Raw genomic sequence first — 72,089 nt, 5'->3', positions numbered from 1 at the left:
AGTCTTGGGGATGGTGTACTCAGAGAGGTGGGTGGGGAAAAAACAGCAGCAGGACTATGGAAGAAGCTTGAAGACTTATACACAAAGAAGTCAATGGCTAAAAGACTAGCCACCAAGAAGAAGCTTTATACCTTGCAGATGGGAGAAGGATCATCAATTACTGATCACATTGATGCTTTCAACAAGATCATCTTGGATCTTGAAGACATCAATGTGAAAATTGATGATGAAGACAAAGCCATGATCCTGCTCTGCTCTCTACTGAGTTCCTATGAGAATCTAGTGGATACATTGATGTATGGGAGACAGACTCTCGCTATGGGAGATGTAAAGGAAGCTCTGAGTTCCAAGGCTGCAATCAAGAAAGAAACCAGGGATGGAGAATGACTGACAGCAAGAGGAAGAACTGAAAATAGAGAGACAAGTAAGAACAAGAAGAAGAGATCTAAATCCAGGCCAAAGAACTTGAAATGTTTTCACTGTCATAAGGAGGGCCATTTTAAGAAAGATTGCCCTGAATTTAAAAACAAGAAAAATAATACAAAGGATAAGAGTGGAGATGTTGCTGTTGCATCAGAATTTGAGGAATCTGATGGCTATGACTCAGCTGGAGTTCTAATAGCAACTGATGCTCAAACAAAAGGTAATTGGGTTTTAGATTCTAGTTGTTCCTTCCACATGTGCCCTAATAAAATTTTATTCACAAACTATGAGACTTGTGATGGTGGGATAGTAGTAATGGGTAATGATTCAAGCTGTAGAGTGGTTGGTAGAGGTTTAATTAGGTTGAAAATGTTTGATGGCATGATTAGGGAATTAAGGGATGTCAGACATGTGCCTGATCTCAAAAGAAATCTTATCTCCCTAGGAATGCTGGATAAAATAGGATGCCTAGTTAAACTTGAGTCAGTCACTTTAAAAGTCTTGAAACGGTCAATGGTTGTGATGAAAGGGAACATGAGCAATGGTCTGTATGTGTTACAGGGATCAGCTGTCACAGGGGATGTTGCTGTGTCAAACCAGAAAATAAATAAAACCATGCTGTGACATATGAGGTTAGGCCACATGAGTGAAATGGGCTTAGTTGAACTATCAAAACAGGGGGTCTTAGGAGTAGATAAGATAGAGCTTTTGAAATTCTGTGAAGATTGTGTCCTAGGAAAATCTTCAAGAGTGAAATTTAGTACTAGTATCCATAATTCAAAGGGGACTCTAGACTACATTTATGCTGATCTGTGGGGGCCTGCACAGACAGCTTCTCTAGGTGGGGCTAGGTATTTCTTATCTCTTATTGATGATTTCTCAAGAATGGTTTGGGTGTTTAGTTTGAAGAGCAAAGACAAAGTGTTTGATCAGTTTAAGAACTGGAAAATATTAGTTGAAACACAGACTAATAGAAAGGTGAGAAGACTGAGAACAGATAATGGGTTAGAGTTCTGCAATAAGGACTTTGATGATTTCTGTACAAAACATGGCATGGTTAGACACAAAACAGTAAGACACACACCACAGCAAAATGGATTAGCTGAAAGAATGAACAGGACCTTAATAGATAAAGTTAGGTGTATGCTGATCCACTCTAAGCTACCCATGAGTCTATGGGCTGAAGCTCTAGATACTGCTTGCTTCATAGTTAACAAGAGTCCCTCTTCTGGAATCAATTTCAGAACCCCATATGAGCTCTGGTCTGGCAAACCAGCGGACTATTCTCATTTGAGAATATTTGGCTGCCCAGCCTATGCTCATGTCAAACAAGGGAAGTTAGAGCCCAAGGCCTTCAAGTGTGTGTTCTTAGGATATCCTGCTGGTGTGAAGGGTTACAAGCTGTGATGTATAGACATGGAACCACCAAGGGCAATAATCAGCAGGGATGTGGTGTTTAATGAACATGAAATGCTTCAAAACTCAGCTATTGAAAATCAAACCATTGAGAGAGAGTCAGGTTGTGACAAGAAGAGTTTTCTTGAGGTGGAGCTTCCAAGCTCTAGCACAGAAGCTGATAAAAAGATAAGGCCTGAGAATGCACCTGGAATAGATTTGCCTGAACAAGAAGATGAATCAGAAGGTGATGATAACCTCAGAAATTATCAGCTGGTGAGAGATAGAAAGAAAAGAGAATCAAAGCCACCTAAGAGGTATGCATATGCAGACTTGATTGCATTTGCACTATCAGCAGCACAGGGAATAGAAGAAGATGAACCAAAGACTTATACTGAAGCTGTCAGTAGTAAGGACTCAAAAAAATGGGTTGTAGCTATGGATGAAGAAATGAGATCACTGATCAAGAACCATACATGGGATCTGATTCCAAAACCAGAAAAGAAGAAAGTAGTTGGCTGCAAGTGGATCTATAAGATCAAAGAAGACATACCAGGAGTTGAACCACTTAGATACAAAGCCAGGTTGGTTGCCAAAGGCTTTACACAAAAGGAGGGGATTGATTTTAATGAGGTTTTTTCCTCAGTGGTGAGACACTATTTCTTGAGGATCTTGTTAGCACTGGTTGTAGTAAATGACATGCACCTGGAATAGATGGATGTCAAGACTGCATTCCTTCATGGTGAATTGGAAGAAATGATTGTAATGGCACAACCAAGAGGATATGAGGATCCAGCTAAGGCTGATTATGTGTGTCATTTGAGAAAGTCTCTATATGGATTAAAGCAATCCCCGAGACAATGGTACTTGAGATTTGATAAATTCATGACTGAGAATAGTTTTCAAAGATGCTCTTATGATTGCTGTGTATACCACAAAGATTTGAGAGATGGAGGTAAGATCTATATGTTGTTATATGTTGATGACATGCTTATAGCATGTAATTACATGGATCAGATAGATGAGCCGAAGAAGCAGTTAAAGAATACATTTGAGATAAAGGATCTTGGAGCAGCCAAGAAGATTCTTGGAGTAGAGTTGCTAAGAGATAGTAAGAAAGGGATACTAAAGCTGTCACAGCACTGCTATATAAAGAAAGTACTTGAGAGATTTGAAATGGTGGACTCAAAACCAATTCAAACTCCACTGTCAGCTCATTTCAGGTTGTCTTGTAACCAGTGTCCAAGGACTGAAGATGAAAAAGCTGAGATGAGCACAACTCCATACTTAAGTGCTGTGGGATGCTTAATGTATGCCATGGTTCTAACAAGGCCAAATATCTCTCATGCAGTAAGTGTAGTTTCCAAGTATATGGCTAATCCTGGAAAGGAGCACTGGAGAGCTGTAAAATGGATCTTAAGATATCTCAGTGGGACTGCTGATTATGGCCTCATCTATGGTGCAAAAAGAGGTACAGAAGTTGATGTTGAAGGGTATGTGGATGCTGACTATGCAGGGGATCTGGATAAAAGGAGGTCTCTGACATGCTATTTGTTCACACTCAGTGGCTGCACCATAAACTGGAAAGCTTCATTACAAAGTATTGTTGCTCTGTCAACAACAGAAGCTGAGTACACTGCAGCTGCAGAAGCCTTTAAGGAGACAATATGGCTCAGAGGAATGGTTACAGAATTGGGATTTGAACAAAGATAGGTGGCTGTTCACTGTGATAGTCAAAGTGCAATTTGTCTAAACAAGAACCAGGCGCATCACGAAAAGACAAAGCACATTGACATTAAACTGCACTTTGTCAGGCTGGAGGTGTCTAAAGGTGTGGTGAAGCTGTTAAAGGTTCACACTGATGATAACCTTGCTGATATGTTGACAAAGGCTGTACCAGTAGCCAAGCTGGAGTTTTGCATGAACTCAGCTGGGATCTGCAGGCTATAAAACTGCAGGGATACAGTGGAAGGCAGAAGCAAAAGGGTAACTGATTTGAGTTCAAGGTGGAGAGTGTCGGAATTATAAAGCTTAAATTTGATCTCTGGGATATGTATGACACGTCGTCTATTTGTCAGTAAAGATAAACGACATGTCATGCATTGGAGTTCAGAACAGCTGAATGATACAAATGATATGTCGGCTAGATTCGTTAGTAATGCACGTGATGCGTCACATGTTTCACTAACTCAAACGACAGCCATCTCTGCGTTTTAATCAATAGATTACGTGAACGTTTGACAAGTGTCCCTAAGCAAATTCAAGAAGTTGTTTTTTTCGTTAGATCACGCGGGAAACAGTTGGAGGTCTTCTTGGCTGGAAACCCAGGAGCGTGAACTGACTTCTTGGGGTTCTTTCGGATTGGTCACAATGGAGTATAAAAGGCCATAGGATCTATAGTTAAGGGTATCTGTTCATTTACATGTATTCTCCATCTTTGTAACTTGTTCTGTGAAATCAGTAAAAGGGTTGCTTCGTTTTCCACAGTGGATGTAGGCAAGAAATTGGCCGAACCACTATAATTGATGGGTGTCGAAGCCAACAAAAATAAATTTCTACTCTAAATAAATTGTGTATAGTGATTGAGCAGGGTCGTGTCCACAGAGATCGGTAATTATTTAAATCCTTTTGAAACGTAAAACGTAAAATGGGAGAATTGTTGACAATAATAAAAATCAAATTAAAATAACAAGAATGCAAATTAAAGTTGTAATTCAAATTGGAGAAAGCTCTGGTTGAAGGAATTAACTCAGCTTGATTCGACTACTGATCATTGATTCAAATATATATTATTATTACTTATGAATAGACCGATTATAGCTACTGAGACCCTCTAATAGCCAATCTCTCCTTAACTAGTCGATAACCAAGGTACGACCGTTGGTTATTACCCTAATCAATAGACAACCCTAGATACGATCATAGGGTTTAATCAATTGACAGCCTGAAAAACCAAAGAGACCCAAATCCTAATCAACACATATGATGATTTATTTAAATTAGATTGTTTATTCTCACAACACAACTCTCTGCTATGTTATTCGTCACAAACATTAAATTCTTCATACGATGAATCCTTTAATTGACAATAGATTAAGTTGATAATTAAATAGTGGCCAATTACCTAATTAACAAACATAATCATGAAAATAATTCAGAGAATAAACAAATACCCAAAAAGTAATAAAACAATTAAAGCACAAGAAAGATCTCACAGTAGTGATGAATCAAAGCTTCATTATCCTTCAACTAGAAAAATGAGTTTAGTTCCTTATAGAGAGAAGAGAAAAATTAGATGTAGGGTTTCTTTCTTTTTCTCCAATCCAAAATCCCAAATCCTCCCCCCTTTTCACAATAGATTCCTCCCTTAAATACTCTCTCTCTCTTCTCTTTTAGAATTCTATTTAAAATAAAATACTAATATCTGAAATATTAAATTCGTAATTACAAAAATAACCAAAAATACAAAACACGTTAAACTAAAAACTGCAGGTCCGCAGTTGACAGCACGCGCCCACGCCTTATCAATAAAGTTCTTCTGACGCTCATAATTTCTCCAAGAGAACAATCATCCTTAAACATCATCTTTTAGCTCAATTTTATCACTAATCAATAGAATTGCACCTACAAAAGTAAAACACAAGTAAATCATTATTATTAAGTGCAAAACATCGATATTAAGGGAAGTAAACAATGCAAAAATAGTGCATAAATTGCACTCTAACAAATTCCCCCACACCAAGATGATGGTTGTCCTCAAGCATATAACTCAAGATTAATCTGAAATCTCCACTCAATTCTCATCTCAACTTATCCAAAAACAATTTTAAGCAAGCATACCTCAAGAAATTAAGTCGATCAACATTCGAGAGACAAGGATTTTAAAGCATAGAACTTCATAAGATAGAATAAGAACATTCAACCACCAAGAAGATCCATTCAAAATTCAAGTGCAACAAGATTTAATAGCCCTCTCAATAACTTCACTCTGTGCACTCAAAGTGTTTAGGGTGTCATTTATTCACTCAAATCAAATCAAAGAATGCTATTACCATAAGCTTGCTCATATATCACATCTCAATCCACAAAACATGAATAAAATGCAAAAATCTAAGGGTCTTAAAAGGGTTGTAATGGGGTTAAATAGGTTAAATGAAAAAGAAATGTTTACGAAAGAAAAAGAGATCAAAATGAGAAGAATGAACTCATTGAATGAACTTATGATATCAAAATGCTTATTTCTACTCAAGTCACCAAGTAGATGGAGAGAATTAGATGGGTAATTGTTAAGGCTCAAACAAAGGTAGCAAATAAAGGTCTTCGGGTAGAGAAAAAGGAAAATGCGAGAATAGAAAAATGGTAAATGGTTTGCCCTTATCATTTTAATGCATAAAATCCCGTAATGTGGCTTCAACATGCATAATAAAGCAAGTTCTATAATAAACAAACTAGGATTGATATTCACATAACAAAAATAATTAGAGCAAAGTGGTTGCTCATAGGCTCAAATCCTCACAAAGTTGGTAAATTTGCCATCAAATCATGTACATTCTTCAAATGAATCAACCATCAATAGTGGTGTAGAATGAGAAGAATGTATGAGTGAGATATAAAAGGAAAGGTATAAAAAAGATAATAAGTGAGAAAGATGTATGTAGTAAAAAAAATTGAAAGATAAAATGTGAGTGATGAAAGAATATGGTAAAATAAAAATAGATATGAATAATTTGAGATAGATGGGAAAAAAAATAGTGAGAAAGAAAAGAAAAGAAAAATAATAATATATGAAGCATACTAACTCCAAAATCATTTAAAGGTGAGTAGAGTGAAAATAGATGAGTAGAGTGAAAATAACAATTCCAGGCATCAATAATGTAAAAATCCCTCCCCCACACCAAGAACTTACATTGTCCCCAATGTAAGATAATCAAAGTTCACATAAAAATGAAAGCGTAAGGATAGAAGATTAAGGGCAAAAAGAAACTTCCCTGAATTGTGAGCTTTGATCCACATAACATCTATAGGCTTGGCGGAAATGGTGGGGTAAATCCCACACTCTCGAAGTATGCGGCCAAATTCTGCTCCATCTTGTTCAACTTGTGCTCCATTTTCTCTAACTAAATGCTCAAAGGTGGTGCGGATGTAGAAGGAATAGTTGGCGGGGCAGCAGTGTCGTCGTCAAACTCGTCATCAGAGGTAGCACCACTCCTAGCATAAAGCTTCTTCGGAAGTTGAGTGGGTCCTGGTTTAGTAAACTGAAACCTCCCCTCCTTGAATTCGACCACACCTGTTCTTTCAAACACAGACATATCTAAAAATTCCTTTTTGCAAGCAGGATGCAAATCATTATTGTCAGGATCAAGCACACATAGGTTTATAGCTAACAGAGTAATGTATGGACCAAGAAATAAAGTCCTATACCGTTTAAGCACACTTTGAAATTGATCCGCTAACTAAAAACCTAAATTAGGCCTCACATCATTTAACATGCACCAGATAAAATAAAATTCAGTTTTAGAGAAAATTCCTGAGTGATCTTTCTTGCCTAAAAAATTATATGCTAAGAATCGATGCACACATTTCAAAACAGGATCACATAAGAAAAAACTCTTTGATTTACTCGTGTCATAGGCATTGTGATCAACAGATAAATTACGCCAAAGACCATAAGGCTCAAAATTTTCGCTAAAGTCACAAGTTGTTCCTAAATATTCATCACTAGTAGAATAATCATCATCAATGAATCCTAAAGTTAGGTTAAAATCCGTGATAGAGTGTGAAAAATTTCATCCCATTAACTTAAACTTAATGACATTCGAGGTATGCAAAGTAAAATTATTTGGCATAGTAAATTGAAAAGTAGCATAAAACTCCCTAATTAACTCAACATAACCCAAGCAATCAACATCAACAAACTTACGCAACCCAATCTTATCTATCAAAGAATCAAAATTATCTTTAACATTCAATTTTTCAAGAGTCGAATAATGAATATACTTAGCTGGAAGTATTTTGCGCATGGAAATATCTTTGTACCTCTCTTTATCTTGTTGAGTCGCGAATGCGAGGCACCCTCCGAGATTGGATTCCGCAAGTGGCAAAACACTCATGCCTTTTCCATGCTTCGATCTTTGTCTCACGGCTTGGCGTGAATCTGAAATTGTGTTCCATGGAACCGTAGTGGGAGCGGCAATCTTAGATTTCTTTGCGACGGGTGTCTTTTTCGATGACTTGGAAGTAGATGCTTTCCTCTTCGGCATTGTTACAATAATTGCACTCACGGATTTCGATTTACCCGGCTGGAATACAGGGCGTAGGCTGGTTGTGTTGTGTTGCTGCGTTGTGGGCTTGCATTGCGCGCTGCTGAGGCTTGCTTTACGGGCGCTGCGCTGCGTGGCTGTGTTGCGCGCGAGAGCTGGTTCGTGCTGCGTTGCGGAGCTGGATCTACGCACTGCTGTGCTGCGCGCGAGAGCCGGTTCACGTTGCGGGTCTGCGTTGCAGATCTGTTGCGCTGCGCGCGTGGGACTGATGTGCTGTGCTGAGGCTGATTCGCGCTGCTGCTGGTTGGGGTGCGCGATGCTGCGCGCGGCGGCTGGGGCTGATTCGCGCTGCACGCACGGGCTGGGGATGCTGGAGCTTGCTGCTGGTTGCGATGCGCGATGCTGCGCGCGGTGGCTGGGGCTGGGCATACTCGTCTGCTGCTGCTGGTTGCGCGGTGAAGGCTGGAGCTGAGGCGCGCTGTTGTAAAACGAAAATCAACAGTAATTTTTGAATTAGGGATTTGTGAACAGTGATTTTCGATTTTTGGTTTTTTTTTTTAATTTTTTTTATTAAATTAATATAAAAAAAAATCGTTGTGTGTGTAGGAAATAGGATCGAAGGATGGATGTGCTTTCGTAGGATTTCAATATTAAAAACTCAAATTAAACAATTAATGGATCGGCTTTTCCAAATTTTAAAATAATAAATTACCAGCTTTGATTATGGAGTTCTTTGGGTCATACAGTGATCAAAAAAATTTGAACGCGGTTGATCAAATTTTTATAACTATCTGGTACGTGGCGTTGTTAAACCAGATCGATGCTACACAAAGTGAAGCCTTTGGACCCAGATCTGGCTTAGAACAGATCAATAGTCCGCACGTTCGGGTTTCCAGCCGATATACCAACTTAGTTTTATTTTACCAAATAAAGTTAAGTCACTTTGAACGTGGTTGATTTTTTTTATTGGGCTATTATCAGATTTAGATTAGGTTCTTTTAAAGGTTTGGGTACATACACAGTACCAGATCCGGATCTCGGAAATGGTGCTCTGAAGGAATGGAGGAAGAAGAGAAGATTTACAACTGAGGATCGAGATCCGGTCTCTTTGCCTCAGAGGAATGTAGAATTTATATGGTAGATCTGATACAGATCAGTCTGCAAGCATGCTTTGAAAAGAAAAATGCTTTAAAATAAATTGCTGGAATTTAAATGTGCATAAAATTAAATTGCAGAAAAGTAAATGCTTTAAAGTAAATTGCAAAAATTTAAATTACATTGAAATTTAAAGAACTGAATTTAAACATACATTTTTGCTTTCTGGCTTTTACAAATTTTCAAATCTTTCCAGAAGGGAAGATTGAAAGACGGGAAGATTGAAGGTAAAGAACTAGTCTGATCACCCAAAGCTCTGTGATAGAACTATTGTGTAAACAGAAAATTTCTTTGGAACCCTTCGGAGAGAGAGATTTTTAGAGAGAAGGGGAGAAGTGGAGAGAGAAGCTCTGAAATGAGAAATGAAAAACCTGAGGAGTCTGAGTCTTCCTCTCGGTTTATATACAAAAATCTTTAAACTGTTCACTGTAGCGGGACTTTAAGTGCACAGTAACATCTGGAATTCTGCACTGTTCACTGTAGCGGGATTTTAAGTGCACAGTAACAATTGGATCATATCTTTGAATAGTAGATGCTTTGTACATATACGGAAATACAGACTGACGTACAATACGGGTGAAGAGACATGTGCGCTCTCACTTGTGTCCAGGGGACTACCCGAAAAAAATACTTTTTTTTTAAGTAAATAATCAAATAATTATTTACAATGCTTTATTGGAGAGAAAATGCCGAAACAGTCATTTTCATTATCGTCTCCGAGAGAAATGAAAGGCTCTTCATCATCATCAACATCTTCATCTTCATCTTCAGAGGAATCTACAGCTGAGGACTTTGATCGTGAGGCGAGGAGCTGTTCCATGGCTTTGAAATACTCATCTTCGGTTTTGGCGCTTACCAACAGAGACTGGGCTTTGGATTTTTGGGTTAGGAAGGTCTGTTGGGCTTTAGAGGCTTCCAGGGTTGGTTGTAGGAGGTTTTTAGAGGAGAGCCAATCTTTGATCATGTTAACAGTCAATTTGGACTGTTCATCAAATTTTGACCACCATTTGAGGTTCTTTGAAGGATGACTTGGGATTCTTGGGTGTGGAAACGGAGGTTCCACGAACAGACCCATGGTAGGAAGAAATTTGCACAAAAGCAAAGAAAGGGGGGAAATCTTTTCTCTGAGATAGAGGGTAAATAATGGGCTTTGAAGAGGTTTAGGCAATTTGTAGCGTTTGGTGTTAGGATTTGTGGAATTGGGCCAAAAAGATTCCACCAATGCTGAAACCAATTTGGAAGGCTTTGAACGGTTATCTTTGTGTTGAAGAAAAATAACCAAGAATGAGATTTTTTAGGGTTTTGGATAAAAAAGGTGTTATACCATGCTTGTTGGTAATCCCAGTAAGAGAAAGTCCGACAATGTGGTAAACGGGTTTCAAAATTTAGAGGGAAGGTTTTAAAATTGTGGAGTAGGTCACCCTACTGATTTGGACTCAATACTTTTAGGATTGTGGTCGTGGAATAAGCCGGTTCTGGATGGGCTTTGTCAAGAAAGAAATGTTTGAATTTAACTGATTCAGTTATTTCCAAAATGCTTTGATAATAAGACTGGGGTTTTGTCAAATCCCATGGTTTGAAAAACCAGCCTTTGGGAAAAAACTTTGAAATGCTTTGAAAAGGATCAGAATGGTAAAATCCATCTTCTAGAGAAAGAATGTTTTGAAAATGGATTTTATCAAACCAATCGGAGGTTTTCTTTGAAGGTGTTGGCTGAGAAAGCACAATTTGGGAAGATGAGCTTTCAGCAGAGACAACAACATTTTGGGAAGAGGGTTTTGAAATTTCAATTTCCTTTTGAGGAGAAATTTGGCTTTGAGAAAGGTTTTGAAGGGCGAGCATGAGCTCAGGTGATTTTGTAATGGAACTCATCCATTGCTTTACTTGGTCATCAGAAGAAATAGATTTGTATTGGGCTCCATGTTCTTCAACCATTTCTATCCAAGATTTAATGGGCATGGCAGAAGAAAGTAGCTTTTCTTTAGAAGGGGTTGACTGGGGTTCTTTAGAAGGTTCTTGAGCACTAGTAACTTTGAGAACTGCTTTACCTGTGTCTTTCTTTTTTGGCGGCATTATCTGTTTTGAAGAAATTCTCTGGTTAGAAAATCAGGAACAGAATTTTTGTCACCTTTAATAAATTCAATATCAAAATCAAAAACACTTAAAATAGCTTGCCATCGTGCAAAAATCTGTTTTGATGCAATGTTTTGAACATCTTTTTCTAAAACATGTTTTGCAGCTTTGCAATCAATTCTAAGTAAAAATTTTTGATTTAGTAAATCACTTTGGAATTTAGATATGCATAAAACAATAGAAAGAATTTCTTTTTTGATAGTAGAATAATTTCTCTGGCAATAATTCCAATGAGCAGAAACATATTGTACTATCTGTTCTTTATCATTATCTTTTTGTTTCAATATACCTCCATAACCTATGTCAGATGCATCAGTTTCAACAATTTTAGGTAATGCAGGATTTGCAAGAAATAAACATGGAATATTTTTTACAGATTGCTTTATTAATCTAACAACTTTGGTATGTTCTTCTGTCCATGCAACATGATTCTTTTTTAACCTATCATGCAAAGGCTTAGATATCCTATTGATATTAGGACAAAAATCGAGAACATAATTTAGGCTACCAAGGAATCTTTGTAATTGGGTTTTGTCTAAAATCTTGTCTGGGAATTTATCTGCAAACAAAAGTGATCTTTCTATTGGAGTAATAGTTCCTTTAGAAATATGATGACCTAGGAACCGGACTTTTGTTTGAAATAAAGAAATTTTTGAACTAGAAAGGGCTAACCCAGCCTTTTTAGTAACAAGATGAAAAGTCCTTAAATGTTTGAAATGTTGATCAATATTTTGAGAAAAAATCAACACATCATCTATGTAAACAATGCAAAACTCAGAATATGGATTATAAATATCGTTCATGATTCTTTGAAATTCTGAGGGTGCATTTTTCAAACCAAAAGGCATTACTGTCCATTCGTATTGTCCAAAGGGAACAGTAAAAGCTGTTTTGTAATGATCTTTAGGATGGATTTGAATTTGCCAAAAACCAGACTTCATATCAAATTTAGAAAAAATGAAAGCTGAACAAAGTTTTTGGAGCAAATCTTTTTTATTAGGTATTGGGTACCTAATCTATTTTAAAGCTTTATTTAAGGGTTTGTAATTTATCACAAGTCTAGGAACGCCTCTTTCAATTTCAGAATTTTTGTTGACATAAAAAGCGGCACAAGACCAAGGGGACCTTGACTTAACAATGAGTCCTTTTGACTCTAAATCATTGATTTCATTTTTGCAATGTTGTTCCAAATCCATGTTCATCTGGATCGGACGCGCTTTAGTGGGTATTTGTTTTTCATCAAAAGAATTTTCATAAGGCAAATCTACCAAATGTTGTTTCCTATTCCAAAAAGCAGATGGTAAATCAGCACAAATTTCTTTTTCAATAAGGCTTTTGAAATCGAGGATTTTTCTTTGTATAAAATCACTTTGCAGTTGACTTTCAACTCTTTGGAAATTTAAATCCTTTTGTAAACAAAATAAATCATCTTGTTTGGATTTAAGAATGGCATTGATTTTATTTTGGTAAACAGAACAAGCTTTGACAATGTTTAGATTTCTAGTCTTTGGCTTTTCAATAAATGAGAAAACAAGGTCTTTGGATTTTGCTTTGAAATATATACTATCATAATTGACAGCATATGGGGTTATAAGATTTATAAAAGGGGTTCCTAAAATGATAGCATGGTGTATGTCATTTGTAAGAACAAAAGAAGTTTTAAATTCAATTTTATTATTATAAACCGAGGCTTCAACTTTGGAACTAACATTCAATTTTGAATTGTTAGCGGCAGAAAGTCTTTCTTTTGTTTTTTCATGAAATCTTTTGGGGACGATCTCTTCTCTGATGCAATTTAAATCGGCGCCAGTATCAAAAAGGGCAATGGCATCCATTGCAAAATCATCAGAAAAGATTAAAGTGACTTTGATTAAATACTTTCTTGTGGTGATTTGTTTTAAAACAAATAGGAAATCATTGGGTACAGACTCAATGTTTTCCACTTTAATTTCATCACCATTATCAGGATTAGATTCATTATCTGAATTATCCTGCAATTGTTTTTGTAAAAGAAGTTGGATAGTCTCAGAATCACTTTTTTGTTTTTCTTTTAAATCTCTGATTTCACATTTAATTTCTTTTATCTCTTTCTGAAGATCTTGGATATTAGGAACCATCTTTTTTGTTTTCTTTTTATCCAATATTTGAGTAAGATCATAAGAATTCTTTTTGATAATTGGAACTTTAGAAATCTCAGCAGAGGTTCCGGCTTTGTCGGAATCCATAGTTTTCAAAAGTTTATCAAGATAATCATTTTGAAGATTTGGATCTGAAATATGCTTTACAAGTTCAAGAAAAATCTCTTGGTCTTTAGTCAAAACATTGATTTTCTTTAAATAGGAATCTGAATCAGAATCGTTGCTGCTAGATGCAGAGGTGTCTGAATCAAATAACTCATCTACTTGGAGGGGGTCACTATCTCCCGACATGGAAGACTCAGAGTCTGAAGACTCTATAAGGAGGGGGGCTATTTTGGAAAGGATGTCCTCATTGAGGTCAAGTTCTTGGAGTCTTTTGTTCATTTTGCAGAACTTTGCAGTATGACCTTTCATGCCACATTTAAAACATGTAGCATCTTTGAAATTGAATGGGGTTTTAAGTTTGGCTTTAAACTCTTTCTTTTTAGAGAAACTATGTTTCTTATAAGGCCTTGAAGGTTTCTTATAAGGAAGTTTTCTAAGATCATGAAAGGGTTTCCTATGGCTCTTAGACTTGTAATGTTTCTTGTAAGATTTCGAAGAACACTTACCATTACAGTCTTTGGAAGTAGAAGCTTTAAAGGGGTCATAGTTGAATTGCTTACAGAAACTGCCTAACTCTTGCTTAGATCTCCTAAGCTCCTGCTTCAGACGTTTCTGTAATTTCAAATCTTGACAGATCTTTAAACCTTCTTTATTGACAAAACTGACTAGTTTACCATAAGTGAGTTCGTCATAAGGAATACGATTGTCATAAAGAGCTTTGATGGAATTCCTAACCTTTTCTCCCAATAGGGTGGGTAAACCTGCAAGGAATTTTTCCTTCCAAGTAACATGATTTGCATCATCCCTAAGGAAGAGTCTGGTAAAGAAAGTGGTTTTGTATTCTTGAAAATCACTGAGTTTTCTACACCTTAAGTTGTGTAGTAACTCGGCGTTTTTGTCCCTAAGGTGAGAAGGGTCACCTATGAAGTGAAGGGAAATGGTCAATATTAGGGTGGCAACAGCATCCTGAATAGGGTTATTGAATTCGTCAAGAATGGGAGCGCCATTCTCATCGGTTTGGATGGCATTTAAGATGTCTAATTGCTGCAATTTAGTGAGAAGATGATCCCACCATCCTTTAAGTTGACCAGTAAAACCCGCAATTAGGATTTCTGCAATGGCCTTGTCAGAAGTTCCTGATTGGGTCTTATAGGCATTGGCTGCCATGGTCATTTGCTGCAACACACCTAGGATGTTGTATTCAGACATTCCATCTATATTCGACTCATAGACAGAGGATGCATTATATCGAGCTTGATTTAATGCACTAGGCCTGTTGTCTATAGTCAAATCAGGTGGAGATTTGGAAGTAGGGATTGCAAGTTCCCAATGGATTTTATTGGCTTTAGAAACAGGTTCTTCGGTAAAGGCTTCTAAGTCAGAAGAGGCAATAGAAACCTGGTCTTGTTCAAGTACTCCTATCTTGCTGGATTGAGGAGTATCTGGAGCAATTTGGATTTTACTAGATGAGGAAGAAGCAGCTTCTATCCTATCTAGTTGTTCTCTGATGGCTTTGGCAAAATCCGATTTTGATTCATGGACAAGCTTTTGGCTAGTTTTCGAAACCTGAAAGGGTTTGAAAATAGGTTCCTTAAGCTTTTTATCAGAATCTGATTTTGAAGGAATAGGCTTTTGACTAGGAGAAACAGATATGGTTGACTGTTGGAATTGGTTTTCTATTCTAGTCAACTGTTTTTCTATAGTATTTAAGTTAGTATTACAGAAATTATTCTGTTGAATAATACTACTTAAATTACTATCAGTATCATTTGGTTTAGGGATTTTGTAAGGTGAAGCTCTAATTTCTATAGGAGGTTCGCCATGGTCAACGGTTATACTCCGGAGGGGTGGATGCTCAGAATCGACTGTTCTATTACTTTCGGAGAATTTCCATTCAGTGGTCTTCTTCCTAATAGTAATAGGGTTTGACTCTTTGAAGGGGTAAGAGATGTTGTTATTAGAAGAATATATCTCGAACCAATCAAAAAACAATATATGAACTTGATGAAGATTCACAAATTCATAATAAGTTTGTTGGATTTCTTTTCTTTGATTTAAAAAATGTTTGAAAAACCAACGTCTTTTTTCTTTGTTTAAATCAGAATAAAAATCTTTATGCAGAAAAGCTTTATCCAATTTAAATTCCTTTTCAATGACATTAATAACATTTTCTGTAACAGCAGAAAACGTAGGGGAAGTTGGAGGAGAAGGTTCCTTCTCTTCCTGTCTTTGTTCATGTTGACTACTAGTGTAGATAGGGTGAGGAACACTAGTGGCATAGTCAACAGATCTTATAGAAGTGCTAGGTATATCTGAAGTTGAAAACCTAGGTTGACTTTGAAAAGGAAGATTTATAACGGAAGAGATTTTCGTAAATTTCCTTTCTAGTGAAGGAATACTTGAGCACGACTCTTTATCAGTAAATCTAGTTGAAGCAGATCTTCTAAATGACAATTTGACTTTTCCATCAGAATATTGAGTCACATTTTGTAACTCTGTGTTAGGCTCAAGTTGTTTTGGAATCGCTGGTGGAGCGGCTCCTTCAAGAATCCATTCTTCTAGAAGATGGACATCTTTCCATTGAATAGGTTTTGGAATAACAGTGTTGGCTCTAGACAAATCAGTCTGCAAGAGAAGAGTCTCATCTCTTTTTGACTGGAATTTATGTTGTGTACTGAATGCAGTGATCATTGCCTTATACGAGATTTTAAAAATTAAGGCAACTGGGATGGATCCCTCAATCATATTATAATTATGAGTTTTGATTTGTAAAATCATGCTTTTCAAAATATTTTTATCTTTAAGTGAAATTGTTATGTTTGGATAACAATCAAATGAAATTGGACCTTTACAAAGACTGGATTCGATGCTACTTAGCAAAGAATCATCAAAAGAGATGAATCGTCCATCTCTTAGGACATCAAGGATGGAAGTATCCAAGCCTTCTTTGGTTAAGGGTTTTATTCCGACTTGAATAAGACCGATGTGAACATAATTGAAATTCTTTTCTTTTAATTTCTTTAAAGAATGCTCAGAAAACAAGTGAATTGTTTCAAAAGGATTTGAAAGAGTTATGTCACGTTCTTCAGTCTTTATAATATAATCATTCTTTAAAAAATCAAGCTTTTTTGTTTTGTAAATCTTTTCTTTAGAAATTTTTGGAAGTTCCCAACAATCAATTGCTTTATCAAAGTTCTCAATAAAGAATTCTTCTGAACTCACAACATGCTTTGACTCACTAGTCTTCCCGGAAGAAGAGCTAGAAAAGGATGATGTTCTACAGTGTATAGGATCCATGGAAAGAAACCTATGGTCTATCTATGGTTTTGTCAGAATGGCTACAGGTATGGTTTTACAGCCCTAAACGGACGACCTTATCCTATGACGGGACTTACTACCAGTAAGGATTCACCACACAACAAAACTTTAAAATAAAACACAAGTCTTTTAACACAGAACTATAAACTGCTTTACACTATCCTCCCCTTGGCTTTGATACCAGAAGGAAATACTTGTGTTTCCTCCCCTTCTGTCAAAACATTTGATCAACCGCGTGTGTGTGTGTGTGTGTGTGTGTGTGTGTGGAGTCTCTCCTTGCCAGTGCCAATACTGAAGATGAATATTTCAATATTATGCATCAACTTCTCGCCACAAGGTCAGAGACATCTATTGCAACTTCCTCTTCGAGCACTTGTAGCCGTCAAATAGGCCGGCTTAGAATGGGAGTCACTGAAGAAAAAATGTCAAGCTCATGAAGTTTTTTGTTCATTCTGCAATATTTTGCAGTATGACCTTTTATGCCACACTTGTGACATATAGCTTCTCTGTAATTGAAAGGAGTCTTTGGTTTGGCTTTAAACTCTTTTTTAGAGAATTTGGGTTTCTTATAAGGCCTCGAAGGTTTCTTATAAGGAAGTTCTCTAAAATTACGAAAGGGTTTCCTAAAATTTTTAGATTTGTAATGTTTCCTGCGAGGTTTATTAGAACACTCACCATTACAATATTTGGAGATAGAAGTTTTAAAGGGGTCATAATTGAATTGTTTACAGAAACCGCCTAATTCTTGTTTAGACTTCTTAAGCTCCCACTTAAGTCGTTCTATAATTTCAAATCTTGACAAATCTTTAAACATTCTTTATTGACAAAACTGACAAGTTCACTGTAGGTGAGCTCATCATAAGGAATACGGTTATCATAAAGGGCTTTGATGGAATTTCTTACCTTTTCACCTAAAAGGGTAGGTAATCCAGCAAGAAATTTTTCTTTCCAAGTTATATGATTTGCATCATCCCTTAGAAATAGTCTGGTAAAAAATGAGGTTTTGTAACTTTGAAATTCACTAAGTTTCCTACATCTTAAGTTATGTAGTAACTCAGCATTTTTATCACGAAGGTGTGAAGGGTCACCAATGAAATGGAGGGAAATGGTTAAAATTAGAGTAGCAACAGCATCCTGGATTGGATTGTTAATATCTTGATAAACTTTTGAAAACTTTGGATTTTAATAAAGCCGAGACTTCTAAAGTCCCAATTGTTAAAAAGAATTCTTATGATCTTACCCAGATTTTGGATAAAAAGAAAACAAAGAAGTCAACACCAACAATTTAAGATATTTAAAAAGAAATCAAAGACATTAAACTTGAAATAAAGGATTTGAAAGAAAACAAAAAAGTGATTCTGAAACTATCCAACTCCTTTTACAAAAGCAATTATAGGATAGCTCAGATAATGAGTCAAATCCTAATGATGGTGATAATATTGACCAGAATTTAGAAAACATTGAGTCTGCACCAAATGATTTTCTATTTGTTTTAAAACAAATCACCATAAGAAAGTATTTGATTAAAATCACTTTAATTTTCTCCAATGATTTTGCAATCGACGCCATTGCCTTGTTTGACACTGGTGCTGATTTAAATTGCATAAGAGAAGACATTGTCCCCAAACGATTTCATGAGAAAACAAAAGAAAGACTTTCTGCCGCCAATAATTTAAAGCTCAATGTCACCTCTAAAGTTGAGGCTTCTGTATATAATAATGGATTCAAATTCAGAACTTTTTTTGTTCTTACAAATGATATTCATCATGCTATCATTTTGGGAACTCCTTTTATAAATCTTGTAACCCTATATACTGTCGACTATGATAGTATATCTTTCAAAGCAAAAAACGAAAATTTTATTTTTTCGTTTATTGAAAAGCCAAAAATAAGGAATTTGAATATTGTTAAAGCCTGTTCTATTTATCAAAACCATGTCAATGCCATGCTTAATTCAAAAGAAAAAAATTTATTTTGGTTAAAAAAGGATTTAATTCTTCAAAGAATTGAAAATCAATTACAAAATGATCTTATACAAAGAAAAATCTCTGATTTCAAAAATCTTATTGAAAAGGAAATCTGTGCTGATTTACCATCTGCTTTTTGGAATCGAAAACAGCAATTAGTGGATTTGCCTTATGAAAGTTCTTTTGATGAAAAGTAGATACCTACTAAAGCCCGTCCAATCCAGATGAATATGGATTTGGAACAACATTGTAAAAATGAAATAAAAGATTTAGAGTCAAAGGGACTCATTGTAAAATCCAGATCCCCGTGGTCTTGTGCTGCTTTTTACGTGAATAAAAATTCTGAAATTGAAAGAGGCATACCAAGACTTGTAATAAATTATAAACCTTTGAATAAAACTTTAAAATGGATTAGGTATCCCATACCTAATAAAAAGGATTTGCTTCAAAAATATGTTCTGCTCTTATCTTTTCAAAATTTGACATGAAGTCTGGTTTTTGGCAAATTCAAATTCATCCAAAAGACCGTTACAAAACTGCTTTTACTATTCTATTTAGACAGTATGAATGGACTGTCATGCCCTTTGGTTTAAAGAATGCACCCTCAGAATTTCAAAGAATTATGAATGATATTTATAATCCTTATTCTGATTTTTGCATTGTTTATATTGATGACGTGTTGATTTTTTCGAACTCAATTGATCAACATTTCAAACATTTAAAGACTTTCTACCTTGTCACCAGAAAGGCTGGATTGGCAATTTCTAGTTTTAAAGTTTCTTTATTCCAAACAAAAGTCAGATTCCTTGGTCATCATATTTCTAAAGGAACTATCACTCTAATTGAGCGATCTCTTTTGTTTGCAGATAAATTTCCTGATAAAATTCTTGACAAAACCCAATTACAAAGATTTCTTGGAAGACTAAATTATGTTCTTGATTTCTGTCCTAACATTAATAGGATGTCTAAGCCTTTGCATAATAGGTTAAAAAAGAATCCTTCCCCTTGGACAGATGAACATACAAAAGTTGTTAGATTAATAAAGCATTCTGTCAAAAACATTCCATGTTTAATTCTTGCAAACCCTGCATTACTTAAGATAGTTGAAACTGATGCATCAGATTTAGGTTATGGAGGCATACTAAAGCAAAAAGATAATGATAAAGAGCAAATAGTTCAATATGTTTCTGCACATTGGAATGAATGTCAAAAGAATTATTCAACCATTAAAAAAGAAATTCTTTCCATTGTCTTGTGCATATCTAAATTTCAAAGTGACTTATTAAATCAAAAATTTTTACTTAGAATAGATTGTAAAGCTGCAAAACATGTTTTAGAAAAAGATGTTCAAAACATTGCATCAAAATAAATTTTTGCACGATGGCAAGCCATTTTAAGTGTTTTTGATTTTGATATTGAATATATTAAAGGAGATACAAATTATATTCCTGATTTTCTAACTCGGGAATTTCTTCAAAACAGATAATGTCGCCAAAAAGAAGAGACAAAGGAAAAGGCATTGCCAAAGATTCCGAACCTAAAGCCACTCCTAAAGACTCCCACTCTTGTCCTCCTAAATGTTAGCCTATATGGCTATAAATATTGATTTTGATGATAACAAACCACATGTATTTATTAAGTAAAGATTTATGAATTGTGCTTTTATAATAAGAAAATGATGTTATGGAATTAAAGCATTTTGGACTAAAATGAAAGTAATTTTAAAATCTTTGATAGTATTTTAAATTTCGGATTTGGACCTATTTGAAATTATTTAAATATTTTTGGGCCATTCTATAATTTCATAAAGTTTGGGCGAAGTCATAATTTCAGAAAGTTGTGGGTTTGAGAAAGCATTATTTAAAATTCTGAAATTGGACCTATTTGCAAACTTTTATAACGTTTTGGGCCATACTACAGTTTTATAAAGTTTTGGGGTTAAACTGTAAATTTCGGGAAATATTTTACTGTAGCAGTTACTGTAGCAAGCGGCTTACCGGATACTGATAAACGGCAGGCCGAATTTGAGGCAGAAAGCACCAGAACGAAAACGGCTTACCGGATTCCTGAAACCGGCAAGCCGGTTAGGCAAAATTTTGAATTTTGCCTTAACGGTAACATAAATCCGGCTTACCGGATTCCATTAAACGGCAAACCGGTTAGCCCAGAATGTGAGTAACGGCTAGTTTTCGAGCTCAAGCTATAAGAACTCAAATCCAACTCATTTTGAAGCTCTCCAACAAGCAAGAACAAAAAGCACACGTGATATCTTGAGCCTTCAACTTGTCAAACACAAAACATTGAATCATTCATTGTTCTTCATCATTGTATATCTACTCATTGAGTGAGATTTATTGTAATCTTCATTTCTTCATTTCATTTGTAAGAATTTGAGTGAGTGAAACACTTGAGTGGAGAGATTGGGAGATAATCTCTTCATTGTAAAGGTTTATTGACACCTCGAAGTCAATTGTATTCGGTTGAAGCCTCGGAAAGGCTTGGTTAGTGAAATCCTCGAGCTTGGATCGCTTGGAGGCGTGGACGTAGGCGGGGATTGCCGAACCACGTAAAAATTCGTGTGTTTGTTTTTCTTCTTCCTTACTCTTTAATTATTGCGCTATTATTGAACTTATTATTTTCAATTATTGTTAAGACATTAGATTGCTTGTTGTGTGGATTTGTTAGGATAAATTTTTAAAATTCCAATTCACCCCCCTCTTGGGTTGCACACTTGTATTTCACTAAAGACATATTACTATTATCTGCCATGCCAATCAAATCTTGGATTGAGATGATCGAAGATGAAGAAGCAAGATCTAAAGCCCTCTCTAACCAAGAACAAGTAAATCAATGGATGAAATCCATTTCCAAATCTCCTGAGCTTATGCTCGCCCTACAAAGCAGCTTCTCCCAAAGCCAAATGTCCTCAAAGGACATTTCTGAAAAAGAAAGCCCAAAAGAAATTTCAAAATCTTTTTCCCAGAATGTTGTTTCTGGTGAAAGTTCGTCGTCTCAGATTGTTCTTTCACAACCAACACAAAAAACTTCGGTTTGGTTTGATAAAACCCATTCCTAAAACATTTTAACTATTGAAGAAGGGTTTTACCATTCTAATCCATTTCAAACCCTTACAAAGTTTTCCCTAAAGGCTGGTTTTTTAAACCATGGGATTTAACAAAACCCCAGCCTTACTACCAAAGTATTTTGGAAGCTACTGAATCCGTTAAATTCAAATATTTTTTCCTCAGTGACTCCCATTCTGAGCCGGCCTATTCGACGGCTACAATTTTAAAAGTTTTGAGCCCAAAACAATGGGGTGATCTACTCCATAATCAAAAAAGATTTCCCTCCAATTTTCAAATGCGTTTACCACATTGTTTGACTTTCTCCTACTGGGATTATCAACAAGTCTGGTACAACACATTCTTCTTACAAAACCCTAAAAAATCCCATTCATTGTTATTTTTCTTTAATTTCAAAATAACCGTACAAAGCCTTCCTAATTGATTTAAACAATGGTGGAACCATTTTGGCCCAACTCTTGATATCCTTACACCAAATGCCACCCACTGTTTAAATTTGTTCAAAGCCCATTATAATCCCTCTGAATCAGAAAAAAGGTTTTCACCTTTCTTCTGTTTTTGTACAAACTTCTTTCTTCCTTGGGTTTGGATGTGGAACCTCAATTACCACACTCAAGATGCCTAAATTATCCTTCAAAGAACCTTTAAAGTAAAATGGTGGTCAAAATTTGACGAACAGTCAAAATTGACTGACAATTTGGTCCGAAATTGGCTCTCTGCCAAAGGATTTCTTCAACCGACCATTAAACAATCCAAAGCCCACCAAACTTTCTTGAGCCAAAAAAACAAAAGCCCAGTCTCTCATTGCCAGCGCCAAGACTGAAGATGAATACTTCAATGTTATGCATCAACTTCTCGCCACAAGGTCAGAGACATTTGTTGCAACTTCCTCTTCAAGCACTTCAGGAGATTAAGAACCTTTTATTTCTCTTGGTGATGAAAATGAAGATGACTGCTTCGGTATTTTCTCTCCAATAAAGCATTAAAGCTGTATTAAAGCCAATTTAAAACTTTACTTATTTGTATCTATGTACAAGTTTTGTACTTAAAAAAAAAAAAAAAAAGCTACAGCTCTGCTACAGTAAAAAAAAGTTTTGTACTTGTATCTATGTACAAGTTTTATTTCCCCTATTCTTCTTCGGGTGGTCCTCTGGACACAAGTGAGAGCGCACATGTCTCTTCACCCGGGGTGTATTATGTATTTATATTCTGTATTCTGTATTCTGTATTTTGTATAAAGCTACAGCTCTGCTACAGTACAGAGTTCTAAAGATTACTGTGCACTCAAAACTCCGCTACAGTGAACAATGCAGAGTTCCAAAGATTACTGTGCACTCAAAACTCCGCTACAGTGAACAATGCAGAGTTCCAAAGATTATTGTGCACTCAAAGCTCCGCTACAGTGAACAGTTTAAAAATTTTTGTATTTAAACTGAGAGGAAGACTTAGACTCCTCAGGTTTTTCATTTTTAAGTTTAGAACTTCTCTCTCTTCTTATCTTCCTTCTCTCTAGAATTCTCTCTCTTCTCTCTCTCGGGATTAAAGAAAATCTTCTGTATTCAAGGAATTTTCCCTAAGTTCCTTGTTTTCAGACTATTTTCCGATTTTCCATTCATAAAGCTGTCAGATCAAAAGAAATAAATGTGAAGCATTTAAATTTAAAGCAATTTCAATTTCATGTACATTTAAATTTCCGTACTTTAAATTTTTGCAATTTACTTTTCTGCAATTTAATTTTATGTACATTTAAATTTCAGTAATTTATTTTTAAAAGTATGCTCTGCAGATTGATCTCTATCAGATCTGCCATACAAATTGTACATTCCTCTGAGGCAAAGAGACCAGATCTCGATCCTCAGTTGTAAATCTTCTCTTCTCCCTCCATTCCTTCAGAGCACCATTTCTGGGAACCAGATCTAGTACTGTGTATGTACCCAAGCCTTTAGATGTATGATTATTGCTAGGCTTGCTAAAGAATCTAATAAATATATGGTAAAGTGATTATAAAAATTGACCAACCGCATTTAAAGAATTTAATTATTATCTGGTAAAACAAAATTGATTTGGTATATCTGCTGGAATACTCGAGGATGCGGACTACTGGTCCAAAGCGCTATTAAAGATCTGCTCTAAAATAATTGAGCAGGAGCGATTCCTCAGATAACAACGCTAAGTACCATATCAAGATTAAAACTTGACCAACCGCGATCCAATTCCTATTATTAAAGCAATCAATAAAAAATTATTTTGAAAACACATCTATCCTTCGATCCTATTTCCTTCTGGTATATATATATATATATATATATATTTATGAATCACTTTGAGGCTCCAAAAATTTCAGAAGTACTTTTCTAATAAGCACGTGGGCACGCCTTATCAAATATTTTCTTCTGACCAAAATAAGCAAACACATTAATTTTTTTTTTTCATTTTGAGACACTAAAAATTTCAGAAGTACTTTTCTAATAAGTAAGTGGGCACGCCTTAAAACTATTTTACTTTAAAAATTACAGAAGTACTTATTAGTTAAAACGTGGGCACGCCTTATCAAAAATTTTCTTCTGGCCAAAATAAGCAAACACATTATTAAAAAAAAATCTGAATCAAAACTAAAAGAAGATAAAACAAAAACCAAAATAAACAAATCATTTAGGTTGCCTCCCAAAAAGCGCCTTTGTTTTATGTCTTTGGCTAGACACATTTATGTATCAATCTCCATAATTTGGACTCTCGAGAGCCACATCCTCCACAATATTCACTGAAAAATCTTCATAAAAAGGTTTTAAGCGATGACCGTTGACCTTAAAAACTTTGTCAGAGGTCGGACTCCGAATCTCAACTGCACCATGAGGAAAAACATTAGTAACAATAAAAGGTCCAACCCAGCAAGAACGTAATTTACCCGGAAAAAGTTTAAGTTTAGAATGAAAAAGAAGAACTTTTTGACTAACAGAGAACTCCTTTCTCAAAATCATTCTATCATGAAATGTCTTCGTCTTTTTCTTGTAAAAACACTTCCTGCACTATAGGGTTAATAACATCCACAGAGAATACTGAATGTTCATCACTAGGATATTTCATGGCATCATTCATATTGAATTCTATAACCTCTCCATCAAACTCCATAGTGAGAGTCCTTTTATGTACATCCATTTTAGTCCTAGCAGTCTTAAGAAAAGATCTTCCTAGCAAAATTGGGACAGAATTAGAGGAGTTATCATCTTCCATATCAAGTACATAAAAATCAGCAGGAAAAACTAACTCATTAACTTGTACTAAGACATCTTCTAATACCCCATCAGGATATGCATTAGACCTATCGGCTAGTTGAATTATCACGCCAGTTTTTTTTAATGGACCAATATTCAAAGATGAATAAATAGAACGAGGCATGACATTAATAGAAGCTTCTAGATCTAACAAAGCCTTTTCAATTCTAATACTACCAATTTTACAAGGGATAGTAAACATACCTGGATCCTTGCACTTAGGAGGTAGTTTCTTTTGAAGAACTGCTGAAACATTCTCCCCCATGTGGACTTTTTCATCTCCTCTTAATTTTCTCTTAGACGTGCATAGTTCCTTAAGAACTTTAGCATATCGAGGTATTTGTTTTATAGCATCTAATAAAGGAATATTTACCTCAACCTTGCGAAATGTCTCAAGGATATCTTTCTCTTATTCCTCCGTCTTGGATTTTGCAAACCGGCTTGGAAAAGGAGGAGGTATCACAATAGGTAGGGGTTTCGCTCTGGTGGGTTCCGCATCATGAGATTGAGGCATCAATTCATTCTTCTCAAGCTCATCTTCTACATGCTTTGTCACTTTCTTACTGGGCTCTTGCAACTCCGTCCCACTTCTAAGGATGACAGCACTAACGTTTTGCTTTGGATTCACCTCAGATTGTGAAGGCAATCTCCCTAATATTTGAGACTCCAAACGGCTCACTGTAGTCGCCAATTGACTAATTTGGTTCTCCAAGTTCTGAATGCTTGCTATAGTTGCCTGCTGAAATTGTTGAGTGTTAGTCGCAAGTGTTTAACAATTTCTTCAAGAGATATGCCTGACTTGGAGGTTGACTGTGGAGGTGCTGGTTGTCTTGGTGGATACTGTTGTGAGAATCCTGATGGCCTAACTCCATAGCTGACGTTGGGATGATCCTTCCATCCCGGATTGTATGTTTGTGCATAAGGATCATACCTCCTCTGAGGCATGCCTGGAAATCCTCCAACTGCATTGGCTTGTTCAACGGGTTCTTCTTGAAGTGTAGGACACATATCAGTTGAATGACCCATATTGTAACAAATACCACAATTCTTCACCTGTTGCACATTACCTACAACAAACTTTTCCACAAGAGAAGTGAGTTTATCTAAACGTTGTTAAACAGAAGAAATATTTACCTCATTCACATTCCTTAAAGTGGCATCTTGTCTGCTGCCAAATTGTTGTGCATTGGCAGCCATATTTGAGATCAACTCCCTTGCTTGAGTAGGGGTCTTGTTCACCAACACGCCTCCACTAGCAGCATCTATCATACTCCTATCTATCAATGACAGTCCTTCATAAAAATATTGAATAAGAAGTTGATCAGAAATTTGATGCTGAGGACAGCTGGCACACAATTATTTGAATCGCTCCCAATACTCATATAAAGTCTCCCCAGGAAGTTGTCTGATCCCACAAATATCTTTTCTGATGTTGGCAGCTCTTGAAGCAGGAAAGTACTTCTCAAGGAACTGCTTCTTCAAACCATTCCACGTTGTAATCGATCCAGGAGGTAAGTAGTACAACCAATCTTTACCTAGCCCATCTACAGAGAACGGAAAAGCACGCAGCTTAATCTGCTCTTCAGTCACGCCTTGTGGCCTCATACTTGAGCACACAACATGAAACTCCTTAAGATGTTTATGAGGATCTTCACCTGCAAAACCATGAAACTTGGGTAATAAATGAATAAGACCAGACTTTAATTCAAAATTTACCTCCAAATCTACATATTGAATGCAGAGTGGTTGCTGATTCAAGTCTGGTTCAGCTAACTCTCTAAGAGTTCTTTCTACAGGTGCAGGTCTATCCATCACTTGTTCTTCCAAATCGCTAGATGATTTAACTAAATTAGGCACCGTATCTGTTTCAGAAAGCAAAGGCGATGAGGATCGTTGCTTAGCTCGCTTCGTCTGCTGTCTCAGCTGGCGAGCTGTCTTCTCAATTTCAGGATCAAACGAAAGTGTACATGTACGAGAAGAACGAACCATACACCAAGTAAAACGTAAAAAAGATTAAATAAATGACACCAATCCCCGGCAACGGCACCAAAATTTGATGGGTGTCGAAGCCAGCAAAAATAAATTCCTACTCTAAATAAATTGTGTATAATGATTGAGCAGGATCGTGTCCACAGAGATCGGTAATTATTTAAATCCTTTTGAAACGTAAAACATAAAATGGGGGAATTGTTGACAATAATAAAAATCAAATTAAAATAACAAGAATGCAAATTAAAGTTGTAATTCAAATTGGAGAAAGCTCTGGTTGAAGGAATTAACTCAGCTTGATTCGACTACTGATCATTGATTCAAATATATATTATTATTACTTATGAATAGACCGGTTATAGCTACTGAGACCCTCTAATAGCCAATCTCTCCTTAACTAGTCGATAACCAAGGTACGACCGTTGGTTATTTCCCTAATCAATAGACAACCCTAGATACGATCATAGGGTTTAATCAATTGACAGCCTGAAAAACCAAAGAGACCCAAATTCTAATCAACACATATGATGATTTATTTAAATTAGATTGTTTATTCTCACAACACAACTCTCTACTATGTTATTCGTCACAAACATTAAATTCTTCATACGATGAATCCTTTAATTGACAATAGATTAAGTTGATAATTAAATAGTGGCCAATTACCTAATTAACAAACATAATCATGAAAATAATTCAGAGAATAAACAAATACCCAAAAAGTAATAAAACAATTAAAGCACAAGAAAGATCTCACAGTAGTGATGAATCAAAGCTTCATTATCCTTCAACCAGAAAAATGAGTTTAGTTCCTCATAGAGAGAAGAGAAAAATTAGATGTAGGGTTTCTTTCTTTTTCTCCAATCCAAAATCCCAAATCCTCCCCCCCCCCCCTTTTCACAATAGATTCCTCCCTTAAATACTCTCTCTCTCTTCTCTTTTAGAATTTTATTTAAAATAAAATACTAATATCTGAAATATTAAATTTGTAATTACAAAAATAACCAAAAATACAAAACACGTTAAACTAAAAACTGCAGGTCCGCAGTTGACAGCACGCGCCCACGCCTTATCAATAAAGTTCTTCTGACGCTCATAATTTCTCCAAGAGAACAATCATCCTTAAACATCATCTTTTAGCTCAATTTTATCACCAATCAATAGAATTGCACCTACAAAAGTAAAACACAAGTAAATCATTATTATTAAGTGCAAAACATCGATATTAAGGGAAGTAAACAATGCAAAAATAGTGCATAAATTGCACTCTAACAATAATCCTTGGTGCAAAGTGTGTGATCTAATTTTCTTTGATTGTGTGATTGATTTTCAGTGGTTATTCTTGTTTCTTGTCAAAACTTAGTTTAGCGATTAATTCCATAACAAAGATCAAGTTTCATAGAGTGAGTCTTGGGGGTTCTAAATTGGTCTTGGTGATTGGTTTGGATTCAACAATATCAGTGTCCTTTAACATATACGTAAATGTCCAGATTCCCTCGAGTTTTCATAATAAATTTAATATTTTATTGCACACAATTACAGTACAGTACATCCAGAGGACTATATATATACGAGTTTCTTGTTAAAACACGAACCAGCTGAGTCTGCAGAAGAGTGGAAGAAAACAAAAAGGTAATTTAAATCTACACAATATGGAGGCAAAAGCAACAGTGATTGCGAGTTCTCTCGTGGAGCCTTCGATTCTGGAGCTGGCAAATAATCGGCCACTGACCACTGTTCCGCCACGTTACGTTCGCCCTGAGATAGACCATCCCTTGATTCGCAACGACGATACTTCAACACAACAACTTCCAGTTATCGACATGCACAGGTTGCTCTCTGGAGATGACTCAGAGCTTGAGAAGCTTGACCATACATGTAAAGAGTGGGGTTTCTTTCAGGTACACAATAATTGAGCAGTGATATTCAGATAATAAAAATACTCACTCGAGTGCAAATAAAGAAAACCGACACTAGGTTGTTATTATTTTTGTGAGCGTTTAATCAGCTCTCAGTTTCTTTAGCATTTTCCATTAAAATCTTTTGTTTCCTGAGCTTTATATTTCCTATATGAACGATGTATGGAAAGAACGTCTTGCTTTAATTTGCATATATGCAGTTGATTAATCATGGAGTTAGCAGTTCATTGGTGGAGAAAGTGAAAGCAGAGATTCAAGACTTCTTTAATCTTCCAATTGATGAGAAAATGAAGTTTTGGCAACAACCAGGAGATATTGAGGGATTTGGGCAGCACTTTATTGCGTCTGAAGAGCAGAAGCTTGATTGGGGATACGGCTTTACTATGTTCACTCTCCCAACTCATCTGAGGAAACCCCACTTGTTCCCTAAGTTGCCTCTTCCATTCAGGTTCTAAATTCAAAGCGTAGAGTTTTGCTATATAGTATGTTCAATCTTATGATAATTACTGCACTATATATTGTTATTTCCATGCAGAGATGACTTGGAAGTTTACTCAACAGAAATTAAAAATCTTACCCTGAAAATCCTTGACCAAATGGCTAAAGCTCTAAGAATGGATCCCAATGATATGGAAGGGTTGTTTGAAAACGGGATGCAAGCATTCAGGATGAATTATTATCCTCCTTGTCTGCAACCAGAAAAAGTTGTCGGCCATAATTCTCATTGTGATGCCTCCGCACTCACCGTCCTCCTCCAAATCAATGAGATGGATGGTCTCCAAATTAAGAAAGATGGAAAATGGGTTGCTGTTAAACCCCTTCCGGATGCCTTTGTAGTCAACATTGGTGACGTTTTAGAGGTAACACTTGTCATTTTCTATAGCCTATAACCATTGATCAGTAATGCTACATCCCTCCATAGTTTGTATCTCTAGTAATGTTATGTCACATCTGACATATCTTTCATTAATAAGTAGAATAGGATTATCGTATTAATGATAGAAAATAGACACACCAAATTCATAACAAAAAATAATTGATAACAAGTCGCTTGCAAAAATAATTATGTTGTTACTTGTTAGCATATGATATATAGTTGATAACTGGTTTCATCTATTTTTGTCCTCCTCTTTTTTATACTTTCTCATTTTTTATTTATTTATTTTTATTTCTTTATGATCTTGTAGATATTAACCAATGGAACTTATCCTAGTATTGAACATCGCGCAACTGTAAACTCAGTGAAGGAAAGATTATCTTTAGCTACATTTTACAGCCCAAAATTAGATGGAGAATTGGGTCCGGCAACAAGTCTTATTGCTCCAAAGACTCCGGCATTATTTAAGCGGATAAGTGTGGTAGATCACTTGAAAATATTTTTTTCAAGCGAGCTGCGCGGAAAGTCATTTGTTGATTTCTTGAGAATTCAAAATCAGGGCAGTTAAAATTTGTTTATTGCTTCCAGTTATATAAGGAGATTATATGGAGTCCTTTCTGATAAAATAAGTGAATTAACAAAGTTGTGAACTTATGAACTCTGTAAGATTGTGTTTAGCACTTGTTGGGCTGTGAGTATTTCAATGGATAAAAGTTAAATAAGTCTACGGAGTTGTACAACCTGTATTTGTGTGTAAAATATAACTAGTAGAAAAATTAAAATAAAATTACATAATAAATTATGTGTGTATTCAATGTTTCTTTGTGGATCTATATATATCTGCAGCTTCAATTGTTGTCATAGAACCTGATTTTGAATCTATAATTGAGATTGTGGTACGATGACTTGAAGTGATTATGCATGCGTTTGGGGCAGCTGCTCCCCACCTTTATTCTGGGGGAATATTCCTCAAAATATAGGCTGAGGAGCAGCTGCCCCAAACGCAGCCTATTTTCAACAAACTAGGCTTCTTTTTATTGGCCCAGAAAATTAAGATTTTTTCCTGGAAAGTTTGGAAAATGACACAGTTTTCAATTTTCCTTATGAAAAGATGATGTTTGTGATGGTCCCTTGAAAGTCATACTAATTGAATTGTACAACACATGGTGCTGTTTCATGCAAAAAACCTTATAATGTTAAGACAACTTCTATTTCATTTTTATTTTTCTTCCACTCCTCGTGTTCTATTTTTCCTTTGATCCTTTCAGCTTCTATTGAAAAGTTGAATCAAATATCCAACATAGTTTGAAAAAGCAAAAGTGAATTGATGAAAAAATATGTGATATATAAGTAAAGAGCGGAAAATAGAATAATCGGACCGTTGTCTTCTTTCTTTATTGTTTAATAGTCAATTCTTATATAAAAAAACACTCTACAGTCTTTTTTTAAATTTAATTTGAATTAATCATCTATGTGTTTTATAATTTAATTCAATTTAAATAATTAAAATTATAACTAAATTTGATTTATTTAACTCTAATTTATAATTAAATATAATATATATCTGATTTCAAATCAAACGGAAAAAAAATTACTGACTTTCCTCCAATGTGAGACATTAATATTTTAAAATATCAATAAAAAGTAAGACATCCCTTAGATAAAGATGTAAGTTATGTCAATTGCACCAGACAAGTACAAAGTTATATCAGGTAGACTACACTTATGACTTGTTTTATGTAATTCTATAGCTGATATAACTTACATTATCATGTAACAGGTCAAGGTCCAATAAAATTCCAACAAACAAATCAAGCCACGTGCAAACCTGAAGTCTTGAGTGTTGCATTTACTTTCCACCCGATATATCGACAAAACTGACAAAAATGAAATGTGTAATTTGGTTATTCCAAGACATGTTTTTCTTTTTTCTTTTTCAAGATATTGTTATGAAAAGAGTAAAGTATAAATATTGATAAATTTTAAGGATTTAATTGCACATTGGCTCAAAATATTTATTGGATTATAATATAAGCTTGATCAGGGGCGGAGCTCAAGCCAGATCTCTATGGGGGCCAATCTATACATTTTGAAATTCTTAACGGATAAAATTAAATAACAAATAAAAGTATTAAAAAAATATAAGGTAATTATTTAATATAAATAATTAATTAAAAGATTGTATTTTAATATAAAAAGAAAAACAATTACAAACCAAAAGAGTCACCTCCCCTACAAAATCGCTATCAAAATCAAGATCCCCAACATCAAAAACGAACTCAACGTTCTTTTACATCTCGAAACTCATTGATTATTGATTCAATACTTATTTTTCCAGCAATTTCCCTTTCAATGTATATAATCAAAGAGTTTGTAAGAAATTCATCCTCCATTTTGTTGCGAAGTCTTGTCTTGACTATACGCATAGCTGAAAATGACCGTTCTAAAGTTGCAGTTGACACTGGAAGAGTTAGCACAAGAACAATTATTCTATAGATAAGAGGAAATGTTTTTGCTTTCCTTGTACTGACCAACCATTGACTCAAGTCACAAATGGTTGATAAATTTTTGAACTCTGCATGTTGGACTACACCATACTCATAATTCTCAAGCTGATTGTTTAGATTTATTTTCTCAGCATTTGTAAAGTCTGCTGGATAAAACCTCTCAACCAATTGACAAATATCACCAATTCTAAAAGACTTTCTACATTCACAGGGATCAAGTGCTGAACTAAGAATAAGCAAATCTACTGCATGTTCATTAAATCGACTATTCAATTCTTGTAATTGGCAATCTATAGCAGCATAAAAAATATTTACCCTGTAATGGTCAGCAACAGTAAAAGTATCTTCTTGATGACGGGCTCGACTTTGTCTTGCAACATAAGGAGCATCCAATTCTAGGACATCTATATTTCTTGTTTCACAAAATACTTTCACTTGATCAAGTAAAGTATTCCACCCATTATCTCTCAGTTTCTGAAAAAGTACTTTAGTTGATGAAACCAGATGCATGACATGTAAAATATCTTGAGACTTAGGTTGCAAAGCTTGGCAAAGTATATCAGTAATTGCCATAATTTCTTTCATTATATGCAAGATAAGAACAAACTCAAAAGTTGTCATTACCTCATATGCAGCATCAGCATCTCCCCGTTGAAAAGCAGTTGTCCCGTCTTCAATGATATTAAGTAAAACTGAACATGTAGCACTGAACATTTTTATTAAGTTAGAGACTGATCTAAAGTGAGAACTCCAACGAGTATCTCCAGGCCTTGGTAAAGTACCAATTTGATTAAGCCTTCTTCCACTCTCAAGCTCATCAATGGAGATCATATACTCAATATCAGCAGCTTGAGCACGCTTGAGTTCATCATGACGCTTGCAAGAAGCCCCAACAATATTCGCAATAGAAGTCAATTTAGTAAAGAAATGATGAACATGAACAACCTCATGAGATACTGCAACTAAAGCCAACTGTAGTCAATGAGTTAAACAATGAATGTAATAAGCATAAGGACAATCTTTTAAAATCAAAGCTTGTAAGCCTTTCCATTCACCTCGCATGTTGCTTGCACCATCGTATCCTTGCCCACGAATATTTTGAATATTCAAATTGTGATGAGATAATACAAAGTATATTCTATCTTTCAAGGTTGCTGCAGAAGTGTTTGAGACATGAACAAGACCAAAAAAACATTCTTGAAGAAAACCATTATTGTCAACAAATCTTAAAACTATTGCCATTTGTTCTTTTTTTGACTCATCACGTGATTCATCCACAATTAAGCAAAACTTGGCATCTTCTATTTCTTCACGAATTGTTTTTTTCACTCTCATTGAAAAGACATGTAAAATTTCCTTTTGGATATCCGGTGATGTATATAAGGCAAACTTTGGTGCTTTATCTAGTATCACTTCTGCTACCTTTTCATTGTTGGAACCAAATGCTTTGAGTAATTGAATAAAATTTCCGTGGTTTGATGACTTTTCACTTTCATCATGACCTCTAAAAGCAAAACCTTGAAAAGCAAGATATCTAATCGCTTCAATTGTAGTTTTTAATCGCAGTCTATTATTTGCAATTTCTTGGGAAGAGTATCGATTAAGTGCCTGCACTAGATGCTGAGATTGTCTCATCAAATCCTCACATGATCTTTCAGCCTTTTTATGAGTTGAGTTAGGATCCTTTCCCACATGATTAAGGAATGCACAATTTTTTCCATCTCTAACCTTCTTCCAAGAATTAAATCCTTCAATAGTGAAAGCAGTATGCTTAGGCTGTGCAAATGGTGCATTAAATAGATAACACGGTAGACAAAAAGCTGCATCTTTTGTAGGTGAATACTCTAACCAAGAAGGAAAAGAATCAAACCATAGAGATTGAAATCGACGAGGATGCTTTTCTGATCCAGATTTTGGATACTCTGGAAGTCTTGGTTGGTATGGACCTGACATAATATATGCTCTTCGAATTTCATCTCGTTGATTGACATCATAATCCCAAATCTGGCGGTGCAATCCTGGATCACGCTCCAAAAGTTGAGTATCAACTTTACTTGTCTCAATTCTTGGAGATTTTGAAAGTTGGTTTTCAGAATTTGGAGAATTGACATGTGAAATTGGTGAATTTTCAGAAACTGGTGGATTAGAACTTTCTTCTAATGTCTTCCTTTTGAAATATTGATAAATTTTAGATGATTTTCCCATCAATATCCTCCCTACCCTTGGAATTCAATCAACAAGGAAATTGTGAGATGCAAGTTAATGAGTTACTAATCAAGAGAAGCGTATTGGACAAAATAATTGACAATCTAAAGCAATAGATATTTGAATCATAAAGAAATTAAGCAAGATTTAAATTGAACATACCATATACTGAACTGAAATTGAGTAAAATCTAGAGTGCTTTCTGTAAAGAGATTGTCCAAATGATTTCTGACTTGAATAGCAATGACATGGTCAAACTCATTAGTCATTACTTGCGAACTAAACCAAATGTCAATAAGCTAAGTTATTGAATAAGTGTCAAGTGGCAAAATTCAAATATAATCATTGATGCTTAGATCTTTGAGCCATTGATCATAGCATACAGGTTTCTAACAAAGCAAAAAGAAAGAAATTAATGCAACAAAGATTGATTAAACTCCAAGAAACTAGACAAGCTTGATTTTAATTCAATAGAAAAAAATCTCCAATTGTTGAAAGTAGCACATAAAATACAAATTAAAAGATGTTAGATAATGATTAATTTCAGGAATATCATCAAGCAACTCGGCAACAACATTCACCCTAATTGATAATTTCAGTATTTCATTCAACTGCCTATCAGGACCGTAGACAAGACAACTACGGAACTACCGACTATCTCCTTCATTAGTTCTTTCTATCCTTAATAAATTTTAAAAGAAGGTGTTGAACTCACCTAAATTCCAAGTGAAGTGCGATTTGTGACGAGTTTTTGCCGCAACAGTTGGCTAACCAATTGATGATCAAATTGATTAATCGTAAAAAGAACGCTATTACTTATTGGGCTCTATTGCCTATTGGGCTTTTCTTGTAAGTTGTATGCTTTTTATTTATTATAGAATTATCTTATGTTAGTAATAGTATGTGCAAAATATTTCTACCGGGGCCAACATTGTATGTTTATTTAATATTTTTTTTACTTTTATTTAAAACTTCAAAAAAAATTATTGGTCGGGGGGGGGGGGGGGGGCATGGCCCCCCATCGCCCTTAGCACCCTCCGTCCCTGAGCTTGATGCAACCTCAACCTTGTATAAGATAGGACCATCGGCTTTTGTATAGTATCAAAGTCAAAATCATACAAAAATAGGCTCACGCTACCTTTTCATTTGACAAGGACCATATGAAAAGAACAATTTACATATGACAAGAAGTTTTGATGAAATTATCTAACATTAGGCCATTGGCTGAAAAAAATTACTGGGCTATAATATAAACCTTGAGATAACACTCAATTCTTGAGCTATCTTTTGAGTGTGAATTAAACTTGTAGGCTTTTATAATAAATAAAACCTAACATATCTTTAGAGACCTAACTCGACATATTTGAATTAAAATCCATCCTAAAAATGTAAAGTAAAAAAAAATTATAAATTAGGGTCCAACTATATATGTTAGATATGCTCTAACTTAGAGCATTCATTACAGCCACTGAATATAAATTTGAAAGAACCAACACTCATTTCAACTTTAGATCAAATGGCTATAGAAGAGACTCTAACTTAAGAGCACCTCCAACTTAGCAGTTCCCTATAAATTAATACTCTCCTTCACTTCCCTCTTCCTCAGGGAGTTGTTGGCTTTGGTAACTCATAGCTAATAAGTTGTCCATTTTATCAATTAATGTAAAAATTCTTATTTACAATTTACGGCAATATTTTAAGATGACCCCAATAAAAAAGGTTATCCTTTACTTCAATATTTGAAAATTTTGTGTGGTCTTGTTTAATCACAAGAGTTTAGATAAGAAGAAAGATAATCAATCGCAAACTACGGCAGCAAAAGCGACAACGATAGCAAGTTCTCTTGTGGAGCCTTCGATTCAGGAGTTGGCAACGAAGCCAATGATGACTACAGTTCCACCACGATATATTCGCCCTGCTGTAAAAGGTGTAATGATTTGAAACAGCGACAATTCTTCAACGGAACAACTTCCAGTCATGACGTGCAGAAATTGCTCTCCGGAGATGATTCAAAGCATGCAAGAATGGGTTTCTTTCAGGTATACGTATTCTTCTTCGTTAATTAGTGTCATTTTGTTTGTTCGTCCAATGTCTTTTTTAATGTTTTCCATAGTTTTAGCAAATTATCCAACTAGTTCTTGTATTTTTCAAACAAATTATCTAAAACGTCCTCTCTGTTGTCTATTTGTTTTCTTCATTGATATCAATTTAATTATCATTTATTTTCTTCACCTCCTAAATGTCGAATTAATTTGAATTTTAAATTAGTTGAAACGATGTAATAGTATTTTATCCTTAAAACTCAGATCCAATCACTACAAAAATATGTTTTAAATAATCTTTTTTTTAAATAATGATATATGTACCGAAAATAACACAAAAATTAGTTTAAAAACAAAAAAAAGACAAAAATTCTTTTCTTGTATTAATTTTTTATCCTATAGTTATTTTTTTTTCTAGCAATGACGTACCATTTTTTATACTATTTTTTATATACATATCATAGTTGTTTTGAAAGTACATCAACTAATTAGATAATTAGTTCAAACTATAAGAATTAAATGAGTATTTCTTCATGTTTGCTAACTTCAAATTAAGTTCTAAGGAACTTATATGACAATAACATCGTACTTTGAATAATTTGTATGCAGTTGCTGAATCATGCAGTGAGCAGTTTGTTGGAAAGTCAAATTTGGTGGATTGCTTTTCAATTTGGTGGCTATATACAATTCACAAATTGGAGGTGGAGCCGTATGCATGAATTTTTTTCAATTCCGTGTCGAATTACAAGACTTTTGTCCTTTTTTGAGACTTTAAAATGTATTAAACAATGAAGCTCAACTATAAATATAGCTTCATTTTATAGAGTTAAGTGTTTCCCATACTTATAATTACTTAATTTTTTATGTTGAAATAAAGATTACAAAGATCACACTCCTTACAAAAGCATATAAGCAAATGATAGCCAATAAGAAATCAATGTATATGAATGAGCAAATGAAAGCTCAAGATTATTTGTATGAATAAGTTTAAAGTTGATTAAGGATTGAAGAATTCTCTTGAAATGAGTTTGATTTAAATTTTATAATTTGACAAGAAAACTAACCGTTGGAGAGAGAAATTAGCTATTATAAACAATCAATTTACTACTTTCCATGACACGTCTCGCCGTTTGCCTATTTGATTATATTTAAACTTGAAAATTTTACACAAAACATTTTACCACTTGAAAGTAGTGGTTTACTATTCAATTCCAAAAACTTGACCAATCATAAACGGTAAGCAGCTAAAGTGAAATGGTTTACCGCTTACTTTCTAAAATTATAGTTTAACCCCAAAGTTTTATAAAATTAAATTATGGCTTACAAATTTATAAAATATTTCAAACAGGTTCATTTGAAGAATTTCAAACAATACTTGTTGATTTCAAAGTTCTCAAAACCTTTTCAATTTAGTCAATAAGCTTGAAAACAACCAATTCATAAAATCATTTTTCTTTAACTATAAAACCTCAATATTATGAAAATAATGATTTATTTGAAATGTCATGAAAAATAATTTGAGCTTTTAAATGCTTAATCATGCATACATTTAATCATATTAGCTTTACAAGAAATGTAACAAGAGAAATTACCTAAGCTAGTACCTTTAACACTTGTCCTTGACTTGATGAGCTTTGTGCCATTGTCCATTGAGTACCTGAACTTGATCTCACATAAGCAATTTTTGTCCTTCAAGATTTAGTGATATTTGAAACATATACATATACTAATATATCCTTGACACATTGTTTGTCATCATCAAAATCAAAGACCATGTAACTATTTAGGCCAATAATCTCCCCCTTTTTTATGATAACAACACTCCATGTATTTTGACATTTATAAAGGAATAATAAGATATATAAGAATTCCAAACTCCCTCAATCTATGTCACGAGTTTATAAGATATCAAAATCAAATGCCATACGTAGAAAGCATGTCAATGATTTCAATCTATAATAATCAAGTATATATATAACCAACAAAGAATGCTCAAAATGCATGTTACTTCTCCCATTTATCATAAAAAAATGTATATTACTTTGTCTCCCTCTTTGACCATAAAAAATGCTTAAAATGCACGTTACTTCTCCCCCTTTATCACAAAAAAAATGTATATTATTTCGTCTCCATCTTTTGACAACAAAAATGTTCAAAATGCATATTATCTAAAATGGAAGCGATAAGAACTAAGTAGAGTTGTCAAGGTAGCTCGTCCTATCAATAATCAAGAAAACAAGTAATGGACCAAGTGAGGGCATGCAAAAGTCATAAGAGTATAATATTAACTATCCAAACTCCATATATTATTTCGTCTCCCTCTTTTGACAACAAAAATGTTCAAAATGCATATTATCCAAAATGGAAGCGATAAGAACTAAGTAGAGTTGTCAAGGTAGCTCGCCCTATCAATAATCAAGAAAACAAGTAATGGACCAAGCGAGGGCATGCAAAAGTCATAAGAGTATAATATTAACTATCCAAACTCCATAATTAATAATCATATTTTAAAAATGAAGCTCATTAAAGATCTAATTTGACTTTTTAATTCACTTAATCTCATATGTGTCAATATCTTAAAGTACGTGTATTTCTCACCCTTTCGATGTCATTTAAAGCAAGCAAGTAATACACTTTCAACAATATGTCAATAAAGTCCAAAAAATGCATCCATTCACCAATCACATATTTTATAAGATCAAACTTCATCAAATACAATATAATCATCAAAACACATTCTTTATCATCAAAACTTAAGCAAAGCATAAGTACATAATGGCAATATATAGATCATCAAAATCAACATAACTATCAAGATAAGCCATCATTATGAGTTAAGAATAAGTTATCAAATCCACAATTGCAAATAATCACATATGCCAATCTAAGCAAAAAAACTAGTATGATGAAGATATTTTGTGATCGTATGAATAAGAAGACTCTTGATCATATTAAGTCTTGCTTGTTCATAGAAGTGAAATATATAGTTCAAAATAATGTGTGTTTCATTACTCTGTATGGCTTCTAAATGAAGCCTAAAGTGCCAATGCACGCATGTGTATCAAGATATTAAAGAATCTTGAAAAAAAGATCAAGAATGAAGTCAAGAATGAGATTATTTTGTACTCACTTCCAGAAGAATACAACCACTTTATGACTACATTGTTGTATGAAAGAGCATAATTGTTTTCAAAGATGTTAGCACAATGTTAATCAATTTAGAGACTCAGAATAATGATAAATATTTTGAATGAGCATTGTTTGAAGCTTTGATGGTAGAGGACAAACGGTGAAGAAAAAGGGATGAAGCATGGTAGAAAAAATTCTTAAAACAAAATAGCCCGAGATGAGTGTGCCTTTTGTCGTGAAAGAGACCATTTGAGGAAAAATTACCAAAAGGCTCAAAAGAAAGATGGGAAAAAGCTAATAGAAATAAACATGGCATATGACATTGACTATTCATTGAATATTACACTTATAGTTTATATGGCAAGTTCGAACAAGTGGATACTTAACATTGAAGCAACCTATCATTTATGTTCCTTTAGGGAATTATTGGTGGATTTTGATATGGAATCTGATATAGTTGTGATGAAGAGTGATTAGCCTTGTCGTAGAAATGAGGACAAAAATAGTTCAAGTCAAGACATTCGACATAATGGTAAGAAAATTAAAAGAAGTTAGGTACATTCCTGTCACAAGGAAGTATTTAATTTTTGTAAGTACTTTGGAGGCTAAGGCTATCGGGTTACGATCAAAGATGGCATAATAAAGTTTACATATAGGTTTATGGAGATTCTGTAAAGAGGCATGGCATTACAATTTGTATTATTAAAAGAGAAGTACAAATGATGATGTGCATATTTTTTGGCACATAATGACACAATCGAGCTATAGCATGTACAATTAGGAACATGCATGAGAGAAAGTCTTTGCAAATTGAGATAAGGCATAGACTTTTGCAAGGTGCTTGCTAGAACTTGCAAAAATGGAGTTCTGTGAGCATTGTTTGTTTGGCAAGAAAACAAGGGTCATGCTTGGCACGCTTAATCACACTACTTGTGAGATCCTTAAATGTTCACAGTAAGGTATGGGAATTTAACCAAGACTGCATCAATTAGTGGTAACCATTATTGAGTTTCATTTGTTTCTTTAGAAATATGTAGGTGTGCGCCATACGAGTATAAGATGAGGTTTTACAAATGTCCGTGAAATGAAAGAAATTGGTGGAGGCTCAACCTAGTTGGAAGATGAAAGTATTATGTATTAATATGGAATGATATATTTGTGATCCATTCATGCAAGAACGCTAAAATGATAGTCTAAAATTTGTATTTTATGATAAGATATACCAATGTGGCTAAACGTATGAGTCATAATTTTATAAAGAATGTATGATGTATCTTTTTTAATGTTGGTTTAGATAAAAGGTCTTAAATTAAGGCTATAAGCTACAAATATCATTTAGAAAACCATATTTATATTCTGCTGCAATTAAAGGTAAAATGTTTTTTAGAGATGTGTCTTAAAAACATGCACAAGACTATGATTCTCTTCGTATGTTATCTTTATGGGATTCAAAAGTAGAGCCTTGGGATCTTAAAGATAAGAAGTTTATCTATTACAGAGATGTCATTTTTAATGAAGCTTCAATTTGGAAGACTTTTAGTTCTCAATATTTGGAGAACAAGACTATAAGATATTGCAGTAAGTGGAATTTGATACAACTCCATACAACCGGATGATTCTACATTAGAGAAGATCTCAACTTTGAAGGTGACACTAAGAGTTGAAGAAGATATTATTTTTATTGATGTTCCTATAAGAAGAGGAAACAACTGATGATGTAAATAAAGATGATAGCAAAAAGGAAACCAAGAAGAAACACCTAAATGGCTTACATGGTGGTACCCTTTGCACTTTTAATTGCTAATAATGATATTTCAAACGCTTTCAGTGAAATAATACGCAAAAAAAAAGTGATCATCAGAAGTTAGTCATAGTTAGCCATAGATGAAGAGGTGGAGCTCTTCATCAAAATCAGGTTTAGGAACTCGTAAAGTTACCTAAAAGATTGAGGGTTATTGGCAATAAATAGGGATACACTAAAAAGTAAAATCTCCAAAACAAGCAGCTTTTTACTGTAAGGTAAGGCTCATAGCAAAAGAATTTGCTTAGAAAAAAATGTTTTTTTTTTCTAAAATACATATTTTTACATCCGACTTGTCTTAGTTTTGGAATATGAGTTAGAATTAGCTCAAAATTAAAAATGACATTTTTACATGAAGATGTGGAGGAGAAGATCTAAATGATTCATTCTTATAGTTTCAAAGTTGCTGAAGGGAGAATTATATGTGTATGTATAATGATTAAATCTTAATACAGACAAAAGCAGTTGAGAAACAAGGGTATAAGAGATCTGGTCAATTTTTACGAAGGCAGAATTCACCAACAAGTAACAAGATCATGTGTTTGCTTCGAAAGACTATGAGATGAAGTTTTTATCCATTTGTTACTTTAAGTCAACGAAAGGGTTATAGTTTCGAAGAATAAAGATGAAATTGAAGAAGTAGATGGCTTCTAAGTTTAAAATGAAAGACATGGGTAATGCATAAAAAATACTAAAATTGGAGACTTTGTAAAAACAAAAAGAATGAGAGCATGCAGTTGATTTAAAAGGTTTATTTTGAAGAAAGTGCTTGAAAAGTTTGGTACAAATGACAAAGACTAAACTAGTCTATACTCCTTTAGCTCCTAAGCTCTTCTTCATGTCATTCTCCTCAAGTGAAGCATGGGTATGTGGCTTATGTTTCTTAAGCTTATGCTATATGTAGTCTTATGGATGTTATGATGTGTAAAAGACTTGATATATCTGAAGCGGTGAGCGTAATTAGTAGATCCAAGTAAAATTCACTAGCTTGCAATGAGGTGGATTCTCTAATATGAGTACAAGAGAATCTGCGAAAGTATTTCCTTTAGGAATCAATGAACATAGTATGTTTGATCCTAGTGGCTAAGTGTATAGGCAGTTCAAGTGACATAGCCATTTTTGGATCTTTAATGGAGGATCACTTTAAAGATAATGGTTCGTTGATAGTCGGCTCAGATTTACACAAATCTTCACCAATGTGGAAATTATTGAAAAGTCAAATTTGGCAGATTTCTTTTCAATCTGGTAGCCATATAAAATAGACAAATTGGAGGTAGAGTTACATGTATGAATTGTTTTTCAATTCGGTGCTGAATTACAAGACTTTTACTACCCTTTTTTTAGACTTTTAAATGCACTAAATGGTGAAGCTCAATTATAAATAAAGTTTCATTTCAAAGAATTAAAGCATCCCAAAAATGTAGAAATTAAAGAGATCTCTGAAAAAATCCAGAGAGAGTTCCATGTGAAAAAGTCTAGAAAAATGGAGTATCTACAAGTGAGCTCTTAGAAAGTTTGGGAGAGCATTTCCTTGGATGCTCTGCTGGGTTCTGCACTATTTGTAGAGATGTGAGAGAATGTGTGTTTTGGGGAAATTGTTTCCTTCAAGAGTGTGTGAGAGTATTAGATGTATCTAAGTATTTGAGAAGTGAGGTTTCATATTCAAATTTGTACTCTATTATTTGTTACTGGAACAATTATTATCTCTTACCTCAATGGACGCATGCTTTATTATCGAACTACATTAAATCTCGTTTCTTTTATTTTGTTTTGAATATTTGGTGTATATTAATTCCCATTTGCACACAATGGCAGGAGTGGTGTCACACTACAACAAATGATGCTTGCACAGCACAAGTAGTGGTTTTAGAGTACAACACAGTTCACTGGTGGAGAAAATGAAAGCTGAGACTCAAGACTTCTTTAATCTTCCAATTGAGAAAAAGAACAAGTACTGGCAACGACCTGGTGATATTGAGGGATTTGGGTAGCTCTTCATTGCTTCTGGGGAGCAGAAACACTATTGGGGATAGGGCTTTACAATATTTACTCTCCTAGTTCATTTGAAGAAACCCTGCCTATTCCCCGAATTGCCTCTCCCATTCAGCTTCTCCATGCTCTCTCAATTACTTTATCGTTTTCATTTTTAGTCAAACAACACAACAATTATTGGTGCAATGTTTCATCCATCTAACAATAGTACTGCATTAACTGCTAGAGGCACCTTGGAAATTTTCTTAACAGAAGTGGAATGTCTTTCCTTGAAAATGCTTGACCAAATGGCAAAAGCTCTAAGAATGGATCCAAATGAAATGAAAGAGTTGTTTGAAGAAGTGGTGCAATCAAAAGGATGAATTATTACCCTCCTTGTCTGCAGCCAAATCAAGTTATTAGCTTGAATTCTCATTCTGATGCCTCAGCACTCACCATCCGCCTCCAAATCAATGAGATGAATGGCATCCAAACAAAGAAAGATGGAAAGTGGGTTCTCGTTAAACCCTAGTGACGTCTTGGAGGTAGCACTCATCACTTTCTATTGCCTTTATTTTCTACTTTATCTTAGTGTTTTCTTAATTTCCTTTAGAGAACTGGTATTATTTTCTACTTTAGCTTAGTGTTTTCTTAATTTCCTTTAGAGAACTGATATTTAACGATGACATAATTAACTATAAAACCATGTGAGATACTTTGTTAATTATATCTGTGATCTTTCTATCAACCTTCAGTTTGTTTAACATTTTTCTTTTCTTTGTGGTCTCACAGATTTTAACCAATGGAATATATTGTAATATCGAACATTGTGCAACAATAAACTCGATGAAGGAAAGATTGTCTTTTGCAACATTTTGCAACCCAAAATTAGATGGAGAATTTGGTCCAACACCAAACCTTATAACTCCAGAGTCTCCGTCATTGTTTAAGAGAATAAATGTGGTAGATCACTTAAAAGAACTCTTTTCAATCGAGTTGTGAGGAAAATAATTGCTATTAGATTTGTAGAGCAAAAAATCAATTGTGAATGAAATTAGTTAAATGTTTGTTAAATTTTATTTTTAAGATTGCTGGGAGTATTAAAATCAATTATAAGTATCTAATAAATCTTATTATTAAATTACTATCATAATACAAGTGACTAAAATAAACATAATGTTAAGTGAAATTTTACATATGATGACATCTAATTTCACTTAAAAAAGATAAAAATAGATGTCAAAAATAAATTTTTATGATTTTTTATTTTAGAGGGAAAACTACTCCCACTTTAAATAGAAATTAGATGACTTGAATTCAAGGGGCAAGAATGATAAGAATCAAATGATATTGATGGAAATAACTCAATCAATCAAATGATTGTCTCCATCTCAATTACTGATTTTGAAAGGTTGATTGTTGATCAACATAAAGATTGATTAACTCAATGTTTTGTTAATCAATTATTTTTCACAAATTATGTGAATTGTATCATTTCTTTTTTTAATTTTCAAATACTTATATAAACTGAACCAATTTGCTGATGAATTTTAAGAGTAAGTTTATCTTCTTTATATTATTTTTTGAAAAGTCTTCAATCACAATGCAAAATGTATACGATGAGGTTCGTTGATTAACTCCAGATTAAAAGACAAAGGTCAAATTAAATACTACATTAATCGCGATAGAATTTTGCTTCTAGAAAGAATTATAAATGTATGTGTTTACAATTAGGAGTTAATAGAACTGGCCAAATCATTACTGTTATTAAGTTCTGCCTCTTATACTCTTATAGGAAGCGTAAAACCACAATATTTAAGGTTTTTTAAATGTATGTAGAGGCAACAAAATCAATCACACTTGTGGGGAAGATTCCCAATTCCAAATTCTATTTAAAAGATTGGAGTATCTACTAAGACGAAACCAGGAACTCCAGGGGTATTTTTCCACGTAGCCGTGTTGCAAATAATTCAACAAATCGTATAAAAGATCTGAACTAACAAAAAAGTCCCCTTCTAAGTTTGCCAAATGCTCGGCCTCCTCAGTATCTTTTCCAGCTTCAAACCATTTCAGAAACACGGCCAAACATTCCTTAGATGGAATCCACCTGATTCCAGTTTCACAAATTGATTTCTTCATCGCTTACATTGCCTTTTCTGTTTGATCATTCTGAAGATACCCCGTTGCCATAAGATACCACGTCCTCACATCAGGGTTCAGCCCCCTTGATTGTGCATTGATAATAACTTCAGCCTTCCCTAAAAGACCTTTTCTGCAATATGCAGCAATCAAGGGATTTATAACATGGATACAATAATGTGGATTCCCCTTGGGCCAATTCACTTCCTCCAAAATCTTCTCAGCAATTTCCAGGTCGTCAAATTTCAGCACAGAAGGAATGACGGAGCCTGCCACCTTCCAACCGCTCGAGTTCTTTTTGCAGAATTCCCAAACTCTTAAAACATCGTCTTTATTAATTCCCAAATTCCACATACTTTGAGATAAGAAAATCATACGGTGGGTATCTGTCTTGTCCACCCGTTGCCAGTCCCTCACATTTCTTTAGCATTGCATAAGTCTTGTCCAGAAGCCCATCTCTTGCATACCTACTTGCTGCAATAGCATAAACTGACAAGTCTACAACAAAATTGGGATGCGATTCCATCATTGTCACCATCTTCTTAATTCCCTTGCAATCAGAAACAGCTGCATATGCACTCAGACGGATGTAGAATGTATAATCGTTGTAACCAATACCCTTTTCTTCGATTTCCAGCACCATACTTTCAATTTTCTCAAGTTTTCCAGTCTGATAGTAAAGATTAAGCATACAATTGTAAGCCATTGTTTCCCTGTCTAACCCCAAATCCCTTAATGTCTGCATGATGGCTTCCGCTTTCTTCACAGACTCTGATTTGTACACAGAATCTAGTTTGGCATAGCAATAAAGCAAAGCAATATAAACCTCGAGAGCCCTTAAGTTTTCTGGAATGTTACTGAAAAAAATTTCTGCTTCTTCTATTCCCTTATAATGGAAAATCAAAACCAGTCGAACAGCAATATCACCAGTTGTAAGTTCAAAGTATCTTTTGTTCCACATAGGTATCTGGAGAAAAGAGAGATTATAATAAAAGGATTGCAAAAAATAAAATGAGACGACAAAAGCATGCTAAACTGACAAACAATACCAAACAAGTTTTGCAACAAGATAATTAAAAAAAAAAAAACAATTATCAATAATAGCTCAAATTTCTTGTGCTTCCAAGAAAGCTAAATTTGGCAGAACATCAAAACTATTTTACCAGCCAGTCAATTTTCTTGATTAATATAGGTACCCAAGATAACGAGCAAGTCTTAGAAAACAAAAGCAATAAAATATTACAACTAAAATCACACATCTGTGCGTGCTGAGAAATGATGTCGTGTTTGAAGGATCCTTTGAAAAATACACTAATGATGTAGGAAACCAAGCACCCAATTTAATATCAGCTGATTTCGGTTATGTTTATAAAAGGTGAAAATATATAAAATAACATTTGATTCCAATTCCATAATGCAAAATCAATAAAACACAGAGAAGTAAAGACTGATGCAATTGATAACCCAAATGGAAAAAAATAAATAAATGAAATCTGATGATTTAATAAATACCTCGAGAGCATCCAAGTAACATGCTTTGTTTAGCAACAGATCCATATTGAACTCAATGCCATCTTTGCCTACGTCTTCTCCCATTTTAGCCATTTCATCGAGCTCCCCAAACACCCAGACTGCCGGGCTTCCGACAGCAGACTGGGGAGATCTTTTCCGTTGAACCCCAAAAAGCACTTGTTGTTTGGTTTCGTGTTGTTGTTGTTGACGGCCGGGAAGCTCCCAATAAGTTTGCATGACTAAATTGGGTTTTCTTAATCCTGTGCAAAATAGCACCCAACCGTAACATCAGTGCAGCCTACTGAGATATTGTACATGGAAGAAGAAAGTGATAGCCGATTGTTATAAAATGGGAGTCCCTATGTTACAATTAATGTAACATACACACGCAACAACAACCACACAAATAATGGGTCCACACAATTTGTGTGGTTGTTGTTGAGTGTGTATGTTACATTAATTGTAACATAGCATTTGCCTTATAAAATATATATCCAAAGGTTTCTTGGGAAAGAAGCAATCAATGACTGTCAGTTATGGGGGTAAATTTGTAATTGTAATCGACAACGGTTTTTAGGGTTTATTATATTTTGTTTTCGATTGAAAGCGAAAAGGCTATAGTTGAACCAAGTCAAATTAAATATCACATCGAAAGTATTACAATCAGACCTCTACTTATATCATTTGATATATACATCATAATTAGAGCACCACTCATATATTTACAATTAAATTTTTATTGAGATCAACCTACATTAATTCTGTTGTGACAGACTTCAAACTAATTACACAATATTTACAATCAGCTATTTATGGTGATTGATCAAAATCAATTTCATTATTGCACAGCCCAACCCAAGTATTGTAATATTTACAGGACAGGCGTAAGAGTAGCTGGGATGCACGGGTTAGGTGACAGTGGACTCAGAGTTAGTTTCATTATAAGCTTCTTCTAATATTTAAGATCTATTTGCTATAATAATAATTTTACTTCGTTGAGATATTTAATATGTATACCAACAGATGTGTAAGTGATCATGTTGTATTATTTGATTGGTTTAAGTGAACTTAACTACTCAGTCTTATCATTTCATATCTAAATGATAAATTTATATTGATGACACATTAATTAGTACACCAATTAAGTATCCTAACTAAATGAATATAACATTTCGTTACTCATGAAGCATAGTTATAGTGGATATTTCACTCTCATTTCTCCACATCATCCTCCACTTCTCAATCCACCCCACTAAAAATTTTAAAATAATTTTTTTATCACTCAATTTATCCCGTCTAATCCTCACTTTACTCTTATTACAATTTTTATCCTCTTCTCATACAATCCACCGTATAAAACTTTAAAAATCTGCTTTAAAAACGAAAAGGAACTCTTTGATAATCTCTGTGGGTTTATTATCAGTGCAGCCGCGGGTTTCTTTCAAATATTAAAAATGTTTCTCAATTCTCATCTCCCAAATTGCCATCGTAGAACAAAAACACTCAACAAAAGCCAAAAAAAAAAATAATAATAATAATAAATGCTTGATAGAAAGTGGATTGGATTAACAAAAGAAACGAAACATAACATTGCATTTTTCGCCTTGAAAATGGAATTGAAAGGCCCTCTCAATTTGTTTCTCTACCTCTGTTATAACAGGAATGACATTTTTGAAAAAATGATTATAAAATAATGTAATGAAGAATCTCTTTGAATTTAGCTGTTGGAGATCTTCTAATCTAACCTCTCTTTATAATTTATTATGATATTTAATTAGAGCAAAGTTTAGACCAGACTTTACAGATTGTTAACTTTAAACATTCATTGCATACTTTGCTGTTTGCAGGGTGAAGAAAAGAAGTGAAAATATTAATCCTATTACTGTTACACCTCATAAAATATTAAAGGTTTCATAAATACCCAACAAGCTACCAACTCTAGAAACTGGATAAAAAAAATTTACGAGTAACATTGTTTTGTTTTGAAAATAAAAAATAAAACTTTAAGTTCCCAATTGAAAAAATGAAAAATAAAAACAAATCAGTTGCATATTCTATTGCTTGAAGATTATCAATTAAGAGCATGAATTGGATTCTAGTACATAACTCTCTAGTAAAGATAAGAGAAAATTCTCTTTTTAAAAAAAATACTATTTCATTTAAAGGTATCATAGTGATATTTTGTTAAAGAGAGGCTTGAATATCACTTTAACAAAAATAGAATTATATAGAATGAAGTTCTTTGATAAAGAATTAAATTGGGTGAGATATAATAAGATATAAACAAAAGACTGTTTTGATACATAAAAGAGTATAGAATAAAAATTAATTTTAAAATTTATTAAATGAGTGTAAAAATCAAATGATATTCAAAATTAAATGTAGAGTGCAAATAATTCTTTCTAAGATTATCTTTATCGTCTTAATGTTGCACTACTCAGTGTCCTTATAAAAGTCAAAATTCTCTCGAATTTTCATATTAAAATTTATATTTTAAAGCACACAATTACAGTACAGTACATCCTGAGGACTATTTATACATGAATTTCTCGTTAAAACACAGACCAGCTGAGTCTACAGCAGAGAAAAGAAACAAAAAGGTAATAGCTAGAAATCAGTTAATCTAAATCTATATAATATGGAGACCAAAGCAACAGTTATTGGGAGTTCTCTGGTGGAGCCTTCGATTCTGGAGCTGGCAAATAATCAGCCACTGATCACAGTTCCTCCACGTTATGTTTGCCCTGAGATAGACCATCCCCTGATTCGCAACGACGATTCTTCAACACGACAACTTCCAGTCATTGACATGCACAGGCTGCTCCCTGGGGATAACTCAGAGCTTGAAAAGCTTGACCATGCATGTAAAGACTGGGGTTTCTTTCAGGTACATAATAATTGAGCAGTGATATTCAGATAATAAAAATACTTACTTGATCGCAAATCATTGCTTTTGTTAGCGTTCTTTCAGCTCTCGGTGTTTTTAACTTTTTCCATAAAAATCATTTTATTTCCTGAGCTTTAAGTTTCCTATAAGAACCATGTATGGAAAGAACATCTTGTTTTAATCTGCATATATGCAGTTGATGAATCATGGAGTGAGCAGTTCATTGGTGGAGAAAGTGAAAGCAAGATTCAAGACTTCTTTAATCTTCCAATTGATGAGAAAAAGAAATTTTGGCAGCAGCCAGGGGATATTGAGGGATTTGGGCAGCTTTTTATTACGTCTGAAGAGCAGAAGCTTGATTGGGGATACGGCTTTACTATGCTCACTCTCCCAACCCATCTGAGGAAACCCCACTTGTTCCCCAAGTTGCCTCTCCCATTCAGGTTCTATATTTAAATCGTAGAGTTTTGCTACATAGTATATTCTATCATATGATAATTACTGGACTATATATCGTTATTTGCATGCAGAGATGACTCGGAAGTTTACTTAACGGAACTTAAAAATCTTACCTTGAAAATCCTTGACCTAATGGCTAAAGCTCTAAGAATGGATCCCAATGACATGATAGAGTTGTCTGAAAACGGGATGCAATCATTAAGGATGAATTATTATCCTCCTTGTCCGCAACCAGAGCAAGTTTTAAGCCTCATTCTGATGGCTCCGTACTCACCATCCTCCTCCAAATCAATAAGATGGATGGTCTCCAAATTAAGAAAGATGGAAAATGGGTTGCTGTTAAACCCCTTCCTGATGCCTTTATATTCAACATTGGTGACGTTTTAGAGGTAACACTGGTCATTTTCTATAGCCTATTATAAGTAACGCTGTGTCTCTACGTAGGTTCTATCTGTAGTAATGTTAAGTGACATCTGACGTGTCTTTTATTGGTAAGTAGAGTAGAATCATTGTATAATTTGTATTAATAATAGAAAATAAAGTCTACTAACAGCAAATCTATAATAAGAAATAATTGGTGACACGTCGCTTGCAATAAAAACTAAGCTGTTAGCATAGGATATATAGTTGATGACTAGTTTCATCTAATTTCTTCCTCCTCTTAATTATACTCTCTAACTTTTTTTTTTTAGGTTCAATTTATGATCCTGTAGATTTTTAGCAATGGAACTTATCGTGATATTGAACATCGTGCGACTGTAAACTTAATGAAGGAAAGGTTATCTTTCACTACATTTTACAACCTAAAATTAGATGGAGAATTGGGTCTAGCACCAAGTCTTATGATATTTCCAAGCGGATACACTTTAAAACCGCGGGATTTAAAAGAATTAGTTTTTAAATCTTTTAAACCTCACGGTTTTATAGTTCATTCAAAAACTAATTTTTTTCAAATCACACAGTTTATTTAAACCACACAGTTTAAAATTGTGACCGCATTAATAAAAATATAGGCGTCCGCACCTGAGAATAAATTTTATTGAATATTGATAAATTAAAAAATAAAGTCGTTAAACACATACTAAGTGTTGATCTTGCAGCAATGATATTTGTAGTATTGGAGAATTATTGATGGAATAGAAAAACAAAAGAAGAAGAATTGGGGTAGAGATCGTGCATAAAGAAAAAAAAACTAATAAAAATAATAGTGGTCTTGAATTTTTTTATTTTATTTCTTAATTAATAAAGGATAATTTTTGTTTTTTCTTAATTAATAAAGGATAATTTTTGTTTTATGTAATAATATATTTAAAATTATTTAAGTATAAAATTTGTTCTCAAAATTACAGTTATCAATAATTTTAAGAAAATTACCAAACAAAATTAAATTTTAATATTTTAAAATTACTTGAGTAAAATAGTAATCTTAAATGAGCCCTTATTCAATTACTTGGATAAAACAAAAATGAAATTTTTTTTTATTAAATGGGGCTCAAACAAGCGAGCTAAACATGAATAAGACGGGGGTGAGACACCCCAAACAAGTCTTGTACAATAATTTAATAAATATCCACAGGCGGGCTAGAAAATAAATACAACCCATGGGAGTGTGAATGAGACATATTCGCCATAAAATCCGCCACCGAATTTACTTCACGATAAATATGGGTGATGGATATTTGCCAATTTCTGCTAACTAATTCCTGGACAGCAGCGACCCCAAACAAAAATGAATTTAAATTTAAAGGACTTAAATTATAATGCAGTTTAAAAAGTCACGGTCCCCTTCTAAATTTCGTGATTTCTACCAACGATGCGGACCGATCAACTATGAAATATCCCAATAGTTTCGTAACTTCTATGATTGGGCACGCGAACTTGACAGGCATTGTCATTGTTGTATATTTGTCTATATTTAATTTACGATTTTACGACGTAACACTTGGAAAAAAAAACCAAAAAATTCGTGTACACAAGTTTGTGTGGTCAGCCCGGTTTTATATTTCAAAATGCCAGTTTTGTGGGATTAGTACCAATCTAAAGATAAACCACACAATGTGACACTACATGGATAAGAATATTATTCTACTGTGAAATCTTAGCTTACCTTAGCTTTAATTGAACGAACGTTTGGGATAGACAAATGATATTTGAACACTATAATGGCATTAGGATATAATACAAGTGATGGTAGGTTGCGTAAATGATCCGCACCAGTTTAGTGTGCCACAAAATTATGATTTATTGAATAATAATATTATAGAGTGATGTTATTTGTACCCTAAATTTTATTTTAAAGACTGTAATTTTTAATAAAAATATTATTACAAAAACTCCTCTAATATCATTTACTAATAAAGACAATTCAATTTAAGTTAATAGAATATGATTACTCTTCACACCATTGAACGCACATTCAATTCAATAATCCAATTACAAAACCCTGTACCTTTCTTTAACCATAAATCTAATTTATCATTCGTAAAAGAAAATATTAAGGGTTTAATAAATAACCAACAAGCTACCAACAACAGCAATTGAAAAACAATTTTTGTTTATGCGGAAAAAATGAGAAACATTATTTTGATTTAAAAAATTAAAAATAAAACTGTACGTTTCAAAACCCCAAAAAGAAAAAGGAAAAATAATAAGAGATCAGCTGCATATTGCTGCTGCTTCAAAATTATCAATTGGAAATACAAACTTGACTCCAGTCTATAACTCTCTGGTAAAATTAAGAGACATTTCTCTTTTGACGGAAGTTTATTTCATTCAAAGAGATGAGAGTCATTTTTTTTTTTCAAGAGATTTGAATATCTTTAACAATAATAGAATTACATAGAATAAAGTTCTTTAGTCAATAAAGAATTAAATTGGGTGAGACGTAAGATATAAATGGAGGACTATTTTGGTATTTAAAAGAATGTGCTCAATAAAATCAATTTTTAAAATTTATTAAATGAGAGAACGAGTGTATAGAATAAAGTGATACTGTAAAATCTAGATTTCAAATAGCCCCATATTAAGTCATCGTTTGTCTTTTTATTTTAAATTTGAAATAGGTTTGAATGTTACTGAAGTTTGAATGGCTTTGAATGCTTAAGCTAGAATAATATGTTTGGTTTTTATTTTTTGGCATCTGAGTGTAAGTGGTAAGTTGTTTGTATTTTTACACTTATGACTAGCTTAAATAGATATGTATTCATAGTGTTTTCTAGTACAATAGTTTTTATATGTTATAAATATTTACAAGAAAAATAATTGATATATAATTTATGAAAAATAATTTTGGTAACATTAATTTTTACAATTTAGCATAATATTTATACATAAAAAAAGTTGTTATCTATTAATAAAATATTTTTTAAAAAAATTTAAATTGAATGTATGTTAAATACTTAATATGTAGTAAAATTTCTTATCTATTGCCGCTGGAAGAGGGTATCTCTACTAGAAGTCTTACTGTTAGAATATTTCCATTAATCTTTCAAAGTTTTGTTGGGTAACTTGGCTTGATGGCTAGAATTTGAATTGTTTTTCTTGGAGTTTAATTGGGAATTAACTATTGTTTTATATTTTAGATTTTTTTATATTTGAGATGTTTTATTATGTATTGGTGGTGACGACATTGAATACTAGATGTATTTTTTTAAAATTAATTTGTTGGATTGAATGGAGGTTAATTAATATTAATTGCTTTTAGTTTTTTTGACGATATTCATTTTTATTAGTTAATTAAATTTGTAATCAGGAATTCACAAATAAATTATAATCACATAGAATTTTTTTTTTTAAAAAAAATTGACTTTATGATGGGAAATAATCATCATAATGTTTGTCATAAAAAATTTTGAGCCAAAATTCAATAATAAATTTACAAATGATAATTTAATTTTCCACCAAAAATTTTAAAAAATAGCACAAAAATTTATATAAATTCAAATTTTAATTTAATTATTTTTTCACATTAAAATATTGTGTGATGGATATATAACTGTAAAATACTATCATGAATTCATGATGGAAAATATTTTGTCATAAATTAATGACAGTAAAATAGATAACAGATGAACTGTCTATCATGCACTCCCTTTTACGATAGTTATTTCCCGTCATTTATTACCTGTTTTCTTGTTGTGAAAATAGATATAAGTTTAAATTATCTTCTTTTTTTTGGAGTATATTTAATGATGTTTAGACATGCCTTTTTCTTTTTAAAACAAGTAAAATTGCATAAAGTGAAAAAAGAACTCTATAAATTTGTTATATAAAAAATATGATTAAAATTCATACTAATACATAACTCAGATAAAATAAAAAAGTAGTATGTATTACATTCGTATTAAACTTGATGCAATAAACATCATAACTATAATATATATATATATATATATATAGAGAGAGAGAGAGAGATTGAATATTAAAAACCATGGTTATAAAATTATTTTTAAAAGTTATGGTTAATTTTCATGTGAAATTGTTCAAAGTTAAAAAAAAATTTCATAATTATATACATATGTGTTTTAATCTTATAATAGAAAATAAAAGTAAAATATAAAAAAAATACAAACTTACTAGGTCAAAACTTTGATACTAGAGAAAATATCTAATAGTTGTGTCGGTAATTTGATTGTGGTGGTAATGTGATATCTAATGGCTTAATATTATGGTGTATGAGAAAATAAGACAATTATTTTTTTAATTAAAATATTAAGGCTATAATAGGAACTTTAAAAAGGTATGATAGTTTATTTAATAAGCTGTTTATGAAAAGCAACTCTCTACTTACTTTTAAAAGCCGTTGTCAAAATGGAGAAAATTATGAAATAAACAGTTTTTACAAAATTTACCAAACATTATTTTTGTCACAAATTACAAAATAAGTTGCTTATTGAGTTTCAACCTCAATTCCAAACGGGGCATATATTATTAAGTCAACACCAGTTAGTCATTTAGGTGCAATAAGCAGTTTCTATTAGAAAATTCTGGTACAAGTGGCGGAGGGAAAGAAGTAATAGAGTAATAGGATTCTCATATAACTAATTATCACCACATTATTGAAGTCCAAAAAGCCATTAAGCTATATGGCTTGATAACTTTTCCGAACTTTAATAAATCTATGTTTTAGATTGGAATGTGCGTATATAATTCACCTTAAATTTTATTAAATATTTAAAAACACATATTAATAGGGATGGCAATGGGGAGGGGAGGGGAGGGGACCAATCTCCCCATACCCATCCCCGATGTTTTGCATATGTCCCCGTCCCCTCCCCGTCCCCGTCAAAATTGCTTGAGAGAATCCTCATCCCCTCCCCGAATAATAACAGGGGATCCCCGAGGGTCCCCGGTCCCCGAATAATTAATAGTCTAATACATTTTTTATTTTCGATTTTAAATTAATCATATTAAAATAAACTCATACCGCTATTGTAAGCTCGTAACCAACTTTGACAGCACATTAAGTCCTCCAATGTGCTTGGATGAAGTTTGTTATGGTATGAGCTCACAACTCTACCACTAGTGTTAAAAGCTGATTCAGAAGCAACTGTTGTAATTGGAATTGCCAAAATATCTCTAGCAATTCGAGCTAATGTAGGATACCTATTAGCATTTGTCTTCCACCAACTCAAAATATTAAAATCTTCCATCCGAGATATAACTTTCTCATCCAAATATGAATCTAATTCATCTGCAACAACTGCACAATCTCCATTGTTTACATAATCATTAAAACCTGTCATCCATTTGGTTGCTTTCTTATAAGAATCCCCTGTAGATCTAGTAGAAGAACTACTACCAGTATAATCAAAGCAATAAACAGTTGGTGAAAACTTCAATTAATACTCTTCAACTAATTCCCGGCAAAGGGTGACCACTTTCCCAACATACAACTATTTTGATATTTATTATTTTTAACAATATTTATAATTTTGTTATTTATTTATTAGTAATTTTAAAAATAAAAATAAAATTAAAAATTAAAATGGGGAAATGGGTAGGGGATGGGGATTCCACCTCATCCCCGTCCCCTCCCCGAATAAAAAGTTGGGTAAAAAATTTTCCCCGTCCCCTCCCCGAAAAAAAAATTGGGTATAAAATTATCCCCGTACCCTCCCCGAATGGGGAAAATCCCCGAGGGTACCCATCCCCGTGGGGATTTTTGCCATCCCTACATTAACCTAAGTGTTGATCTTGAAACAATAATATTTACATTATTATAGAATTCTTGATGGAATGGAAAATAGAAAGAAGAAGAATTGGGGTAAAGAGCGTGCACAAAGAAAAAAAAAGAAAATCAAAATAATAACGATCTTAAATTTTCTGATTTTATTTGTTAACTAATTAAGAATAATTTTGTTTTATGAAAATGTGTAACAATATATGCGGAATTATGTTAAGTATAAAATTGATTCTTAAATTCAAAATTTGCGGTGATTTTTAAAAAAATTATCAAAATTAAATTTTTGAGTTAAAAAATTATCAAAATTAAAATTTTGATTTAAAAAATATCAAAATTAAAATTTTGATTTAAAAAATATCAAAATTAAAATTTTGATTTAAAAAATATCAAAATTAAAATTTTGATTTAAAAAAATTATCAAAATTAAATTTTAACTTCTTTAAGTGACTTTAGAGTCTCAATAGTAAATCCTAAATGAGTCCTTAGTCAAGATGAAAGAAAAACAAATGTAAATTATTTTAAAAAGCCAGGGTGCCCCTTAAATTTCGTAATTTCTACCAACGACAAGGGCCGATCAACAAAAAAAAAAAATCCCAAAAATTTCGTAATTTCTAGATTGGGGGACGTGAACTTGATAGCGATAGTTGTCCATTTTGTCATTGTTGTATGCCTGTCTGTATCTATTTTACTACTGTATGCTCAATTCAATAATTAGGGTACACAATTTTGTGTGGCCAGCCTGGTTTCATCATTCAAAATGCCAATTTAGTCGTATTAGTACCAATTCAAAAATTAATCACGCAAATGCGAGAAGAGATGGATACGAATACTAACCAAGTTGATAACAATCCTTTGGCATTCTGATCTTATCTGAGCTTTAGTTAGGGGAGCGTTGACAGAGACAAATGATATTTAAACACTATAGTGACATTAAGATGTGACTGAAGTGTTATTGTTCAATGAACAAAACATTATGGGTGGAACGTTATTGCAAAAGATACGAATACTAAATGGATACGAATACTAACGAAGTCGATAACAATCCTTTCGCATTCGGATCTTATCCGAGCTTTAGTTAGGGGAGCGTTGACAGTGACAAATGAAATTTAAACACTATACTTTAAGTTTTATTCTGAACACTTTAATTTTTAATAAAAATATTATTGCAAAAGTTACCTTAATATAATTTACTAATAAGAACAAGTCAATTCAAGTTAATAGAATATTATTACTCTTAACACCATTTAACACACGCTCAACCCAGTAATCCAATTACAGTTACACCTCATAAAATATTAGAAGTTTCATAAATACCCAACAAGCTACCAACTATAGAAGCTGAATAAAAAAAAAATAGAAATTTACGAGTAACATTATTTTGTTTTAAAAAAATAAAAAATAAAACTGTAAGTTCCGATTAAAAAAATGAAAAAGAAAAACAAATCAGTTGCTTATTTCTATTGCTTGAAGATTATCAATGAAGAACATGAATTGGATTCTAATATATAACTCTCTAGTAAAGATAAGAGAAAATTCTCTTTTTTTTAAAAAAAAAAAATTATTTCATTCAAAGACATCACAGTGATAGAGTGATATTTTGTTAAACAGAGACTTAAATATCTTGTTAACAATAATAGACTTATTTAGAATGAAGTTCTTTGATAAAGAATTAAATTGGGTGAGATCATAATCATATATAAATAAAAGATTGTTTTGGTATATAAAAGAACGTATAGAATAAAAATTAATTTTTAAAATTTATTAACTGAGTGAAAAAAATCAAATGATATTCAAAATTAAATTTAGAGTGTAAATAATTCCATTATAAAATTAATTTTATCGTCTTAATGTTGCACTGATTTGTGTCCTTTAATAAAAGTCAAAATTCTCTCGAATTTTCATGATAAAATTAATATTTCACTGCACCCAGTTACAGTACAGTACATCTAGAGGACTATTTATATATGAGTTTCTTGTCAAAACACAAACTAGCTAAGTCTGCAGAAGAGTAGAAGAAAACAAAAAGGTAATAGCTAGAAATCAGTTAATCTAAATCTATATAACATGGAGGCAAAAGCAACAGTTATTGGGAATTCTCTCGTGGAGCCTTCGATTCTGGAGCTGGCAAATAATCTGCCACTGACAACTGTTCCGCCACGTTATGTTCGCCCTGAGATAGACCATCCCTTGATTCGCAACGACGATTCTTCAGCACAACAACTTCCAGTCATTGACATGCACACGTTGCTCTCTGGGGATGACTCAGAGCTTGAGAAGCTTGACCATGCATGTAAAGAGTGGGGTTTCTTTCAGGTACATAATAATTGAGCAGTGATATTCATATAATAAAAATACTTAATTGATTGCAAATCATTGCTTTTGTTAGCGTTTTTTCAGGTCTCAGTGTTTTTACATTTTCCATAAAAATCATTTTACTTCCTGAGCTTTAAGTTTCCTATATGAACCATGCATGTAAAGACTGGGGTTTCTTTCAGGTACACAACAATTTAGCAGTGATATTCAGATAATAAAAATTAGACAAAACGTTTACGAAAAACAAAGTAAATCAGTACCGGATTAGTCACTTGATTGTAAACCCATTAAACAGACACTGATTTATCGTTGTTTTTGTCAGCATTTTATCAGCTCTCCTTTTCTTTAGCTTTTTCCATAAAAATCATTTTGTTTCCAGAACTTCAAAATTTCCTTTATGAACCATGTATATATGGAAAGAACATCTTGCTTTAATTTGCATATATGCAGTTGATGAATCATGGAGTGAGCAGTTCATTGGTGGAGAAAGTGAAAGCAGAGATTCAAGAATTCTTTAATCTTCCAATTGATGAGAAAAAGAAGTTTTGGCAGCAGCCAGGAGATATTGAGGGATTTGGGCAGCTTTTTATTACGTCTGAAGAGCAGAAGCTTGATTGGGGATACGGCTTTACTATGTTCACTCTCCCAACCCATCTGAGGAAACCCCACTTGTTCCCCAAGTTGCCTCTTCCATTCAGGTTCTATACTTAAATTTTAGACTTTTCTTATATAGAATATTCTATCTTATGATAATTACTGGACTATATATTATTATTTGCATGCAGAGATGACTTGGAAGTTTACTTAACGGAACTTAAAAATCTTACCTTGAAAATCCTTGACCTAATGGCTAAAGCTCTAAGAATGGATCCCAATGACATGAAAGAGCTGTTTGAAAACGGGATGCAATCGTTAAGGATGAATTATTATCCTCCTTGTCCGCAACCAGAGCAAGTTCTCGGCTTTAAGCCTCATTCTGATGGCTCCGTACTCACCATCCTCCTCCAAATCAATGAGATGGATGGTCTCCAAATTAAGAAAGATGGAAAATGGTTTGCTGTTAAGCCCCTTCCTGATGCCTTTATAGTCAACGTTGGTGACGTTTTAGAGGTAACACTTGTCTTTCTCTACAGCCTATGATAAGTAACGCTATGTCTCTACGTAGTTTGTATCTCTAGTAAGAGCAGTGCTAGGTGAAGCACGAGAGAAAGAAGAGAGAATTTTGTCCTCTCTCTCTACCCACTCACTCTCTCTCTACCATTTTCTTCTTTATTTCTCTCGTCTTTCTCTCGTGCTTCTCTTCACCAAGTATTTTCCCTCTAATAATGTTACGTGACATCTGACGTGTCTTTTATTAGTAAGTAGAGTAGAATTATTGTATAATTTGTATTAATAATAGAAAACAAAATCAACTAAATGGGAATCTAGAAATAATTGGTGACGCGTCGCTTGCAATAAAAACTAAGTTAATTGTTAGCATAGGATATATAGTTGATGACTAGTTTCATCTAATTTCTTCCTCTTCTTGATTATACTCGTTAACTTTTTTTTTTTTTTGGTTCAATTTATGATCCTGCAGATTTTTAGCAATGGAACTTATCGTAGTATTGAACATCGTGCGACTGTAAACTCAATGAAGGAAAGGTTATCTTTTGGTACATTTTACAGTCCAAAATTAGATGGAGAATTGGGTCCAGCACTGAGTCTTATTACTCCAAAGACTCCAGCATTATTTAAGAGGATAAGTGTGGTAGATCACTTGAAAAGATTCTTTTCAAGCGAGCTGCGTGGAAAGTCATTTATTGATTTCTTGAGGATTCAAAATTAGGCGGTTAAAAGTTGTTGATTGTTTTGAATTACGTGATAAGATTATATGGAGTCCATGCCAATAAAATGAGTGAATTAATTATTAAGTTGTGAACTTTTAATTTTATTACACACACACATATATTTTTACCTTAAATTTTATTGAATATTGATAAATTAAAAAATAAAGTCGTGAAACACATACTCAGTGATGATCTTGCAGGAATGATATTTGCAGTATTAGAGAATTATTGATGGAATAGAAAAACAAAAGAAGAAGAATTGGGGTAGAAAGCGTGCATGAAGAAAAAAATGAATAAAAATAATAGTGATCTTGAATTTTTTATTTTATTTTTTAATTAATTAAGAATAATTTTGATTTTATGTAAGAATATATTTAAAATTGTATTAAGTATAACATTTGTTCTCAAAATTAGATTTACCAATACTTTTAAAAAAATTACCAAACAAAACTTAAATTTTGATATTTTAAAATTATTTTTAAGTCAAAATAGTAATCCCAAATGAGTGCTTATTCAATTACTTGGATAAAACAAAAATGAATTTAAATTTAAAGGACTTAAATTAATAATGCATTTTGAAAAGCCATGGTCCTCTTCTAAATTTCGTGATTTCTACCAACGATGCGGACCGATCAACAATAAAATATCCCAATAGTTTCGTAAGTTTTATGATTGGGCACGTGAACTTGATAGGCGCAATTGTCTATTTTTTTTTCATTGTTTTATATTTGTCTATATCTAATTTGCTGTTTTACGACGTAACACTCGTGGAGGAAAAAACCCAAACAAAATCGAGTACACAAGTTTGTGTGGTCAGCCTGGTTTTATATTTCAAAATGCCAATCTAGTGGGATTAGTACCAATCTAAAGATAAACCACACAATGTGACACTACATGGATAAGACTACTATTCCACTGTGAAATCTATAATGGCATTAGGATATGATACAAGTGATAGTAGGATTATTTTGGGTAAGACTCATTTTCTTAGTAAAGAATTAAATTGGGTGAGATGTAAGATATAAATGGAGGATTATTTTGGTATTTAAAAGAATGTGCTCAGTAAAATCAATTTTTAAAATTTATTAAATGAGAATGAGAGTACAGAATAAAGTGGTACTCAAAGTAAAATCTAGATTGCAAATAGCCCAACATTAAGTTGGCGTTTTTTTTTTTCTTTTATCTTAAATCTGAAAAAGGTATGAATGTTGTTAAAGTTTGAAAGGGTCTGAATGCCTATGTCAGAATAATATATTTGTTTTTTTTATTTTTTGACATCTAGGTGTAAGTGGTAAGTTGTTTGTACTTATTAAACTCAAAACATTTTAAATCTAATATTTTTACACTGATGACCTTGAAAGTGTTATATATACTTGAAGCTTAAACAGATATATATTTATGGTGTTTTCTAGTACAATAGTTTTTATATGTTATAAATATTTACAAGGGAAGTAACTCATATATAATTTATGAAAAATAATTTTGATAACATTAATTTTTACAATTTAACATAATATTTATACATAAAAAAGCTGTTATCTAATTATAAAAAAAATTAAATTCAAAATGAATTTATGTTAAATACTTGATACGAAGTAAAATTTGATATCAAGAAAATTTGTGATATGACATCTAATAGGTAAGTAGAAAATAAATACATCTAATGAGGGTATTTGGGAGAAAAAAAAGTTGAGTTTCCATTCAAACATTTTATTAATTCAGATAAAAGTGAAATTTTACTTTTTTTATTCAGATAAAAATGTCTAACAATAAAACTTTCAGATACAAAGGCAAACAAGCCAAAATATCAAAATATCTTAAATTAAGCCCAATTAAGACTTTAGATATAAAAACAAATAAACCCTAACATTATTTCAATTGTCTTAATGTTGAATGGTGTATCCTTTAATAAATGGAATGGGATCTTCTCTTGATCTAAACTAGGGCTGGATATAAATCGAGTTTGGATCAACCCGATCTAATTTTTGGATTGAATCGAATTAAACCAATTTGAATATATTCAAATCAAATCGAATAAAAAATTCGGGTCAAAAATTTAGGTCAATTGGATGATTAATCGAATTTTACCTAATATATCATATCAAATTTTGCCGATCAAAGAAAAGAATTGTTGGAAAAAAATTAAACTCAAACCCCGTCCAAATATTTATGGTACAACAAGAAGAAATTAATACAATATCTTAGGGATAAATTAAATCTTTTAGGTTTCTTACAAGGCAAACCATTTAGCGGTGGAGAGCTGCAGATCGGAGTGCCAGCAGCAGTCGTGGTACATGACAGCAGAATGCGTAGGCAAGTTACGGATCGCATTAGGGCTGCTTTGCTCTGCCATGACTGCCGTCTGCCATGCTATGTTTGGTGAGTGCCGCCGGCTGCCACTGCGTATGTGACTATGTGTGGTGTGCTGCCCCTATGTTGTGTTGTGTGTGTGAAGTGCCATTGTGCTCTGTGTGTGAAAAGGATACCACGATGTTCGCTTGTTTGTACTTTGTGCTTGTAAATTGAAATGATCAATTAGGTTAGCTCATTTTTTCTTTTTTTTTGTAAGGGACCAACCCGATTGGATTTTCAGAGCGGATTGGGTTTAATCCAATCCGATCACGATCTAATCGGGTTTGTTTCTACCACCAATTGGATTAGGTTAATAATTCGATCCGAACTGAACCCGATATTTTTTGGATTAGTTGGGTCGAATCGGATTATTTATCTAGCCCTAATCTAAACTCTACTGAAGTTTTAAAGATCTCAAGTCATATATCATTTAGTGATAATGTAAGAATAAAATTTAACTTCTTTATTTTTTTTAATTCATTATCTACTAATCAACACCTAAATTATTTGCTCTACATATGATCATATCAAGACAGAAGTCAGGATCTTCTTGAATTTTTATAACAAAATTATTATTTTATTACACCTAAGTGGATCACAGTACATCCAAAGGACTATTTATATATGAGTTTCTTGTTAAAACACAACCCAACTAAGTCTGGAGGGGAGAGAGAGAAAAAAAAAGAAAGAAATAGCTACAAACCAGATAATCCAAATCTATATAATATGGAGGCAGAATCGATAGCTATTGGGAGTTCTCTCGTGGAGCCTTCGATTCTGGAGCTGGCAAATTAATAATAAGCCACTGATCACAGTTCCTCCACGTTATGTTCGCCCTGAGATAGACCATCCCCTGATTCGCAACGACGATTCTTCAGCACAACAATTTCCAGTCATTGACATGCACAAGTTGCTCTCTGGAGATGACTCAGAGCTTGAGAAGCTTGACCGTGCATGCAAAGAGTGGGGTTTCTTTCAGGTAAATAATAATTTAGCAGTGAAATTCAGATAATCATAATTAGACAAAACGTTGACAAAAAAGAAAATAAATCAGTACCGGATTACTCACTTGATTGTAAACACTGTAAACAGACGCTAACTTATCATTGTTTTTGTTAGCATTTTATCAGCTCTCCGTTTCTTTAACTTTTTCCATAAAAATCATTTTGTTTCCTGAACTTCAAAATTTCCTTTATGAACCATGTGTATATGGAAAGGACATTTTCCTTTAATTTGCATATATGCAGTTGATGAATCATGGAATGAGCAGTTCATTGGTGGAGAAAGTGAGAGTAGAGATTCAAGACTTCTTTAATCTTCCAATTGATGAGAAAACGAAGTTTTGGCAACAACCAGGAGATATTGAGGGATTTGGGCAGCTCTTTATTGCGTCTGAAGAGCAGAAACTTGATTGGGCATATGGCTTTACTTTGATCTCTTTCCCAACTCATCTGAGGAAACCCCACTTGTTCCCCAAGTTGCCTCTTCCATTCAGGTTCTATAGTTGAAGCGTATAGTTTTGCTATATGGTATATTCTATCTTATGATAATTACTGGACTATATATCGTTATTTGCATGCAGAGATGACTTGGAAGTTTACTCGACAGAACTTAAAAATCTTGCCCTGAAAATCCTTGACCAAATGGCCAAAGCTCTACGAATGGATCCCAATGATATGAAAGAGTTGTTTGGAAACGGAAGGCAATCATTAAGGATGAATTATTATCCTCCTTGTCCGAAACCAGAGTGGCTTTAAGCCTCATTCTGATGGCGCCGCACTCACCATCCTCCTCCAAATCAATGAGATGGATGGTCTCCAAATTAAGAAAGATGGAAAATGGGTTGCAGTTAAACCCCTTCCTGATGCCTTTATAGTCAATATTGGTGACGCTTTAGAGGTAACACTTGTCATTTTCTATAGCGTATGATGACTAATGCTATATTCTACGCAGTTTGTATCTCTAGTAATGTTATGTGACATCTGACCTTCATTGTAAGTGATGCAGAGCAAGAAATTGAAAAAATCCTAATTATATTTAAATGTATAATATTTAGGAATATTTTAATTAATTTGTATTCTAGTTTAATTTGATTTCCTATTTAGAGTCTTATTGTTTAGGTATTGCTTATTTGGGTAATATTCCTAATTTAGGCATAAGTCTTATTAAAATAGGTTTTCTAATCATATTAGGATAAGTCTTACTTAGTATAAATAAGTGTCTTTTGTATCTTTTGAAAGCAGAGAATTTTGAGTTTAATAATATTTCAATTTTCAAATCTCTTTGTGAGTATTTGAACAGTTAATTCTCGGTATTTTGCGGAATCAACGAGTCTTAACCCCTAAATTCGCGGTATTCTTTTGAATCAACGTGAATTTAATTGTTCTTTTGTTCCGGTATTCTCTAGAATCAACGGAATATTTTGAACAGTAAACTTCCGCTGCATCAGTTTGGTATCAGAGCCAAAACCTGATATCACCAATCTAACTCCATCTACCACCAAACTTTTCCTTTTTTTCCTTTTTGATTTTTCCGTTTAGCTTCAAATCTTAAAAAAAAAAAAAATTGATTCATGAAACTACAACATCGTCGTGAAGATTTTGTCTTGAAAGAAGTATTAAATAGGATGTTGAGGATTTTACGTTTGATTTCTCAAGATTTAGAGAAAATTCGAGATAGAAAATCTTTACACATAAAGCATGCATATGGATTTGATGAAGTTGTTCGTGATGATGTTTGTTATGAGGATAATGAGGAAAATGGTAACTTTGTTTCTCTCAACAATATTATTCCTTCCGAGGAGAATACTAATTGGCCATTCGTGTCTACAACAAATCCTCAATACAAAGACATTGATTTGGATCAATTGCCAAAATTTGATGCGTATCTTGATATTGTGGGACGAGAAGAGGTAATGGTTCATCCATCTTTTGATCTTGTGGAGGAAAGAGAGATAGTTGTTGATACAATCTCTTGTTGTTCTCTTGATTTGCCAAAAGAAGACAAAAAGAGTTGTGATATTTTTCAACAATTGTTGGATTATGAAAAGAAATTGTTTTTCCTCAACTATGTTGAAGTTCGACACGAACAATATGAGAAGACATTATTAGAGAAGTTGTTGATAAAAGAATTTATTTTACGCTATTGGAGTGATTGGATGGACGTTATTACAAAAGTTGGAAAATTTAAAGTTCGTCGTCTATGTCGAAGCTCTGTTTTAAAAATTAATCCTTATGCATATGAAGATGTTCTTGAAGACTACAACATACAAAATTCGAGGACGAATTTTCTCCAACCTGGCGGGAAATGATGCAGAGCAAGAAATTGAAAAAATCCTAATTATATTTAAATGTATAATATTTAGGAATATTTTAATTAATTTGTATTCTAGTTTAATTTGGTTTCCTATTTAGAGTCTTATTGTTTAGGTATTGCTTATTTGGGTAATATTCCTAATTTAGGCATAAGTCTTATTAAAATAGGTTTTCTAATCATATTAGGATAAGTCTTACTTAGTATAAATAAGTGTCTTTTGTCTCTTTTGAAAGCAGAGAATTTTGAGTTTAATAATATTTCAATTTTCAAATCTCTTTGTGAGTATTTGAACAGTTAATTCTCGGTATTTTGCGGAATCAACGAGTCTTAACCCCTAAATTCGCGGTATTCTTTTGAATCAACGTGAATTTAATTGTTCTTTTGTTCCGGTATTCTCTAGAATCAACGGAATATTTTGAACAGTAAACTTCCGCTGCATCAGTAAGTGGAGTAGAATTATTATATAATTTGTGTTAATGATATAATGATAGAAAATAAAGTCATCTAACACCGAATTCATAAGAAAAAAAAAGGGTTGGGAACACCTTGCTTGCGATAAAAATGATGTTGTTAGGATGGGATATGTAGATGATAACTGGTTTCATATATTTATGTTATTTTTTAATTTATTTACTTTATGTGTTTATAGATTTTTACCAATGGAACTTATCGTAGTATCGAGCATCGTGCGACTGTAAACTCAGTGAAGGAAAGGTTATCTTTTGCTACATTTTATAGTCCGAAATTGGATGGAGAATTGGGTCCAGCACCAAGTCTTATCACTCCGAAAACTCCAGCATTGTTTTAAAAAATAAGTGTGACAGATTACTTCAAAAGATTTTTTTCAAGTGAGCTGCGTGGAAAGACTTTTATTGATTTCTTGAAAATTCAAGACCAGGGCACTTAAAGTTGTTGATTGCTACCAGTTACATGACGAGATTGCATGGAGTCCATTCTGATCAAATAAGACAATTAAGTTGTGAACTTATTCTGTTGGATTGTGTTTAGACTTGCTGGGCTGTGAATACGTCAATGGACAAACTTAAATAAGTCTACGGAGTTGTGTAACTTGTATTTGTGTGTAAACTATAACTAGTAGAAACGTTAAAATAAAATTCCATAATAAATTTTATGTATATTCTATGTTTCTTTGTCGATTTATATATATCTGCAGTTTCAATTGTTGTCCTATGACCTGATTTGAACCTACAATTGAGATTGGCGTATGATGACTTGAAGTGATTATTTTCAACAAATGTGACTTCTTTCTATTGGACCAGAAAATTAATGTGTTTGCCTGGAAAGTTTGGAAGATGACAATTTTCAAGTTTGCTTTTGAAAAGATGATGTTTATGATGGTCCCTATAAAATCATATTAATTGTCAAACACGTGGTGCTCTTTCATGGAAAAAAACTTATAATATTTTTCTTCCACTCATCGTGGTCTATCTTTTCATTGACTTTATACGGAAAAATTATATCAAACATTGTTTAAAAAATAATAAAAATAAATTGATGAAGAAATATGAGACAAAAGTAAAAAGTTATAAAAAGACTGTTAGTTGTTTTTTTTAATAAGATAACATAGTGCTTTTTCATACAGAAAACTTTGTATTGTTCCCTTTTATAGAGAAACATTTTACGGATATCTTTTTAATTTAAATTAGTCATTCATGTATCTCATAATTTAATTCAACTTGAATAATTACAATCACATACAGATTTAGTTTATTCAACTCTAAATTGTAATTAAATATAACATATAACTAATTTCAAATCAAATGCAAAGAAAATTGATCCCGCTTTCCTTTAATGTAAGACATTAGTATTTTAAAGTATCAATAAAAAAAATAAGAGATCCCTTATATAATGATATAAGTTACATCGATCATAGAGTTGCACAATCACAAAGTACTTAGGGCTTGTTTGGTTGTTGTATTAAAGCACCTCATTGTATTAATTTTACACAAGCCCATGTTTGACAAATAAAAAACTACAGGACCACCACATTAAAAGCCTAAACTAATGTCGCTGTTGCCGCATTAGCTAAACCCGACTCACAGTTGGGTTTAACTTAATGCGGCAACTGCTGCTTGTTTTGTTTTATTTTTTTTTTCTCTCTCTCTCCCTTTTTGCTTTTGCAATTGTCGCTGGGGCCTTGCTTTTTGAGTTTTGCTTTTTAACTTTTGCTTTATAATAATAATAATTATTATTATTATTAAATATAACTTTTAATTTAATATTATTTTTATATTTTTATATTATAATTATTAATATAGATTAATAAACATGTAATTTATTATTCAATATTATTATATTATATTATTTTTTTAATTATAATTTATTAATAAATTTATAATTTATTATAACTAATAATAAATAGTTAAATATGAATAAATTTGAATAATATTAATTTAAAATTAATAATAATATAAAATATTAATACAATTTAAGTATATTAATATAATATAGTATAGTATAATATTTAATTTAAATTAATAAAAAAATTTATTACAGTACAGTGTAGTACCAAATATTGTACAGTATTATTATAATACAGTGCTAATGCAATACAATATAATACAATACACCAGCATTAAAATAATACAATACAACATAATACAATACATGTACCAAACGCACCCTTAGATCATTAAGTAAGGGATCAAGATCCAACAAAATTCCAAAAAACAAGTCAGGCCACGTGCAAACCTAATGTATATATCCTTTATGCTGAATAATCTTGCTCAAGCAGTGTGGTCAAACATCCACATTTGAAAAATGCTTAAGCGTGTCATTGACTTTACATCTTATACCAACAAAAATTGACAAAAATAATACATGTAATTGTCTTTTCCAACACATGATTTTTTTTAAATATTATTATTAAAGAGTAAAATATAAATATTGATAAATGTTGAAGATATTATTACACATTAGTTGAGAATATTTATTAGGTTAATATTATAAGATCTCAAATCTTTTGAATTAGTTTTTGTGTATAAATTAAAAAAAAATTGGTTTTTATATGATATTAGTGTCAAAATCATACATGAGCAGTCTCACACTACCATTCCATTTCACAACGACCATACAAGAAGAACAGTATGAACATGACAAGAGGTTTTGAGGAAATTATCCAACGTTTGGCCGGTGGCTAAGAAAAATTACAAGGCTATATAAAAATTTTAAGACAATACTCCACTCTTTAAATAGTTTTTGATTATGGCTTAGACTATGGGCTCTTATAATAAATAAAACCTAACGTACTACCGAGACCTAACTCGACATATCAGATTAGGGCTGGGCATATCTGGTACAATTCGGTTCAGTCGAAGAACTGAACCAAACTGAAATCAATCGATTCTTTAAAGCTGGAACCGAATACGAACCAACTTTTGAACGGTACCAAAAATGATTTGATCGGTTCGATTTTGTGATCCAGTTCGGTTCACAAACGGGTGGATCGGTTCAAAATGGATGAGGAAGCCCTTTGCTGGTGATTAGATTCATTCAATAATTTATTTATAAAACACCCAACAAATTAAACTCCAATTTGCGAATCCCAACTCACAAAATTAAGGAAACAAGTGTTTTGAAATTCATGTGTGAAATGGATTATTGAGCATGGCAGCTGCTACAAGCACACTTAAAATTGATTCAATTGAAAACAACAGCCTCCTCGTGAACTTCATGAAAATTTATTTGGATGTTTCAAATAATTTGTAATTATAAAACTGACCTTTTCATTTGCTTCCAAATCTTTCCATCAAAATCAACGAATAAATAAAAAATGTAAACACAAGTTACAGAACTCCACGGACACGACAGCAGCAGCGGGCTACCGACGACACGAGCACAACGAATGGGAGGCAACGCTGACACGAGCACGACCGGATGAACTACGACAGGCTGGCTGCGGCGACGACGACAGGCTGACACGAGCGCGATGGCGACGACGACAGCGACAGGCTGGCTGATAACCGACAGTGGTGGATGGAATGTGTGTGTCGGCGAGAGTGAGATAGATGGTGAGGGTGTGTGTGTCGGCTAGTGAGAGAGAGAGATATGGTGAGTGTGTGTGCATGATTTTAGTGTTTAGAATTATTTTATTTATTTATAAAACCGAAATTTAATCTAATTAACATAAATTTTGGTTCGGCTGGATTTGGGAAACCGCATCGAACCCACCCCAAATCAGAATTAAAATCCATCCGAAAAAAATAATAATAAACTCTTCTTCACTTCAAAATCCAATATGATCTGCAAAAAAATTTATCTGTGGATTGGTGGGTTGAATTAGATTAAAAATTTGAAAATTCATAGTCAATAAATTGGATATAGATTTACTTCTATAAATTCGTAAAAATCTACAAATTCACAAAAAAAATATTTAATTAAAATATTAAACTTGTAAATGTGGCATTACTACTTACTAATAACAAAATAAGTTAAAAATGTAGTTACGTTAATAGCATATTATATCTTATTAATGATAATATAAAATAAAAAATAATTAAATACACAAATATATCTTTCTAAATAGTTAATTTTCATAATTTTAGTTAAATTTTATGTAGTGATTTAAACAAATGAGATTTTTTCTTTTTGTTGTATTATATTTGAAATTTTGAATGTATTGTTGTAACTTTATTTAAATGATTAATTAATTTAAATCTTATTCAATTTTTAATTTGATAAAATTAAAAATTCTTAACTTACAAACTAACCCATAAAATGGTAGATTGAATATGGATTAAGTCAAATCCACATCCGATTCACAGACACATTGATTGGATTTGAATTGAATTTCATCAATTTATAAATTGGATTGAATTAAAAATTTATAATATAAAAAATTATGGATCAGATATAGATTGATGTCCAATCCATAAAATCTAATCCGTGAATACCCCTACTTCACTCCCGTCAAGGAGTTGTTGGTTTTTCCAAGTCGTAGATATTTAGTTGTCTATTTGATCAATTAATGTATAAAATATCTTCTTTACTGTTGAAGGCAATATTTTTCAAATGAACCCAATAAAAAAAAAGTTATCCTATACTTCAGTAATTGAGAACTATGAATAGGCTTGTTTAATCGCAAGAGTTTGGAGAAAAAAGAAATGTAATTAATCAAAAACTAGGGCAGCAAAAGCAACAAAGATAGCAAGTTCTCTTGTGGAGCCTTCGATTCAGGAGCCGGCAATGAAGCCAATGATGGCCAAAGTTCCACCACGATATGTTCGCCCTGATATAAAAGATGTAATGATTTGCAACGACGACGGCAATTCTTCAACAGAACAACTTCCAGTCGTCGACCTGCAGAAATTGAATAATTTGTTAATATCAATTCATTGAACTTCAAAGTAGTAAGTTTAGATATTGCAATTTGTAGACTTTTATATGATTG

General features: G+C 33.1%; 3 protein-coding genes, 2 long non-coding RNA genes, 1 other non-coding gene and 3 pseudogenes across 6 annotated transcripts; 6 read left to right on the top strand and 3 right to left on the bottom strand.

Moving 5' to 3' along the window:
• Positions 1–26,576: 26,576 nt before the first annotated feature.
• On the top strand, positions 26,577–26,683 carry LOC127902909 (small nucleolar RNA R71). The gene has a single exon (XR_008055546.1). It is a non-coding gene; the product is annotated as a small nucleolar RNA R71 (small nucleolar RNA).
• Positions 26,684–28,810: 2,127 nt separating this feature from the next.
• On the top strand, positions 28,811–30,844 carry LOC102623999 (protein SRG1-like). Its single transcript, XM_052442864.1, has 4 exons — positions 28,811–29,139; positions 29,358–29,605; positions 29,693–30,017; positions 30,345–30,844. The coding sequence occupies exons 1-4, from the start codon at positions 28,891–28,893 to the stop codon at positions 30,600–30,602; spliced, it is 1,080 nt and encodes a 359-aa protein (XP_052298824.1). The 5' UTR covers positions 28,811–28,890; the 3' UTR covers positions 30,603–30,844.
• A 1,469-nt stretch (positions 30,845–32,313) lies between these two features.
• LOC107177222 (uncharacterized) lies at positions 32,314–34,746 on the bottom strand. Its single transcript, XM_052441207.1, has 2 exons — positions 33,597–34,746; positions 32,314–33,497 (listed from the first exon to the last, which is right to left on the bottom strand). Exons 1-2 carry the CDS (start codon positions 34,744–34,746, stop codon positions 32,314–32,316), a joined length of 2,334 nt encoding a protein of 777 aa, XP_052297167.1.
• Positions 34,747–36,286: 1,540 nt separating this feature from the next.
• Positions 36,287–37,613, top strand: LOC102610973 (uncharacterized). Its single transcript, XR_372568.2, has 2 exons — positions 36,287–36,785; positions 37,398–37,613. It is a non-coding gene; the product is annotated as an uncharacterized LOC102610973 (long non-coding RNA).
• An 8,097-nt stretch (positions 37,614–45,710) lies between these two features.
• On the bottom strand, positions 45,711–47,178 carry LOC127902793 (pentatricopeptide repeat-containing protein At2g20710, mitochondrial-like; annotated as a pseudogene).
• Positions 47,179–49,793: 2,615 nt separating this feature from the next.
• Positions 49,794–50,470, bottom strand: LOC127902796 (uncharacterized). The gene is made up of 2 exons (XR_008055416.1): positions 50,274–50,470; positions 49,794–50,165 (listed from the first exon to the last, which is right to left on the bottom strand). It is a non-coding gene; the product is annotated as an uncharacterized LOC127902796 (long non-coding RNA).
• On the top strand, positions 49,979–51,303 carry LOC102620889 (protein SRG1-like; annotated as a pseudogene).
• Positions 51,304–58,821: 7,518 nt separating this feature from the next.
• On the top strand, positions 58,822–61,096 carry LOC102612344 (protein SRG1-like). The gene is made up of 4 exons (XM_052442866.1): positions 58,822–59,183; positions 59,634–59,881; positions 59,969–60,293; positions 60,763–61,096. Exons 1-4 carry the CDS (start codon positions 58,935–58,937, stop codon positions 61,009–61,011), a joined length of 1,071 nt encoding a protein of 356 aa, XP_052298826.1. The 5' UTR covers positions 58,822–58,934; the 3' UTR covers positions 61,012–61,096.
• A 2,918-nt stretch (positions 61,097–64,014) lies between these two features.
• LOC102611178 (protein SRG1-like) lies at positions 64,015–67,750 on the top strand (annotated as a pseudogene).
• Positions 67,751–72,089: the final 4,339 nt, after the last annotated feature.

The sequence above is a fragment of the Citrus sinensis genome, chromosome 5, assembly GCF_022201045.2.
Source record: "Citrus sinensis cultivar Valencia sweet orange chromosome 5, DVS_A1.0, whole genome shotgun sequence".
In the NCBI taxonomy this organism is placed as follows: domain Eukaryota; kingdom Viridiplantae; phylum Streptophyta; class Magnoliopsida; order Sapindales; family Rutaceae; genus Citrus; species Citrus sinensis.
The sequence above is the reverse complement of the archived record's forward strand: the minus strand, read 5'-3'. Positions and strand labels throughout refer to the sequence as shown.

Bases quoted from the DNA above. Each gene is read 5' to 3' on its own strand.
- LOC102623999 (XM_052442864.1), top strand. From the start codon at position 28,891: ATGGAGGCAAAAGCAACAGTGATTGCGAGTTCTCTCGTGGAGCCTTCG. The intron at 29,140-29,357 runs GTACACAATAAT...GCATATATGCAG, and splicing joins AAGAGTGGGGTTTCTTTCAG to TTGATTAATCATGGAGTTAG. The intron at 29,606-29,692 runs GTTCTAAATTCA...ATTTCCATGCAG, and splicing joins AAGTTGCCTCTTCCATTCAG to AGATGACTTGGAAGTTTACT.
- LOC107177222 (XM_052441207.1), bottom strand. From the start codon at position 34,746: ATGGGAAAATCATCTAAAATTTATCAATATTTCAAAAGGAAGACATTA. The intron at 33,498-33,596 runs GTGAATGGAAAG...CTTTAGTTGCAG, and splicing joins TGGTGCAAGCAACATGCGAG to TATCTCATGAGGTTGTTCAT.
- LOC102612344 (XM_052442866.1), top strand. From the start codon at position 58,935: ATGGAGGCAAAAGCAACAGTTATTGGGAATTCTCTCGTGGAGCCTTCG. The intron at 59,882-59,968 runs GTTCTATACTTA...ATTTGCATGCAG, and splicing joins AAGTTGCCTCTTCCATTCAG to AGATGACTTGGAAGTTTACT. The intron at 60,294-60,762 runs GTAACACTTGTC...ATGATCCTGCAG, and splicing joins ACGTTGGTGACGTTTTAGAG to ATTTTTAGCAATGGAACTTA.